This window comes from Poecilia reticulata, linkage group LG2, assembly GCF_000633615.1.
Source record: "Poecilia reticulata strain Guanapo linkage group LG2, Guppy_female_1.0+MT, whole genome shotgun sequence".
In the NCBI taxonomy this organism is placed as follows: domain Eukaryota; kingdom Metazoa; phylum Chordata; class Actinopteri; order Cyprinodontiformes; family Poeciliidae; genus Poecilia; species Poecilia reticulata.
In genome coordinates this window covers 34038610-34110698 of record NC_024332.1, presented here as the reverse complement: position 1 = coordinate 34110698, position 72089 = coordinate 34038610, and the positions used below count along the sequence as shown (strand labels likewise).

The window sequence follows — 72089 nt, the reverse complement described above, 5'->3', positions numbered from 1 at the left end:
ACACACAGGTACAACCAAGCAACTTCATTCAGACTCATGAGAAGAGGCAGAACTTTGAGGGACACTGGTTTCCTTCTAGTCTGGAAACGCCTCGGGATTCAAATTGTTCGAGTCTAAACTAAATTTTGTAAAGCTTGCATGCATAATTGAAGCTATTTGCTTTTTGTGTCGACTTTTGTTGCTTTGAGGTTGTTAACATGTTCATTTTGGTCATGTGATGTGGATGGGGCTAAGAGGAGAGAAAGTTTCAGACAGACAAGGCGGAGAGTGAAGCCAAACCATCTTTTGATCTCCCTCTCTTTATTTTTTGATTACTAACTCATGGATAAGTTGTTTTTCTTCTGCTCAGTTGCTGAACATGTTTTAATTTTTTAAACATAGGCGATCTCTCAGATATTTTTTGTTGTTCTTACTGGAGAAGAGTGATGTTGAATTTAATGGTAGCGTCAGACTCAGGTTTCGCTCAGCAAGAGTATACATCCGTGATGATGGATTTTAGAGGGTGGGTCTCTGTATTTCCCCACAGTATCTGATTTTGGATAAATGGAAGACAATAGATGTATGGATTATGTGTAGCATATACAAAGGCAGTTAGACATAACTAAGGAATGATCCTTGTGGAAAAGGAGTGCAGAGAAGACCGTTGCTATATTAAAATTCATTGGAAAGGCTTGAGATTCTTAAAATAAAGAAAATTATTAAAGCTGATCAAAACAAATTTTAAAGAATTAGTCAAAAGCAGGCAAGGAACAAGACTCAAGTTTGGCAGAATGGATGCTGCTGCTTAATTAATGTAGGAAGGAATGTAAGGAATACAAAAAAGAAAGAAAGACAAAAAGACAGAAAGAAATAAAGAACGCAACTTTTTATTGTTCTTCCTTCTTTTAACGTATTTTAGCTGATGGTTTAATTTTTCCTCGACTCTCACCCTTTCTTTTCCATCATGCCCTAAAATCAACAGATATATGACATCACTAAAAATGATGCATGAATAATAAAAGAGACTTTGTCAGAAACACAGGTGGTGCTGCAAGTAATGTCCTAAAAATCAGACCATGGAGTCTTCATTAAAGTAGTTCCTCTGCTTTGTTTTAATAACCAGCTCAGTCGCTTACTTCTGGTGAGCTAAATCATTTCTGACCAAAAGAACATCCAATAGTATCATATCTATAAACTTCTCTCTGATCTACATTTTTTCTCCTCGTCCCACCCTCTAGCTCATTCCTCAACTCGTTTCCTTCTTTTCTAATGGTTTACTGTAAAGAGACTGCGTGTTATGGTCTCTGAACCCATCTCCAGATGTCACGGGGCAGAAGGGCTGCAGATGGTCTTCGTTCCCCACTGACAGTGACAGGGAAAGTGAGACTGAAAGAGATCGGCAAAGAGAGAAGGAGAGAAGGAAAGAAAAAAGATAACACGAAGAAGAGAGAAAAAAAAGACAGGAAAAAGACTTATCCTGTCACAATATATTTGCTTGAGGGGGAGTCCTATCTATCAGTGTTATGAGTGGCATTTATTTTATTTTATTTTTTTTGCTTTTTATACCCGACTTGGCATCCTCCTCACTGGAAGTACAACTGTCACAGCTGTTTTGTGCACCATTCAAACTCTATTGCATGTCTTCAAACTGTCGAAATATTTCAGTCACTCATGAAAACTCATCATTTTCTCATTAAATGTCACCAAAATGTGTCATTTCACCTCCATATAGCCACATCACAACCTAGTCCAAGTGTCAATTCCATAGGTGGCCTTTATAAGCTATACAAGTGTATAGTGTTGTATAGTGCCCAGTTTTTGCCCAGTTGTTTTGAACTATTTAAGACATATTGTCATTCAAGAATTGAGTCAAATTAGCTGACAAACTGTGAAATAATACAAAAGTCCTAGAAAACCGGCCTGTCTTTAGAGAGATATGTCTTTTATGACTTGAAGCCCAGAAAAATATTACAATGCGCCATTAATAAGTAAATTCCTGCACAGAGAAGTCTTTGATGTGGATGTTGGCGCCTGCAGAGGAGGGAGAGGAGTGATTGAGCGAGGAATGCTGGATGGGGCAGAAAGAGGAAAAGAGAGAAGAAAAGGAGGAGTTTAAAGATGATTTGAAGGTTAATGATGAGATTGCCAGCCTCAGGGAACCGTTTGTTGGCTGCAGACGTACATGCAAACGTGCACAGACACCGTAACTGCATGGTAAAACCCCAGCAAAAGCATTTGACCTGTCATTTAGCTTATCGGTCACCCAGTAATACAAGACAATTGCCTCCTTGAGTCACATAAACTCACAAGTCAACACATGATTTTCCCCTTAGAAGGAAATATAAGTATATATGCATTCCATCATTCGTTTATTCATCCATTCATCCGTCCATCCAATCAGAAAGGTTGTCCAGAAGACCATTGAAGGATAACGTGCTCCTTGCCTGTAAGACGTATGTGCTTTGAGTAAATATGAGATACCCAAATATAAGTGAGTGTATTGAACAATAGTAAGTGAATGTCATTTTAAATAAAAATAGAATGGCAGTGGTGTTCCGAAGCCAAAAAGTAAAGCTTCAGATCGTTAGTCAAGGGAACGGTGCATCCTTTAAACCAGAGGACATCAACCCTGGTTTTCAGGGCCCACTGTGCTGCATGTTTAAGATGTTTTCCCACTCAACAACAGCTCCCTCAAATAAGTTCATTATCTATTTTGAATGCCTGCAATTGATGCAGAAGCCTGTTGGTCACCCATCAATTTATGCAAGCTGTGAAGCAGCAGGGAATACCTAAAACATGCAGGACAAGTGGATCCTGAGGTCCGAGGTTGGGGACCTCTGCTTTAAACTGGTTTACTCAGAGATAAAAACACAAACACAAATTACCCAGTACCTCTTACATACATCAATCAGACAGATATTGTTATGGACATAAAGAAAATCCAGTGTAATTCACCTCACCAGTCATAAACTTGCATCTTATTGATGTAATTGACACAACTGGAATTAATTGTGTTTTTTTTTTTTTTTTACTTTTTGCATTACACTTATTTTCTGATTTGACGTGCCTTAACTAAATGGTGCTGAATGGCTTCTGATCATCATTGACTCTGCTCATCCATACCAGCTTTCCACAGTTAACTAAAGAAAGACACGTTTAAAGCCAAATAGTTAAATAAGCACAGTATGTACAACGTCTGTATTTGTTGTTCTAGTGGGGAAATGCTCTCAGTAAACCTTGACCATCTGGAGTGAAGACAATTTTTTTTTTTACCTAATTTATTGTTTGCTGTGAGGTGATTAGTGCCACATGCAAGCACCCAAACACACACAGGGCCCATGCACACAGCAGTCCTTCACAGTGCACTGTTTCTGAATGACTCTGCTACCAAAATTGGATACAAACAGACCTAGAGAGTAAATACAGAAACTGCTGAGGTGTAAAAATGGCAATTCAGCCTGTATAAAACCAAACCCTCTGAACCCATGGTGCTCACTAGAGGCACATTCAGTGGAACAAAGCTTAGATAAATGTGTCATGTTGACTTAAATAACAGCTGGCTAATTTAACACATTTAGAGAAAATCTTTTTCATATTGTAAGAAACAGAAATGTAAAACAAATAAATATTGTTGAAGTCAGCCTTGTTCGAGCTTCGACAACAAGCAAGTGAACAATAATTATGCTGTATTTGGAAATGCTTCCACACTTAATAATATTAACTTATTGAGTTTTTGTCACCTGAAAACACTAAATCTTAATGTATTTTATCTTCTTTTCTTTTGTCATAAAACATGTAATTGAAACAGCGAACATGTGCTTATTGATCTCTATGCTAACTCTTGTTTGGCTTAAAACTAACGCTGCACATCACTTTCAACACACTATCCACACTGTAAAACATGGTGGTGACATCATGCTAAGAGCAATTTTGAAGCCAGCTATAGGACAATCCTGGGATAAAACCTGAAAGAAGCTGCAGCAGTCTGGAGTGAAAGTTCCACCAGGGCAACAACACAAAACAAGCTGGCACAAAAAAATGGTCAGCTAAAATAGCTACGCCATTTCAGACGGTATATCCAAGATGGAGCGGTTTCTGCAGTAAGGCCATAACTAACTTCTTACCTCTCCATTCAACCAATCAGAGCTTACACCAGACTGTGAAAATTAATGGCTGAAAATGTGTTTCCATGTGTATAAAGTTGGTGGACAAATGCAAAAAGTTCTTTGCGGTAAAAAATCTTTAATTTGTGGGAGCTGATTTCACAAAATCACACATTTCTGATATATATATTTAGGAAAAAAACAACAGATCTTCTCTTTCCTTGTACTTCACAATGATGTGCCACTCTGTTGATTTTTATTTGTCTTTGATTGATTGGTTGATTGTCAGACTTTTGATCTAGTGCCTTGAGACAACATCTAAATGACTTCCACTGGTCTGTGTCAACCCCAGCAGGGTGACATGCTGTTTCGAGTTCAGAGATTGGGCAGGGGATTTGACAAACAGAGCTCAAAGTAATCATGTGATCTGATGCTGACAGGCCATTGAAAGGGAAGTGGATTTGGAAGACATGCAATTGAATGGCCAAATTGTAGCAGAAGGACACTAAAAGATCCAGTAAGACAGAAAATGTGCTAGAGAGCTGAAAGGATGAAGTCCGCGTAAGATACAAAGTAAGGTCAGTGTAATTCTTTACAGGGATTAGTGCTATCTCCCTCAGGGTTTTGGTCATTAACGCACAGCTCAGCGAATCACACCACAGAAGACACAGGCCTACAGTCTGAGCATGTGCACACTCACATGGATTTATTCTGATCCTGTCATAATCACATCACATCTGAGGCTTTATGTTTTTTTTCATCACTTCTGGCAGGATGTACACCAGTTTGTGTGTCGAACAGCCTGTCCATATGTGTCTCGTCCTAAAGGAACGACAGATCCTCTCTGTGGTCTGTTCACAATCTATGCTTTGAGCAACGTTAGAACATCGAAAAATGTAATGCTTCATAAATGGAGTGAAAGGGAGGGAGGCAAATGCAGAAAATTTGAAAACATAAAAGGTAACTGAGATGTAGAGTTAAAGGATACAGGCAAAATAAACTCATTTTCAGCTGCTTTTGCAAGCAGATATTTTTATGTTTAAGCAGGGTTGTTTTTTTATTCTACTATGATATGCTGGGGTTTTCAAACAACCATTTATTGGACTTTCAGTGAATAGTAAAAAAAAACAAAAAACTAGTGAGCAGAAGTTGTGTGGGCGACAATATCTTCTTGTCCGATTTCAGAAGAGAATGAACACACTGATTTGAGATGTCAGAAAGACAACAGCTCACATCTCATATCAGGTTTGGACAACATCAATATCTGAAAGCCAACAAATAGACAATAGCCAAACAGAGAATGCCCTTGACCAGAAAACTGAAGTTTCAGTTCAAACTGACACAACAACACAGAACAGACTGGATAAACATTCCCTGCTCCTTTGAGTCTCAAATTCATCTGCAACAATCAGATGGTAGGATCAGAATTAGGGATAGAACATTAAAGCATGGAAATATCCTGCTGTTAGTGACGTATAGATGTATGAAACATTTTCTTGGCAGAAATAAAAGGTGCACTTTGCATGAAAAATATATGGCATTATGTGCATATAAATGGCCTTGATTTTAATGATGGAACAAAGTCAGACGCCACATCTGAAAACATCTAATAGCGAATGAATTGCATCTGCATCGGGAACAAAGAAATCCTGACATCCCTCAAATGTGCTGCAATGAAGAATGGTTAACAAAGTGTACAGCATAATGCCTAATAGAGACAAAAATAAACATAAAAGCTTTGAACACTATTTCACACTGTGCACATAAATTCCCGCATGTGATGTAGTTTTGTTTCATCATTAGAAAAAAAGTATGAAAAGCTGCTCATTAAAAGAAGAAATGAGAAAATGTGGAATCTTACCCTAAATGGTGTCAGATGCTTAATAACGCCTGGCTATGTCCCAACAGCTTTGGTTTATGAAATGTAATTATATCCACAGGGTAGAAACTAGACACATTATAAATTGTTGCTGTTAGTAGACTGATGCCTGAGCCTATCTCCCCCCAACCACCCCCCCTGCACTTTCTATTTAATTGATTTAACCAAAATTAATTTTTCTACACTTGACAAGTTCTCACAGATGATTTTTTTCAGTGTACTATTTAATATAGAAAATTGGTTTGTTCCTGTAAGTCTCTCCAGCTGGAAGAATGATAAATGGGATATTCTGAATTATAAAATTATGGGAATGGGGGAAATTCACAGACAAAAAGTAATAAAAGACGACTTTGTATCACCGTTGCAGGATTTAATGCGCTTTCAAGAGAGTTTTCCTTCAGCCACTGACATCACCTGAGGCATTTTGTTGCTTTTGTGGCAATGTCAGAAAACCCACAGAACAAATCTTAATTTTATTTTCTTCCAATAAATGCTGGCATTAAAGACAATATTTGTTGGATTTGTTATACACAGAGTGCAGAATGTCACCTGGTCTGTTCCTCTTGTTGTTAGCTAAGCTGACAAGTTCTGTTTGCTCTGGGCTGCCAGGTTTGTTTGCCATCTCTTTCTTGCTGTCTGGTTTATTACTTCTTATCCACAGACAGTCTGACACTTGGTAAGAACATTCATGTTAACCTCTGTTACCAATTTTCTTTTTCTTTTCTATTTTTATAATATCAGTAGTTGAAAGGAGCAAAGCTAGGAATCTCTTCCCCAGAGGCACATTAAAATATGCATGCACTTATTTCAAGCACTTTAAAATAGGCTAAAAAGGCTTAACAAAAGTCAGAAAGACATTGGAAATAACCATAAAAAACAAGCGGCACATATTTATGTGCAAAAATAGGCTATAGATTACACATTAGGCTCTAAGCATGCACAGAGGCTGTTTCTGGTTGGTAGTGCAAAATGAAAAGCCACAAGCAGGAAATTCTGTGAGATTTCCCAGAGATTTGTCTCTTCATGTGGTGAAGAGCTGGTTGCTTTTGGCCACAATGTTGTAAATACAGAGTTGAGCTGTTTTACTGGGCAAATAAGGGATCTATGCCAGACTTCGCTTGATTTACACCCAACAGACAGTAAGATTGTCGCTGATATGCTACATCAAATCAAATAATTTTAGATCAGATATCAGCTGGTTCAAATGGTAAAAATATTCCTGTCATTTTGTATCTGTTTGAAGTCTCGTGTGTTTTGCCGGTCCTGCTGGTTTTCTAAAACTAAGACAGCACACGAACCACCAGCATAAGAACACTAACTACTCATTAAGGCTTCAAACAGTCCTGTTTTAAACACAAAACAATGAGAACTTAATTTGGTTATAATTTCAAACCACTTCACAAAGGATTGTTGGGGGTGTTTTTCTTCTTCTCTTCAGTTTTCTAGCATGTTTTCTCTCCCAACTCAACAAATAGCGGAGCTTGATCAGAAGCTTCTGATCCAAATCAGGAAATGGATAAATCACATTTTTATCTACGGGATGTCCAGTTAAAGCACCCTTTTAACATGCAAAGCAAAGCAGTAATATTTCTCTTTCTGGGGGATTGATTGAGTCTGCAGTCAGTGGTTGATTGGAAAAACAAAACAGGATTTCCTCAAATATCATAATTTGACAACTGTGACTAGATATAAGATGTTCATGACTGATAAACATGAGAGTCTTTATGTTTTACCATAATCAGCCATTGTCTAACAAAAAATATTTAGCAAAATCATTTTGCTTAGCACAGCACAACAGCTGTGTTAGACCCCACAGGGTCTATTGTTATTTTTACATAGAAATTAACAAGTATGTATTCCTTTTTCCTTAACAGTTGAAATTCAGACCAGAAAATGCCGTCCATATTGGCTGAGTTCTGGCTGCAAGTTGTAAACTTTGCAATGCAAACATGCCAGTGTATGGCAGTTTATCACTGCTGCCATTCAGACTTTTTGTGCATGCGACAGCCTTATTGGATCATGATGTTGAGGTTGATTAGGAACCTTTGACTCTCAAAACTAAAGCTTAATTTTCAGTTTGAATGCTGCAAGACTTGTCCAGCTTGTAGTTTGGACTTCAACCACCCGAGAATGTTATAAATCACTCAGATTTTAAAACATCATTTTCAGTTTTTCAAGAAATCACTGCAACAGAGGTGAATTGTTTAACAACTACACATAATACACACATTCAAACTAAATGTTGTTGTCATGTTGAGTAGTTTGCATAAACATGTTTTCAAGCCAAGAGCTAGTTTTATTGCGCAGGCTGAATGATGAGTAGATGCTTTAGAGAAGTTGGTCATACAGTAGTCCAGGGAGCTTTGTGAAGATGAAAAGAAATGTATAAACTACTTACTTTTTGCATGACTGCAATTAACTCAGGAAAAGTATTGTTGATGAAAATTATCAATATTTTCTCTAAAGTTCCTTTTGGTGTTGCTGTAGGGGCCCTTGAGTTTTGGTAGGAGGAGGGACAGATGGTGCAGAACCAGTAGTTAGCATCAGGATAGCAAGATGAGTTTCCCAGATGAGTATCTGGCAGTCTGACTAAGGAAGCAGCTTAAAAACCATCAAATTGCTCTGATATAAACTCAAGGTAATTTGCAGGTGTGTGTTTCTAGGGTTAAAAGGAAGAGAAAGTAAACAGGAACTGTGAGAGCTGGATCACTGCGACATAGATGAGGAATCACTGAAGCATTGTGTGTTAAGTGCTTTTGGCAAATGCTAGATCAAGAATATAAAATAGCAGAATTTCTAAAACATGTCTTAAGATTTGAGTTACATAGTATTACCTTTCCACATACTGTACATTCCATTGTATTTACTTTCATTTATTCTTAGTTTTTATTTGCTGTGCTTTTGGACTTAATTCTTTTCCATCAGTGTTATTTTTTCCCCATTTATTTGTCACTACTTTAAGCCATAGGTCATTCTCTATGTATTCAACATTCACTTTCCCACAGCCTGCTTGTTTGTTCTACGCACTTTGAGTTCTGCACTTTCAATTTCGTGCAATAACCATTGCAGGCCTATGACTCTGGAACAAGCTGCTCCTTGATATTTGTGCTTCAGAATCTTTACAGTCTTTTAAATCTCTCCTCAAAAGTTTCAAGCTGACCTTCAATTGGAGTTCAGTTTGAGTTCCAACAGATCTGTTTGGTTTTGGTGTCTTCTAGTTAAAGTTTGTTTAGTTCTATTTTTTTTTTTTGTTCTTGTGGATCTTATTGTTGTTGTTAATGTTGTTGCTTTAACTGTTGGGAAGCACTTTGGTCAACATTGTTTTCAAATGTGTAATATAACAAATTGACAAAAACATATTCATTCTTTCATTCCTTTTCTCAGCTTTTCCCAATCACCTTTTTGCCTCATCTGCACCAAATGTCATTTTCCACCCTTTCCTCAATGCAAATAGCTCTCTGGTTTCATTGTTCTTATCTGGCTCCCATTAGACCCATTGCTCCTCCTCTCTTAACACCCTGCATCCCTTCATTATGGCTGTAAGTGAGAAGACTCAGCTCTCCAAATTGTCTCTGCGTTGGCTCCTCTATAAAACTCCACCATGACACCTAAGACTTAAATATCGGGGGTAAATTACTGACAGGATGCAGGTGGATGATTTCATACCAGATGCAGGTAGAAAAGTAAGCTAACAGGCTGAGAAAAATGAGACCAGTAAACAAGGAAAGATGAGGAAGATATAAAACCAGAGTGATAAATGCTAAATAAATAAATAATTTGTGCAGCCCACAAATGCAGAGTGTGTTAGATAATCACATTTAACTGTAACAAAAAAGCAAAAACAGAAGAAATACCTGAGGAAGCACTGTAAAAAATCTCAATATTTTTTTCAGAATTTTATTGAGACAAAAACTGTCTCAGAGTTAGAAATGGACATGTTTCATTACTTCTAAACCAATCTGCAAAGAGTAACTATTGGGGTTCAGACTCAAATCCCCAGGAATACCATGCCAAAGAGTTTACCCCACAGGAAGCAAATGACCCAAATAGAACATTTCAACACAACTGAGCAATTGGGAAATTTGGCTCGTTTTTATGAGATCATCAAGCTCTGCATCCACTGACTCAGAGCCTCCTGCGCTTCGGATAAAGAGCACACTTCCCTTCAATCTGTTCTCAAAGGGTGACCTTTGAGAAAGTAGCAGAAAACCCCCTGGAGCAAGAGCATATTCAGCATTCACTAAAGCCCTTACTAAATGTCTGCTGATGAACAAGCCTTGGACCTGTAATCCCCTGGATTACATCTAGCACAGACATGGGAGTATTACCTCTAAACTACTGGTGCTGAATTTTGTGACCTGAATTTGAATTCCAAACAAGAAAACCTACGAATATCAGCAGTTAATACTTGTAAATGTATTCAGAAAGCTATCTGAATAAAAGAAAACCATAGTAAACATTAACAGCCTCTACTGAATTGTGCAAATATCCGATACACAGGAAACCTTTATTTAAAACATGAACTGCGCAGACTTCCATCTGTAGAGAAATATTAAACTGCTTTCCACCTGTTGTCTGAGAGACAACGGAAGGAACATCAATCATCCTGGCATGCGGGTTTTAAACCTTGGTACTATTGAAAATGTAAGTCTTTCCCTCTCTCTCTCTCTCTTTCACCAAATCCTTGCTGCTATGACAACCGCCAGGGAGAGGATGTGTAAAACTCTGGTCTGTGTTTGGCGTTATGTAACTCATCCAGTCTTAAATTCTGTCCCAGCTTTCATTTTGCACCCTGAAAGGATCAACAGCAAAGCCGAGACACAGATCAGATCATCTTTGAGGTTTTCTTAAACTGAAATCCCCCTGGTCATCTAAATATGTGGCTTGGACGACTAAAGAAAGATACTATAAGTGTCATGAAAGACCTACAGCAGATGACAGGAAATACAGCACGAAAAATATGTCAACGTCAATGTTTTCCTCAGTAGATATACTTCTAATTGGGCTACAATAAACTTTACACCAGATGTCGGTGTCAATCCAAGTAATAAGAATAACAAAAACAATATACTCCATACATTACATAAAACAAGGCTTACCAAAAACACCATACCCACAAGTCAAGCTTTGAACTGGGAACATTGACTCTTTCAGCATGCAGTGCTGCAAGGATTTGAATAATCAAAAGAAGTAAGAATAAATAAATGTAGCAGGACATTCTCGATCAAGAGCTAAAAATTAAACAACGGTTGCCAAGACAACAAATCTGAACATGAATTAAAACACAAAATACTTAGGAAACCCACAGAACTTTTAGACTTTCAAAACACTTTTTTGTGTGGGAGAATGCAAGAAAATAAAAATAAAAAATCACTCCTGAGCTATGCATGCCACTAGTTGCCACAAGCGAAATTTATTTACTTTTAAATTTCAGTAAGAATCTTCACATTTATGTCATTTCACTTTATTGCACATAACATAGGGAAAAATGTCTGTTATTTATTTTTGTGATGTCTTACATATGCACAAATTATTTGGATTGAGCTTGTTGAATTGCACGTCAACATCTATGTCGAGAAGTATATTTACCGACACAGAGGATATTAGTTACAATCTGATATGTTTTAGTACTTCTTAAAAATAAGTATTAGAATTGTGAAATGAAGGCAAGATTAAATAATAAGATTAACTGTGAGTGAAATGTTTAATAAAAACCTACTTTGCATTTCTCATTCGGGCAGTAAATTTGTTGGAATGCGAAATCACATCTCACTTCTGTATCCAGCCTTTGTTGAGAATGAATGAATCCAGTGTTTAGCTGTTTGTCCAGACCTGCTGGTAGCAATAACACTGAACATCATTGAACCCCAGGTACCAATAAGACTGTTCCCTAATTCTGCATGAATATACCATTGCATTACGTAAGCTGGCACACAAACAAGATCGCTTCCACACCAAGAAATGAACTAAATTATAGGCCGCAGCATAGTAAATGACAGACACTATCAAATGTACACATCCGTCACCGACTGACTGCGCTTCACCTCTTAATCAACTCACCGTCACACACGGCTGCACGGATATTAAACTTCCCCCTCTGGCCTTACTGTGACCACCTACAGATTAATAATTACCGACACACGGAAAAACTTTTGAGCCTTAAAGAGGCGACTACAGCGCACGCACACAGTCACACCCACACTGTTAGATGCATACATGTAAAACATACACATGCAAGCAATTTTGGAGGGTGAGACACTCCAATCGTTTCACACATAAAGTGTTTAGCGCTCACAAATCAGACCTTTCCGCATAATCCCATCTGCTTGTGCTCCCTCTGATGTGGCCTGCATGGACGGGTTTGGTCGTGTAATTTCTTGCAAAACAAGTACAAGCTTTCCAGAGAAATGCGATAGCCCTGTAATTTGATGTTCGGAGATAGCTATACTTTCGCTATCGATAAATGAGCAATCAGTCACAGAGATGATCCCCGAACGGATGCCAAATTGAAATTCAGTGAAAATTTCCAATCAATCTCTTCGTCTCTTGCTTTTTAAGCTGTGAAAGAGGTTAAATGTTTAATGCAGTTTATGTCCCAGTGAGATGTCTGTGGGAAATTAATGAAGGGAAAACCTTTTCATGTGGGATTACTGTCTGAAGCCAACATCTTATCTTATCCACGCTTCCTTGTCAAATCAAATTTAGAGCCGAAGCACACTGGAGAGTATATTTTCAATTACCTGAAAAGTGTATTAAAATATGGGTGACCTAGTGCAGAAAACTTAATCACTAGCTCACTGTAAAATAAATAAATAAATAAATAAAAAATTGAATGAATTTGTCAGAAAAAACAAATTTATGTGCATAATAAGTAGCACATACAGACAGGTAGGAAAAAGCAACATTAAAAGTCAAAGACCGTTCAGTTCTTGGACAGTTTTTGACTGCTACCATAACCGTAAATGACTGCATGTATCTGCTATAACCTGAAAAGTGAGAACGCAGTCATGGTGCAAAAGAAAAAGTCTGTTTAATCTATTAAATTTAGTGGTTGGGGCATACAACTTTTACATTTTCAAGTGAAAACAGAAGGCATTATAAATAAGTTTAAATAGAGGAAAGAGAAATAAATCATTAATGTACGGTCCTCACTAAGACTGCCTGTGTGTGCAGAATAGCTCGGCCGCCTGTGTGCATACACCCAAATGAAGTACCAAGCTCTCAATTTGGAGGGAAAATATTGTGGCTCTTTTCTGCATAAATTAGCTGAAGCCAAGACCAGAAAAACACAGGGTTCATCTTTGGTCCAATTTCCATCCACACACTCCCTTCCCCACCGAAAAAACACATCCACATGCACACAAAAGGCCCCTCTTGTGACATCTGGATAACGTTCCCTTTCAAGTTTGACATGAAAAAACAGTGTTGGTTTGTTAAAAATTGTACAGTTCAATGCATTTATTCGCATCACGACCAGTGGCACATTTTTTTCACATTTTTGGTCAATTAGACATGCAATTATAATTTGTGTTTCCTAGATGCCAAAATAAGGAGAGAGAGATTTTTTTTATTTTTTTTAAATTACTGCATTCAAAGTTGGTTTAAACTACATGGTTTACCATTTATGGTTATGGTTATGGTAACCATAACCATGTAGGTTACCATTTAAAATTTAATCAAACTTAAAATCTGTTTCCTCTTTTGATCGTCTCTTCTTGGTGGATATTCTACAAGAGGTTTTACCAGAGAATGAAGCCGAGTGGAGAGAAGCTGATGTAGATTACAGTAAAGTGTGCCAAGAATAAAACGAGCTTTCCATAAATCATAGAAATTTGCTGTGAAGTGAAAACGGAGCCTGAGTTTTAGAAAAATGGAAACAAATTGTGAATATTATGAGATAATTGGAAATGATTACATTATAATGATTTTTAGATAGTAATTCCTTTACGCTGTTGTTCACATGCATTGTTCAGGCGTGTTTATACGTCGCTGTAAATTTTGGAGACCTCATAAAATACATCTTTTGATTTGTGTAAAGCAGCTTTGGAAAACAATGAGACGTCTGATTGCAAGGGATGCACAAGAAAGATATCATTCTGGCCTGTTTGTGTGTTTCCAGAAGCAATTTATGTCTCCGGAAGGTAAAATATTGCTGTTATATTTTACTTGACAAAACAGATTGCAGCTCAGCTCTAGAGTCTGGATCACCGAGTCTGAAAAAGTGGATGTTTTATGCAGGCTCCAGATTTCATTAGAGAAGACAAGCTTTTCCTGCAGGAAGAGCTTGTTTGTCTAAGTGTTTTCCCAGCCTTTGATCTCAAACCACCTATAAGTCTGAAACTTACTGAAAAGGAGACAACTGTTTCTGCTTTAAAAGTAAAATACCAGAGCTACATGCTGTCCTTTGGCTGAGGAAAGAGCTACATTCCCAGACTGGATGTTACTTTATTGCCAAAGTGATTGCAAACCCACATATGCTTTCTATCGTGTGACCTAAAGAGTGTTGCATATGGGCAGTCATGCTAAAACAGACACAAATGTCTACACAAAAAGTCACATGCATGCAGCTACATAAAGAGGCACACTTAAGCTTTATCGGGGACATAGGCAGTACTTTGAGTACTTTGAGCTGCACTTACAGAGCCACTAACATTAGCGGTAAGACTAAAGCATAGCCTCTGGTCAGATCTGCCCCCCTGAAGTGAGGCACACAAACGAAACTGCATACACACGCTTCCAAACACACTTACTGGCACACGGTCCCACGCACACACCTGTTTGTCGTCTTAGGCGTTTCCTGTGCTGGTCTTTACACACCTGCATCCATATCTTCCTGTTCAGACAGAAATTTGGGATGGAATCTGCAAAGTTTGGCAGCATCAGTCTATGAGCGTACATGCAAGTTAAAACAACAAGAAAAGAAAGAATAAATAAGGTTTTTCTTAAAAATGACAAGAAGGAAGAAACTATGTAACAAACTGGGAAATACAGAATGAAGTACATTTTTTACTTCTTGCAACAGCTGTCCCAAGGGGGAAAAAACTCTGCTGTGCGGTCATGAAACAATCTGCTCCTCTTAGGAAAAGCAGACCTGTGCAGAGGCAGACAGGAGATTCATAAGTCCAGCTGCATGTTGGTGCAACTGAGATTTCCATCCTATTTCTGATCCTGTGAATATTTGAAGCGTCCTTGGGCAAAGCAATGAACTCCATGTTGCCCCACATGGTGCGCTGTATGAGCATAAAGGGGTGAATGTTAAAGTAATTTATGCCTTTAATGATGTGAACATGTATTTTCTTATTCTTATGAGGTTTTTGTTTTTTGAAAACTGAACACATAATAAATTAATATCAATATTAAAAATAGTCTGAGTAAAATGTAGTTCTCACAATTATTTTATTTATAAAGGGTAAAGAAAAATCTGTTGAAATGAACCCGACCCTGGTTTACACAGTAATTCTTCTTAATCTGTAGGTTGTGTTTAGTCATGTTGTCCTTGTTTCATAGTTTTATAATATGAATTAATAAAAGCTGACCTAAAAGCTAAAATCGAATGAATCTGTAATGGAGTCAATGCTTTTTCACTGCATTTAAGTGGCTGAAATGACACCGTTTTCAACGGCAGCATTTTCAATGATTTCAACATTTTTCTTTAATACTTCAAACAGGAAAGACTGGGCTGAGTCGAGACTCACCTCGAAACAGAAATACTCTTAAAACGATTCAGACCATAACAGGTTCAAAAGCGAAGACATTGGTCCTATGAAACCGTCTGCTTAAAAAGATCACAGAAACGTAAATTGAAGGAAATAGAATAAAGCAGACAATAAAACTGAAAGGTTTGAAAGAATGGAAAAGGTGGACTAAGTTAGCCTGATTAAAGAGGTCTGAAAGTGATGAAATGTTGTCACTCATGTGCCTCATTAAAGCTCAAGAAAGACTTGAAATGGTAGGAGCTGAAAAAAGGAGGAAATCCGAGATCAAAGAAAAAGGAAGGAACAGGAGTTTAACCTCTTAAAAAGAGGCGGAAACGGTTTGACCTCTGGCATCTGTAAAGTTAGAATTACTCAGAAGCATCTTTAATAAACACAGAGTTATTACAGATGAATGCTACTTGGGATGCAATTAGCATGCCATTCATTTTCTTTGTTGCTGATTGGTTGAACCTCTAAGAGAAGAGATATAGACGACTGTCGACATGGCTTCTTCAGGGCAGTGTGCACAGTAATGCATATCAAGGGATCAAGGTGATTTAACTAAATTGAGCCGTTATAAGGGTTCATTTCTTTCAGTTATATGCAGCCGATTGTTTTGTACAGTTTTTTGTTGTTGTTTTTTTTGTTTGTTTTTTTACAAGCACCTATTATCACTGTGATGAATTACAGACTGACTGGGCATTCCACAACATTTGCTAAGTGTCCAATGTTCTCCTTCTCAGACAGCAGTTTTCCACACTTCCAAATGCTAAATCACCAGCTATATATTCACCTCATTAAATCCAAGCTGGAGACTTTGTCCTCCCTTCTGTCTTCTTGAGTGCCCATTCCAGAGACCTGCATTTTCTGTCCAAATGTATAAAGGCATCACTTTTCGGCAACTTCTGGCTCCTTTGCCCTCTTTTGTTTTTCTTTCATCTTTTCCTGTTCAATTTCAGACACAAAAATAGAAATAATTATGAGTAACCAATTAGAAACAACTGAAAAGACAAAGCTACAAATTAATGATAAAGGTGCTGAAGTTTACGTACAGCTGTTCTGTGATGCAAACTTACAACACGGTCAGACGTTCCTTCATTTCGCTCACTTTTAAAGACTTGTAACCTTAATTGAGAGACAAGGAGTACCAGAACTAACATTATGATTTTACTTCATTTAGAATTTTCTCCAGAGGCTTGTTCACACTCACAGTAAAAGGGAGTTTAACCTATAATTTACTGATACCACAAAGACAGTTATATAGGCCAGTAAATTAAGAAGCTACACTGTCATTACAAAAGGTCTAGATTGAGAAGCTGAAATAAATCTGTTGCTCGTGATGATCCATAAGTGTGATTTTGCAACTGTGCTCCCAAAGCACATTTATGTTTAAAGTGAAAGCTCTGCCTTACAGCAGAAACTGAACAGCAAGCATGAATAAATGCATGAATGGGATTTAGATCTAAGCTCTGGTCATAATGAAATTCAATGAAAGATACTTCTTTTTTCTTGTTGTTTCTCTAATCAAAGAAAAATTAAACATTCTTTATGATATTTACCTACAAGGTCTTAATTGTGTCATCGTATTGCTCTATTTAATATTTTCTGTTGTTTTTTCCAATATGACCTTTTAAAAATCCAGCTTGAAACAAACCACTTTGGCCATTTTCTGCATCATTTGCTTGTAGGTTCAGGTTGCATGTTAGTGTTTCCTTCTGGGCCTGCACTGCTTTGATTACTGACCAACAGTCCAAAGGATGCAGCTGCATGATTTAGCATGAGTAACAAATGTTGGAAAGGAGAAGCCTTTCTCCTCTCGCTGTCTGCTATGGAACATTAGCCCCAATACTTCTTTTATAAAGGCTGCTTGCTGTGAAGGTTATTGTGGGGTTCATTTAATACAAACTTCGGAATTTCTGAAAACTAGCAGGAGTCTGTGGGATCCTTTTTTTATGGATATATTTTTCCAGCCCAAATTTACCTTTATGGAACGTTGAGAATAATACCAAATGAAGTGCTTTGCACAGTACATTAGTTTGTCAAAATTAGCACCATATTCCAAATGACTAGAGTATAGATCTCTAGATGGGCAAGTCAGTTCTTCTGAAAAATAATTCCTATTGGCCTTCTGCTGGTATATTTATTGGTGTGTCATCACTGCGTTTCCTTAAAACAAACAACAAATAGATTATCAAAAATTGCTTTCGGTCAGCAGCTGTCAAAGCATAAACAAAATGTCTACATGCCAGTTACACATTGATGCATGGCTTGTACCAAATGTTCTGCTCCTTTTCAAACTCTGGGTACAAAACAACAACATGGTGAAGGCGTGAAACGACCTTTAAAAAATAAAATAGATTCCTAATAAAAACAGAGAGTCTACAGCCGGTGTCCTGCAACTTTTAGATGTGTCTCTGCTTCAACACACCTGAGTCAAATAATTAGGTCCTTAGCATGACTCTGGAAAACCTGACTGAAAATTGAGCAGGTAATTTATCGATTTGGTTCAGGTGTGTTGGACCTGAATGTTTCAGCAAACAGGCTCCTGGTCTGAAAATATTCCTAAAAAGAACAATTACACAAACTGTACAGTGGGAAAATAGTTCATTTAACACATTACCTTTTAATATAAGATATTTACCAGGATTTCAGTATTTTATTATTTTTATGTTTATAGTGTAATAGATGAGGCTGAGATAGGTACTGGTTTATTGCAGAGGGTTTGATAGGGTTCCCTTAAGTAAAGTAATAAGCCTTAATTGGTTTCTCAGATAAAACTTTGCAGTTTAAAAGACAGTTTAACATTCATTATCCGCTGTTAGTTTCTACCACTAACAGCTCCCTTCTCTCCGAAGCACATCCAAAATCAGAGACGCATGGGCATGCTTTCACTTACCAGGAAACTACTTTAAGGTTTTCCATGTTAGCATTCTGGTGCTGAATTTGCTCCCCGCTATAAATCACATCAGCCTTACCATGAAAACTGATGAGCAGAGTGCAACATTTCTCCAACTAGAGTCAACACGGCTGCAATAACAGCTGAAGCTGATAGAGAGAAAAAAATAATAATTTCTCATTTTCTGCAGATGTTAAGAAGAGATAATAGCTTGGTAATGTGGTTACCTATTTTTCAATTTTATGTCTTTTAAGGCTTCCAGATTTACACTATTAATATTAACAAGCTTGTTTGCTTGGTTTGGTTAATTTGCCTATTATGGACAGATTTGGATGCAGGTTTCTTATTGACGTGGCTTACCACAAGATCCAGATTTGTAATTGCTTTAGTCAGAGCCTTGCAAAAATATTAACTCCATTTATGCATTTGAACATTTTCAAAACAACACAACATATTTTAAATATATATTTTATTTTATTTTATTTTATTTTATGAATCTACTCAAAGCTGAATATTGTGAAGTGGAAGGAAACGGCGGCTTGGCTTTTCAATTTTTTGTACAAATAAATCCCACAGCTCACTGTACTTTGCTAGTCATGTTCGTTTAAACTCTGTATAGCTTCCCTGTAGCTTTCCTGTGACTTCTGAAGCAAACCATATATAATACATTTACAATATGCATTATGTAACATACACTTTTTTCCCCCTTTTTTTGACTAGAATTCTTGAGTGAAAGTTTTCTTCTTACTGTAACATTACATTTAATAAGTCACATTGGGAAAATGAAGTTTTTGTTATTAAGTTACAAGCTCCATGCTCTTGAATTTTCCTTTTATGCAGGTTGTACTGAAACCTGACCTGACATTTGCTTGGTTTTCCATCCCTTCTTTTAGAGGTCTGTATTCCGGTCTGCCAAAGGTGTGAACACTGTCAGGTTTCATTATGTCGTGCAGAATAAACAGCTTGAGGCTATTTGGTCAGATTCACTAAGGAAACATAGCAACATCACAAGGTCGAGTGGGATCTTTGCTCCATTATAATCAGCTTAACTGCTTAAGAGTACACCCAGAGTACAAAGAATATTAAAATATATTGCACAAACACAAACATGTTTAAGTGGTTATCTGTGCCTCGCAGCTGTGAGCCCACAACTTGCATCACAACAAAACTCACACCTGGGAATATTTTAAAAGTGCACACATCAAAAGCAACAACATGCAAAGACTCACATGGACAAATCTTGTATGCATTGAGTACACATAGCTGTGTAAGTGCCTGTGTTCAGGCATGAAGCAGATCTGTTAAATTTAGGAATAGCTTGGTCTCAGCAGACTGTGGCTGTGCATCTGTCATTTGAATCAGAGCAGGGACACGGCACAGTACCTGGAGAGCTGGCCAAGTGATTCTGTTTGCCTCATCTATCTCTACATGACCAGACTGGGTAAGCAGAACCATTTGTCTGGGAGAGCCGTGCCACTTAAAGCACAGAGGCCAGAGTGGCTGCACATCCTGGCTGCATAATGACTGAAGGCTGTGGGTGACAAAGGGTGAAGGGTGAGATAAAGGTACTGCAAGAAAGAAAACCAGAAAATTAAATTAAAGATGACAGGAAATTCAATTTTGGAAAAAAAACATAACGTTATTGGTAAACGTGAAACCTCTAGTAAAACATTTTAAAATTTCCAAAAGGAAGCTATTACTCACACAGCTTGTTGTCATACTTTTGTTTTCTTGTTATCATCAAGTCATTTGGAGTTGCAATGTTTTCTCTGAAATGCAGTACTCCATCCGGAGTCAGACTGATTGCGTACAATTAGAGGAAATTCAAGACTATCATTACCTTCCCTAGGAGAGAAATGCTAATGAGTAAGCCATCAGACAAACACTGGACAGCAATTGCATTCATAGCAGGACTGCAGGGAGAGAGTTTCTGCACTTGAAAACAGAACCTTGCTGTTTGCCTTCAGGCTACTGGAAATCACAGAACACCGGCTGTTGGAATGGATGCTATTTGGAAGAGATGAGATTAAGGTAACCGTATGCCTGGAGGACGAAAACCACTCAATTCCAACATCAACCCAACAGCTATAAAACATGGAGGCTGCGGTACCATGATTTGGGTGAGGCTTGTCAGCTGTACTTCTTTGGCATTTTTGCAAAACAATTAAGTGTCAATTATAACAATTATTTCAGACCAAAGATTACAAGTAATTAGAACAGAGTACCAAGCAGAGGTGTGTAGAAGAGCTCATTAAACTTGTTTTTAAAAAAAATGTAACAAGATAAAAACAGATATGTGTTTTTACAGTGTTTAAATATACAGTACATATTGACTAAATGAAATCCTGTTGACTGGTTGGGTTTTGATACAAATAAAGAAAAAAAAAAAAGAAATTGAATAAGTTACTAAAAATAAATGATGCACAGAAAAATCTCCTCTGGATCAGGGTCTGAGAAAAGCAGTACATACAAGGAACGTAGCTTCTTAGAAACAAAGCTCTTCTAAAACAAACACATTTATCTGATTACTGAGGGTTAAGGGTCCTTTTTTGATCATGTTTTAGAGTGATCTAATTCGGTTTTAATTCAGATAGAGATACGTAAAGGACTTCAACTTCTTAAAGTGATATTACCAGAAGGCTGGAATACTGCACTGTGAAAAAGGTTTCACCTCCATACAGATTTCTTCTGATTTTTTTTTCTTGTCACTCTGAAATGACCTTTAGAACATGCTTATATTAGACAATGACAATCCAAGAAAATGCAAAAAAAAATTGTTTTTCAATATAAATTTGATTTATTACGTAGGACTGAAGGCAGTCATTTTTGCGTCGTGACAGAATGTTTTCTGAAACTATTGGAACGAGCAGCAGACAAAAGCTAACTTTGAAATCAACAAAGATCACCCCCAGCAGTGTTTTTAGAAGTGGTGTCTTCTATGCCTTAATTAGCTAAGGCTGTGATTCTAGAAGGGATTATTTACAGATGGTCATAAAGTCCCAAAGACAGTTAATGGCCCATCATTATAAATCAGGAGAACATCTGATTCCGACAATATAATGTGTCAGAAGGACTACAATCTGGATGAAATAACAATCATGGCTTGTTCGATTTGGCTTTTTTTTTTACATTTTGTTTGATCCTTTAACTTTTGTCTGCAGCTTTGTTAACATCGAAGAGAACTCAGACTTAATAGCCAAGGAAAATGGCAGGAAACTGGAACGAAGTCAATCTCATATTGCATAATTGAACCAATAAAAAAGCCCAACCTGTAATAAGATGACCAATGGTAATGAGATGACTCCAGCATTCATTTGCTACACTCAGCTACCCGGCTCATTGTGATGCCGCAAACATATTGGCAAATTAATAAATGAGACACAGTCAGGATGCAGAGGAGCACTACAGCCTATAAAAGCACAAGCCAGATAAACTTTGAGCACAGTGGGCTTCAGTGTGCTACGGAGGTTCACCAATTAGCCTGCTTTTTGTGCTATTGGAAGGGACATGGTGGCATAATGCATGAGATCTGGTAAGGAGCATGGAAGTGAAAAGAAGTGACTTCAGTTTTTCCGCCTGCAGCCGCTGTGGGGTTGAGAATGACCAGATTTTATTTACACATAATCAGAAAGAGTTTGTACACACATAAAAAGAGTTATGTATTGTAATTTCCATTCCATAAGCTGCTACTTTTTTTTTCTTCTTTTTACACATTTTGAACAATGTGACTAATATATTGCTTTTTGCCAACAAGTTTTACCAACTGGCCTGCTGCGTGATGAAGAGGACAGCTCAAGCGCAAGAGCAAGGCAAAAGTGTTATTGAGAGCGACAACGACAGACAAACCGAGGAATTGTGTGTGAGACCAGGGACGCCTGCAGGATATTATCGGAGGGCAGGCATCTGACTCACACAAACACAACCACATCCCCAACGCGCATCATATGCACAAGTGTGCTAAATGAACGAGATGCACATGGCGCACAAAAACGGTGCTGCTGACCCACAGAACATGGACAAAACAATGCAACCTGGCACGTACAAATGTCTACATAGTCTGTTTGTTGCAAATTATTCTAAATAACAAAAAAGGAAAACAAAGCCTACCTGTGTGAAGTGAACTTTCCTCCTGCAGGTTCCCAGGCTTAAGTCTTKGTCTGTGACATCCAGAGGACAAGAAGGTGAAGTGACAACATCTTCTTAATACCTACCCTTTTTGGCAAACATTTTGAAAAGATTAACTGTTCATTAAAAGTCTGATTACTCACTTTTAGCTGGCTTTACCACATAGTCGCATTTGGCTTATGGAAAAGGTGCCAGCTGCCAAATTAAAAATAGTAAAGTAACTGAAACACATATTTGTATCAAATGTATGTGGGCCCACCCTCACAAATGTGACATTTTGACACATATGACCTTTTTTTTTTTCCCCACAATTTTGTTAATAATTAAGGGCAAATTCAAACAGCTATAATGACACGTTTTTTTTAACTCATAGGAAAACTTAAGAGACCTGCAACCCAGAGACAAATTCAACCTATGAATGTAATTCATCTTATTGTTTATTTGTTAGTAGTTGTGGTTTATATTCAGGTGCATCTGGGAATTAGTGTTTTAGTGCTTATGTGAACATGCACAGTTAACTGTGTAGGAAATCAAGATATTTTTGTGATTAAAAAATTAAGGCATGCATACAGTACAGGTGAGGATGAATACTCCTTTTTTTTTTTTTACCAGCTATCCATTCTAAGCAGGTATGAAATGGGAAATGATGGAAACTTGACTGTGTGAGAGAGAAAGTTTGGTAACAGTTTTAAAGGGGGGGCAGTCGTTGCTGAAAAGCCAAACTTCCTTCCTGTCTGAAACATCACTGTCCAAGAATAACACATATATTTTCCCTTTTTTATCTCTCTGTCTCAGGCTTCAGATGGATGCAGACTCTACTGACTGATCTGACAGAGAGAGAAGTGGATGGCTGCTCCCATAAACACGGCCCCTGATCCTACTGTTTTGAAACGTTCAAAAAGTAATATACATCCTTGCAAAAGTAATCATACCCTTTAACTTTTTACACTACAACCACAAAAGGATAGATCAGTTTTTTCTATTCATTTTTTGTCTGGGAACATCTATTTACCAGTCTTGGTAAAGATTCTCAGTTATCATTTTGTTTTGATCTAAACCATTCATTATACCTCTGGTTGTATGTCTGAGGTTGCTGTCCTGTTTGAAGATGAAACTTCCCTCAGTCTCATGTCTTCTGCAGTCCTAGAACAAGTTTACTTCAATGGTTTTTTTTTAGCTCCATTCAGCTTTTCATCATCTCTCACCAGTTGCCCTGTCATTGCTGAAGAAAAGCACATACAGAGCACATAAACGCTTTCACCACCATAGTGGCGTTTTAGTTTTCCTTTCCGTAGTTCAGTTTTGTTCCCTTTTAACAATTAAACAAAATGTTTGCTTTGTTCCTTAAATGACTTTTGGCAAGCTACAAATGGGAAACCTCAAGTACTGTTTTAAAATAGCAGCTTTCTTATTGTCCCTTTTCCCTAAAGGGCAGATTATTGGAATTCAAAACCCATAGTTGTCAAGTTGCAGATTTTCCCATCAGAGTTGTGGATCTCTGCGGATTCTCTTGGCTGCATCCTTAAAACATGCTTTTTTTTCTTTTTTTTTCCCCCCCAGCCTGTCAGATTAGGTGGACGGGTAAGTCTTGATTTGCCAAAATGAGGCCATTTCAGTTTTCAAAATGATAGAGTGAAAAATGCTCCGTAGACGTTCAAGTATTCGGATATTGCTTTAGAACCCAACTCTACTTTTTACGCCTCTGCAGCTGAATCCCTGAGGCATTTGATTGCACTTGATTGTGCGTAGAGGAACTGGATAAAAGGATGCTGAATTCATATTCACGCCACTCTTTTCCCTCCCCTTCACAATTTTATTGGTCAACCAAATTAAATATCGATGCATTAAGGTTTGTGGTTTTATTGATAAAATGCAAAAAAATGTTCAAGGAGGATGAAAACTTCTTTAAAGCACCGTTCATCCAAAGCAGGAGAAAATAATTAATAAATTCATTTCATGTATTTTTTCCCCCTCCTATTTACTTGACCAGCTAATATTTTTACCACTCAACATAAAAGTTTACCAAAATAAAAATGTGCAAAATCTGCAAAAATAATGGGTCACTAGTATGTAGCCTGGCATGTGAAGTGTTACGTTGAAGCTGTGTTAAAGTGTTTTCTCAGGTTTGAAGCTGCTTCCCAGATCCAACCTCTGTGGTTTAGCAACATTATGGTTTCTTAATCATTACACTTCAAGGTGAAAAAAAAAAAAAAAACATCCCACAAGCAAAATCTTCTCCCTAATCCCCTCTCTTCGTCTCATTTATCTCCTTAATAACCAGGAACAATGCTGACCTCAGCTGGACCTGACGAGTTACTGCTGTTTACACTCCTTTATGAAAAGCAGCAGGCAGCATAGATGATTGACTAATGTGGCCGTTCTCCCACAGACAAGAAGACTAACCGAGCGTGCAGTCAGAGAGAAGGAGACAAGCAGAGAGACAGGAACAGGGAGTGGTGAGACAGCGGAGGCAGCAGAAACAATTCAGACATATGGAGAACAGGTTCCTAATAGGTAGGAGACTACAACGTAGCGGCAACAGGGAGGTGAAACAGACAGATGGTCAACAGGAAGTGAGACAGATGAGCAATATATGTGCTTAAATGTCCCACACTTAATTAATTAGGGAATGGAAACACCGCAGGGCTTTTGGCTGCTTGAATCATATAAGATAATCACAACAGCACACACACACCGCAAGAACAAACAGACCCAGACATGTGCAAAAACAAAGTGTGTGTAAGGACATGAAGGAAGAAGAACTCTATTTCCCCTCTTTGTAAAGTCTTATTCAGAGGGCAGGTGGAGAAAACGGCGACAAAAGAAAAAAAACAAGTTGTGCGTGGCAAAAAGGACAGCGGTGGGCGGGGGTGGGTGTTAAATGGCAAGAGTGGGAAAGGGATGAATGAAGAGAAGAGAGGAGGAAAAGAGCGGCTCAAAGCAGAGACGGAGTGAGGATCAGTTGGGAGAAAATGAAACCATTTGAGGTAAAGATAGATGGTTGCAGGAAGGAGAGAAATGGAGTGTGAGACGGAAGAAAAGAGATGGATGCAGAGGGAGAGAGCGTAGGAGGAAGAGGAGGAGGAGGAGGACAACGCTAGATTAGATGAAGGAAGGAGATGTGGGGAAAGAGTGTAGTGAAGTGTAGTGGAGAGGAGAGGAGAGGAGAGAGGAGTGGAATGAGAGATGAGAAACAGGAAGCTGTGACCTCACATTCTCGGCTGCAATAACGCTTTGAAGATCATCTCAAGGTTGCTAGATAAGAGGGGACCCATTCAGACCAAAGGGGAGGCAGGGAGGAGGCAGTGCAGCAAAGGTGGGGTGGTTGTTGGGGGGAGGGAGAGAGGTTGATAGTGAGCGAACAAGAGGAGAAATAAAAAGCAGGAGAGAAGCAGGTGAATAGGAGTGATGAAGACCATGAAGAAAATGATTCAAGATGCCACTAGGTATTCATTACGCGTGTCTGCGTGTGCGCGCGTGTGCGCGCATGTGTGCGTGTGTGTGTGTGTGTGTGTGTGCAAATCCATGCAGCGTAGGCATCACTTGTTGGGAGATATGCAAGACATTGCAGGTTTGTTTACCAAAGTGCGTCTGGGTGTGTATTTTAGCATTTCTCACTTTTCACAACAAATACTAGGACCCACTACACCTCATGGGGCCCAAAACCCGGGGCCCCATAAGGAGCAGTGCTGTTTTAGGGTAGGGGGTGAGGTTTAGGGCTAAAGTGTGTAATGAGTTTAGGTTAGCTTCAGGGCTAAGGTCAGGGTTAGGGTACAGAAATGAATTTAAAAAAATGAATGGAAGTCAATGCAAAGTCCTTGTGAAGATAGAAAGTGTGTGTCTTTGTGTGTGCATGTATATCTAAGTGCGCAGTTTGGCAGAAGTGATAAAATGCTGGGAGTCTGCCAGCCAATAAACAACCAGGCCGGCTGTGTTCCATTCCTTAATGAGTTACCCTTATCAGTTACCCCACGCTCCTCTCCTCCTTACATGCATCCTTTATTTATTCTCTATTACATTATCTACTTCACTCTTTCTCCTGCATATGTCCCATTATCCTTCGTCTTGCATCCTGCACTTCATACTCTTTTTATATTTTCTGGTTCAGCTGCTGCTTTTCTTTTTTATCTTGCTGCTCTGCCCGTGCCTACTCACTTCCTTTAAATAATAAAAAAAAGAAATCACAAGAAAATGACTTTATCGTATTACAAATTGTGAAATGTGACACAAGTAAATATAATTAATTTAGACATGAAATTTGATATGTAAACGTCTTGCGTTTAGACTGCTTTTGATCATATTCCATATTATAACAGTGTTTGGGTATGTTTGACAGCTGCTTAACTGACCTAAACAGGACAGCTCTGCAGGGACAGCTGAGACTGTAATTACTTTTGGATGTACTGCCATGATATTTTGCTCAGAAAATCATGTTCGCTTGCGAAAGGTTAATGAGTCTGGTGATCTTTTGTCTCAAGACCAAATTGTTGCAAAATTAACATCTGCTTCAGCTGTAATTTCCCTAAGTAATTGTAAGCCAGTTAACACACTGATTCTATTATTTAACTCAAAACATCACTGGGTGTATCACACAGCTGCACAGAGAGAACTGTTCTCAAGTCTTCTTTTTTTATTTATTTTTCTCTCAACATGGACCATGATTAGTTTAAATTTGGATAAACCCAATTTATACATGCTTGGTTTTATTAATGCATAATTTATATGTAATTAGCGAGTTCAATATTTGGATCCATGTGTTGAAGGTTATTTCCTGCACCACAACTACACATCTGGAATTTAAAAGCAATCTGCAGCGAACACAGAACAGGAGTTTCAGTCTGGTGATAAAACTGACTGTTGGAAATGGTCAAACATACGGCTGGGGGGGGGGGGCTGTTCCCATTTCATCCCTTCCCACTCTTTGTTAAACTGCTGTCATACTTTAATGCGGACAGATTTTGCAAACAGCAAGTCCTGTCACATTTTTCATATATATGTGCTGCTGTTTGGAATAGAATGTGTATACTGAGGTCAAAGGTGAGGACTTTAGTGTTTTCTGAATGTACTACTTTAAATCCTTCCATAATTTTGAGTAGTACTAATGACTCAAAGGCAAGACTGCATCTGCGAGTTGTTGCAGGAGGACAATGGTCTATTAAAAAAATATATATTTTTTTCCGCAAAGCAAAGGTTTATGTGCTTTGGGGAAAACATTTGAATTGTTTTGCCACATAACAAACATCACCACAATTGTCAGGAACATTTTTGATGTAGATGATTGTGGCGAGCCAAATCAGAGTTGCAAATAACATTGTTTCAAAAGTGGTGAAATAGTGGTGGTGATTACTACACAGGGTTATTTTTGTCTGACTATTGGCTTAAACTCACTTTTAATCTTTCAACTGAAAATGTTTCTAAAAAAGCATACATCTTTTCATAACCTTCTCAGTTAAACCTATCAAAATACATTTGGAATAAGGAAATATTTGAAAATGTATAAAATATTCACATGTAACACCCTATAGACCCATAGCACAAAATGAGTCTATTTAGAGGTTGAAATTTAAACTTTCAATATTACAAACTCCTCTTACACTCCATCGGTCCATTGAGTTTGTTTCTCTCTCTCTCTCTCTCTCTTTCTCTCTCTACTACAAGTCTGAGAAGCTATATCACTTTATGAACATAAATGTTCATTTATTGAGGGAGGAGTGAAATCCAAGACAACCTGCTATTATGTCAAGAAAGGACCACCCGACTCACCCTGGTGGGTGGCCACCAACAATACCATTTGCCTCATGGACCACAAATGAGCTCTGATTAATCAATCTCAGTAGCAAAGCTCAGGCTTGTTAACTTGATGACCAGCCTGACAACATGGAGTAAATAAAAATCTCAAATAGTAACACATCATTAAAAGGAATTAAACAACATATAGAAAAAAAACAGAGCCCTTGACATCTATTAGTCTGGAAAGGCTTGAAAAGTCACTTGGAACAGCAACAAACCACCGTGAGGTCCATTATCTACAAATGGAGAAAACACCTATGAAACATCTAAACAGACAAACTAACAAAAGTGCTTCTGTTTCTAATTGACCTTTGACTTGCCTGCTGTGGAGGTAATAGTTGCCAAAATATACAAAGCAAGAGTGTTTTCAGGTCTGAACCATTCCTAACAGGCCTTGACATTAAGCAAAGGAACACCTGGTCATGGATTCAACTCATGCATTCTGACATGGTGCCTTCCACAAATCAAATTAAGTGGAGTTAATGGGATTAGAGGAGGGACACAATGTAGGAGACATCAATCTGGTCTGGAAGTCAGCCATGAGTTTAGTTTGTTGACATCTAACAAGGTCTGCTTGGCCAGCTGACAGTTGGTGATGGTTCATTATGATTTACATTTGTGTCTACTAATTGCCTCTGTAGCAGTCACTTCAGTCAGATGCACTTCAATCGTATCCAAACACCAAGTAGAGCTTTACATTATTTTTGACTTTAATCATCATCACATTTTCAGTGTCTACACAGTACTGCAAAGAACTGCAATATGAGGTCAGCGTATATAAATATATGTGAAGAGCTGTGCTTTCAAGCTAGTTTGCTCCACATATTTGACCAGTCGCAGTCATTCTGACCATCTTTCTACAATCTTTACAGCTGTAAAGAAAAGAGTGAAGCACCTGTACTAATGGATTAAGCGCCTCCTAGTTAAGTGTTTACACCTGTTTGCAGCGTTTCACCATTTGTTGAACCATTGCCGTGCATTTGCAGTAGTGAACAGTAGTAGACTGTGTTGAAGCAGCATGCTGATGCTGACCTGCAGGGGCTTTATTTGGAAATAAATATCTGTCTAAGAAACACAAATAGGACAGACTGCTGTGCCCTAGATATCATTAATTAGCAAGTGTAATGCCTATGGACAGCAGGTGTTATGTCAAGTTAAGCTAATTCATAAGCTAAGCTTATATATGTAGTATTGATTTTCTTAACTTTAAAGAAGTATCAGACTGTGACTCAGTGGGACATCCTTAGCAACGTAAAGCTAAATGTAAACTTTAGAGGGTATTTGATATAAATAGTTGTGTAATAAACATACCACAGTCAGTTCATGGCACCAAAAGACGAGCAGACCTTTCGTTTAAAACACATTAAAAAAATCTCAAGCTGGGGAGAATTTTTTCACTGGTACAAATATGATGGTTATGTATGAAATGGAATAAATATTTTAATATTTTTATTCAGAATGTGGAATTAAACTAAATAAACATGCTGCTTTCAGATTTGCTGATGACATCAATGAATTTATGTTTATGAAAAGATTCAATAAGTTTTCAGTCTTATTCTGAATTCTATTATGTTGGACAGAATAGTTTTGTTTTTCTTTTAATTTTTTGATTAAAGGATGTCCATTTTTGTGGATTTAAATGTGAATTTCATGTTGGCATAGGCCACAGTTATATAACCAAGCTCAATGTCCATCCACAAAAAAGCACATGACCATAAGCTTCTTGTTACATTGCTCATATGTTATTGTTCTGCTACTTGCATTTTTGCGTAGAAGTTATATGTCCTGAAGATTTTCTAATTGCTATATATAAAAGAAAGTTACAGAAAAAAAATGCCCACAGCAAATAAATTTTAAAGTAAGCAAATATCTAATTTAAACAGTGCCATACATATTAAAACAAGGACAGTAAAAATGTAAAATGCACAAAAAATTGTAAAATACTGATATTTTTATTTTTCAAAAATGCAGCAGAAATGTTTTAGGCTCGTCACMCGCCATCCGTCTGCTGAGACGGCAAACCCATAAGAAGAAACAAATATTCATCCAAACATCCTTTAAATATTGTTTTTGTATCGTTTTGTAAAAGTTCTTTGTTCGCCACAAAGTTTTCTGCAAATTTAAATTTTTCACATATTCTGGTTAACAAGTGACTAAAAAAACTCTGAGGAAAACTGATGAGGAAGTTACTTAGGATGAGCAGAGATTATATAGGTCTCAATGTGACAAAGCTGCTTGTGGTCACACATGTTGAGGCTGGGAAGGAGAAGGGATGGAAGGACCGGACTAAAGTTGGATGAAGGAAAAGGGCTGGGAAACAAAACGCAGGATAATACATAAATGCTGCAAAACCTTTGCCCGGGCATTTGGTTGAGTTACTGGATTTGAAGTCATTATGGGTCCTATAATCATTTTGGTTAACTGGAGCACAGCAAAAGGCTTTTATGTGGTCTCCATGGGAGCTCTTTATGTTAAATACTTTACTTATGCATGGAAATTGTTTGTAATGGATTTCAGAAATGCTTGATCTATATTGCTAATGACTAAGACCAGTAACAACCATAAAGCCCTCYTACACTCACAGTGAAGTCAACAACAGAAACCTCAGTAATGTCATTATGTCCACAAGATGATGGTCAGAATTTCAGAGATAGGTTTGTTTTAATTCAACATTTTTAATTAAAAAAAAGATCCTGTTTGAGGATATTAAGGCTTAGGAAGCAGCATGTTTGGAGCCTTGTTTTCCTACAGTGTTACGTTGCTCTCATTATAACCCAGAGCTACTTTATCTTCACCTCATTAATCAAAGCTTGTTCCAAACCAAGGTCGCGGAAAGTAAACCCAACTTCAAGCTGTAAAAAATTGATTTTAGAGAAGTTTTTTTAATCAGGGCCGGGATTTTTTGTCAGCACCAGGTAGTTTAATCAGGGGAACAACTTGGAAAAACAGCGGCTCTTCGTGAAGTATAAATATCAAGGGCACGGTGCCTTTCAGAAGTATTTGTACATTTTTATGTTAAAACCACAACTTTTAAAATACTTTATTATTACATATCAACACAAAGTTGTTCAAAATTGTAAAATGGAAGACAATTTCTGAATTAATTTAAAATTATCTTTCAAAAAACACCTTCAGATCCACATTTACTCTGGTACCTTCAAATAAAATCTAATGTGCAAACTTCACCTAAACCAACAGACAGTGCAAAGACGGCATTGATCTGAGAGGCAGCCAATGGTAATATGTAAGCTGATATGCAATATATAATTGCATCAAATCAGATCAATGCATTAAAATGACCCAGTCAAAGTGCAGATGTAAATCCAATTGAGAATCTGTGGACTTAAAACCTGACGGTTACAAATGGTTCATCAGATTTGAGCTCTTTTGTAAAGAAATATGGACAAAACTAATTCTTTAAAACAACAAAAAAAAATCTATTTGTGCAAAACTGACAATGACAAAAGATTTACAGCTGTAAATGTATCAAAAGTTGACAAATCTTCCACTTTCCAATGATGTACTACTCTGTAAAATGTCATTAAAATATATTTTTTAAAAAAGTTTGTGGTTGTAACATGAAAAAAGCGAAGAAGTTTCGTAGATTCAATTACTTTATAAGGATCTTACACAAGAAATAATGCCTCATTGAGTTTTTTAGACATTTCGTAAAATTCTGGGGCCCTTTAATCATCACCATCTGTCTGTCTTTCAAAAACCTCATTATGAGTAGGGGTTCAGAAAAGAAAATCATGTCAGAACAATCAGGGACAACGGGATAAAGGGTCAAAGGGTTAATGTTTTTTGTTGTTTTTTTTTTTTGGCTGGTGCTTAATCATCAAACCAATATTGCATTATCTACACAGTACTAGCTCATTGATCAATGTGGAAAGAAAAAATGGCAGGATGATGTGAAAATATTCTATAGTTCAGCTGCTGAACAAGTATCTATATGGTCACATAGGTAAAAAAAAAAATCTCTAAAATGATTCTGCATAGCAAATGTAGCTTTTATATCAACGTACTGTGTAAATACTACAGCAGGTGAGATGGAAAAACAACCAGCCTTGCTCTAGGACATCTATACAATAATATATTAATATCTGAAATGAAAGCAATAATGTGGTTAAATAAGTCATGTTTTAATGCAAGTAGCAGGTAAATGCTATAAATCATAATATATCTGTATCTTTCCATTCTATTTACAAGAGTTTGACACATAGCTGGTTAGAGTGACTCCTCAGGGAGTCTGGCAACGCTTCAGAGGCCCGTTCTTCATCTGAATCTAACCTCTGTCTCTTGGCATACTTTCCATGTTGTTTTTTTTATAGCTCTATCCTCTTTCCTGGCTGTCAAATATCACTCAACAAAATCTTTATCTCCCTTACAATCAATTTTTTTTTCCTTCAACTGATATCATTTTTTAATCCCTCTCTTGTAAATCTTTTTTTTTTACAACCATCCCTTGCTTTTTTTCTTTTCTTTCCATCTTAGCTTAGTTGGATCCTTGGCAGATAGGGCCTTTGATCTATTTTAATGGAAAAAAAAATGCTACATTCACATTTTAACAGGTTGTTCAAGTTGACATCAGCAGTCTGTGTGTGGTACTTCTCCACTCGTTTCTACATCTGCGTCTGATCTCCTCACTCCCAGGACAGTCACTCGGGTGTGGTAGTAGAGAACCAGAACTGACCCGCGCACCCTTTATCTTCCTCCTCAGGTGTAGAAAAAGCTGATTTAGAATCCAGAGCAGGTCTTGACATATTGGGTTGCACAGAGTTGTGTCTCTGGGGAACCCAGTTTAACTGCAGTTACCCAACATGCAACACACAGACACACACACACACACGTCTGCCTTCTCGTTCTGAAAGAAGTCTCTCTGTGGTTCAATCTGTAACAATCCTGCAGGGTAATTATTAGAGGTATTTCAGTCTGTTTTATGCATGTGTGTGAATATGCGTGTGTGTGTGTGTGTTGGATTGTGAGCTGTAGATTTGTGTGTTTGTCAGTGTCTGGCTGCGGTTATACACGTGTGGTGGAGTGTGTGTGCGTGGAGATGTGTGTGTGGGGCAAGTGTGTATTACTATACGGGCTATGGTGTGTGTATCCCTGGTGAGGGTGGCCCATCCTCATCCCAGCCACCGATCCTGGTGTCATTGGGGTCATTGGTGTTGCAGGAGTAACAGGGTGTGACCCTGGGGTCACGGGCAGCGAGCCCGGGGTCAGGGAGGTCATGAGGGGAACGTCATCTGGAGAGCGGCGCAAGGTCAGGGTATAATCAGGAGGACAGGTGAGTCGCACAGTGTCCAGCGTGCTGTAAATGTCCTGGGTGTCCAAACCGTCCAGGGCATCAAGCGTGTCCAAAGTGTGATGGTGGTGGGCGTTGTTCCGCTCGTCCGCTGACGCAACATCACACTCGAGCTGCTTCACCTGAAACATGAATGTCAGAAAAGTAAACACAATGAAGATAAAGAAAAAAGAATGAATTTTAGAGATTTTTTACAACATTTTCAGTAATATATGTGGAGTCACTCAGCGTACGGTGCCAAATGATGGAAATAATTTTAGGCTTTTGATGACAGAACAATGGTTCAGCTTCAATGAACCTTAGAAATAAAAATCATTTGCTCAAGTTTGATTTTAATGCTTATTTTGTTTATTTATATTTATTAATCAGAAAATAAAGCATTTCATGGAGGGATGTATTAGTAAAAACATAATGAGAGAATGCTGCTATGTATCATCGTGGCAAACCAGATTATAATTAATTAATCATTTTCATTATCTTGATTTGTATCTGCTAAGTCACCTTAATGATTTTGCTGGAAATGCATTCATTTTCAAATTCAAATAAATATTAGCCTAGCAAATCTTTATTTATAAGGTTTTAAGAGGCAACTGGCACTACAAAAGAATTTACAGGAATGAGTATCAGCCATAACTTTATGAAAAATATTTTTCCTGTTAGAGGCCCGTTTTACTGCTTGTTCTTCCTCTAACATAATTCTAAAGACATTTGAAGCTCACAATTAGCTGCCATTGAGATTTATTCATCTCTAAAAATATCAATAGTGAGGATGTCACATTATTAGTTCATATTAGCTCCTATGTTATGGTGTGTTCACAAATTGAAAACAATAATTGGATTTTTGTATCTACTGAGCACTAAGCCAGCCAGGAAAGAGGAAAAAAAATATTCTTATTTCATTAGCAGTTTTGCAATTCGTCCATCCATTCAAGCAACATTAGATATCACTCGGTCACTTCATATAAGCTCTGCTATAAATCAAATGAACAAACACACTGTATCTGTATACTGTATCTTAATATCACTATTTAACAGACTATACAATTTACAAAGTTATTCCAGCAGATGCCTAAATTGCATCTGAAACCTGTAAATTAGCATATCAGTCCTCAACTCAAACATGGATCACAATACTGTGTGTAAAAAAGGGTTTTTATGGTTTTTTCTTACATAATATAAAAAAACATTTTTTTCAAATAACAGAACAGACCGTCTAAGCAGCTGTGATGCTGAGCAATACAGTTGAATCGCAAATTATTAGAAATTGTCTAGCATAAAAAGTATGTAAAAAGCTTCACTCAACCAAAACACAGCAAATACAGTTGAAACATTCAGTGAATGAATTGGAGGCAATCTGCCTCAATTCAAGCCATTGTACATCCACACACGTGCACCCATCCGAACGCTCTCGCTCATTTTCATACTGATAATATCCTCTGATGACAGGCTGTGAGTCAGAAGAGAGATCTGCCAGCAGCTGTGCTTCCGGCAGGCCAAGAGTTTAGTAAATCTTTCCTCACAGCCTCAACCGACTTAATGTCAGTGCTTGACTAGTTCTGTGTAACCTTTGTTGCTATTAAAGTGCCGTCAAACTCACCAATTCACACACAAAGAGTTGAGTTATTTATTTAGTACAAATAAATAACTTTATGCTGTCAGGGCAGATGTTTAGTACATTCAGCGAAACACTGGGTCAAAAACTGTGACTCAGGTTGTTGGATTGGACAAAAGACTAGAATTATGTTACTTTTAACTAACAGCTGTTTAATTTTTGCCTTTTCTTCAAGATATTATTTCCACTTTATTCTCGTTGTCATTATTTTTTTACATTGATCACAAAACAGAAGTTAAACTTTTTCTTTTAATAGAGTTTTAATAGAGTTTAATAAAGTTTTAATAGACTTTATGTGGTTGATTTTTTTATTGGTTGGATAATTTATAAATGTAATCCACTTATTTAAGCAGAATTAAACTAAACCCACACCTCAATATTAGTTATTTGTTGCTCCACCAGTTTTTGTGGAAAACCTAACACAGGAATCTATATCAAACTCATAACACCACCGGTTAAATTAGATCAGCTTTGAGAAGGCGCACATGGGCCTATTCTAGAAATGGACAGAAGATTACTCACCTGTAATGACATCAGCCCCTCCCCCTGCAGGTGAGCCGCAACATCTGCAGGAGTTATGTCTCTTCTAGGAGGAGGCAGAGGACGTGGTCTTCTATGCTCAAGACGTCTTTTGTCTTTCTTATAAAGCAGAGCCGCGAATGCAAGAATATTGAGAAACAGCAGCGATGCTCCGACTGCTATCGTAACCGAGAGTTCAGTCGAGTAGTCCTCATTTGGGATCCGAACTCCACTTTCCCCTCCGTCCTGGCCCAAAGCAGACTCCGGAGGCTGTGGCGTTCCCCCTTGCGAACTTGGATGACGTGTGCTTATAGGAGGCCAACCTTTGGATAGACGCTTGGTGTAGGAATAAGGCGTATCGTCTTGTGGAGAGGGACTGTGTGTGAAGGAGGAAACAGACTGCAAGAGTTCATTAACATGATGCAAGTGAGGAACGAGCTGGAGCCAGAAGGAGATCTTGGTGGCACGGTAGTGGTCTCTGACACGCGGCTTGAGGCCGATGTGGAGGTACAGTTGCTCTTTGGGGGTGTATTTAGACCAAGCAACTTCTTCAAAGCGATTGGGCTTTGTGTGGATAAACTTGGTGTCTTGAGGAACTGGCTGGTTTGGATCCCTGAAAGAAGAACAAATGCTGACCGGTAAATCATTGTGAGAACATTCAAAATGGGCTTTTTTAGTTTTAATCATTAAAATGTTTCATTTTAAATTTGTTGAATTATTTCTTGAATTAAGTGCTAGTATATTATCTTGTGTGTCAGAAGCCTCCAACCTTAATTTCCCTTAATTATCTTCCCTTTGAAATTGACTTTGGTCATACATAAAAGTGATAATAACAACTTTAGGGCAGGATTGATTACTATAACTTAAGTAATATTTAATGATGATCATCCTGGCGTTGAGAAACTTTTTCTTCTATTTTCTTCTAGTTTTTCCTTAGTCAGCAGCAAGCTAGAACCCTATCAGCATTTTCCGATCTTATTATTCTTTCTAATGAAATGTTCTTCAATGTTGATTTTCTTTTCTTAAAAAAACATACTTCTGGAGGATATTAAAGGCATCCCATGTCCTTCTTTGTATGTACAACCATTTACTCAGTGAAAATTTAAAAGTTAATGCTTCAGATGAAATAACTGATTTTAGTTTTGATAATCAGATGAACTGATTATAAATATTTATAGGTTATCATACTTATAACCAATGATCACTTGAAAGTAGCTAGTATTCACTAAAATAAGTAGAAACTTAACTGGGACATCTATTTGGTCCTTAAGGATTCGATGGACTCAGATAACTTTTTGAACGCATAAATTTACGTTAGATAAAATGATGCAATAAAGATCAAATAGAATTATTCTAATGCATCATGTTCAATCTCGTGTGGTTCAGATGGTTTTTTTTGAAAATCAACTATTTATATTTGTATTTATTCTTTTGAAGTTCTTAAATCTAGGAGAGTCCAAAAAAATCTTCTGAGCTTCTTCTTCTCAGCCAAATTCCTCTGAGGGAACTGTTTCTCTCAGAGCTGGCCAACAATTTCACACTGACATCCATCCAATCAATATCAAGGTGACATGAAACAAACTACTGGCAAGTAAATTCTCAAAGGATACATTTTGTTTTTGGTGTGAGATTTTTTTTTTCCACATAAATCACTTCAAGGTGATTTATGTGTAGATCACTGACTTTTCCTGGTTATGTAATAGTTGGACACTTTACAGCACAAATACATAAGACTGAGAGAGCAAGAGTAAACAAAGATACACATTCAGGTGTTTATAGTAAGAAAAATATTCATTTAGTAATAAAAAAAATATTGTTGTGAGAGATATTATTATTTACAATAGTGAAATAAGAACGGGGGGGGGGGGAATCCATCTTCCTGAGACATGAACACAGACTTCCTGCTACTTTTTTTTTTTTTTTGCAATTTGTCAAATTATAACTACAAACGTCAATGTATTTTATTGGGATTTTATGTGATAAACCAACACAAGTGTTGATTTGGGTGGCCTGAACACAAATGTGTGTCACAGATTTCAGGATTTATTTGCAAACAATGTTGAAAACCATGTTTAACCCACCGCCCCCACACTTTACAATCATATACCAATTTGGGTTAATCTTTGACATAAAATCCCAGTAAAATACAATGAACTGTTAGTTTTTCACAAATGTGAAAATATCAAGTAACATTAATATTTTCATCTGACAACATATTTGCATCAATCAGCATACAGTATTTGCATTAGCAGTCAAACTGTTTCAAAATGTAAACCAATTTTGAAATTAAACTGTCATTTGCTGATTTTGCTGTATGAGCAGAGCAGAAATGCTGCCATAGTGGGAAGCCCGACCAACACCCAGGCAAGTACACAAGCTGAGGATTGATACGCCCACGCAGCTCACAAAATATACATCTGGGAGCGTCGCCTCGCCGCTTAAATTGAGCTGTCGCAGAGTTCCATCATCGTCTGTGGCGCTCTCAGCAGAGTGGAATCTCCTTTTCAGAGAAAGTTCCCCATTGATAATTGAAGGGTGGACTGAACTCTTCACATCCCTCCTTTAGTGATTCTTGCTCTGCGGCTTGCTATGGTGGTAATGATAATTCAAGCTGTGCTGGAAACTGCAAATCTAATGTGATGTCACTGCTTTAGTGCATCCACATTAGAGATACGTTTCTGTTTTTCTTTTTCACACGTCAGAGTTAAATCTCTAAAAGCACTTTTCCTATTCTTTATGTTGTCAGAGAGCGAGACTGTTTGTTTAGATGTCTCTATAAGTCTAAAAAGATCCCAGTGGAGGGAGCCTCAATTGAATTAATTAATAGTAATTTTTCACTTCTGTTGGTTTATCCTCAGCTATTATATTTGTCTTTTAGAGTGGTAGAGTAAACAAAAGTCTTAGCAGTGCCTGCAAAGGTAATCACACCCTTTCATCATGTTCACATAATGAACATAACATTCAGTGTAAAATGTTAGGGTTTTATGTGGTAGATCAACCAATGCATTACTGCAAACAGTTGTTAATGTGAAAAATGGCTGCAAGATAGCCCAAACTCAATCAGATTTGGAAGGAGGGCTATGACACAGATTGACAATTCATTCTAAATCTCAACATCGATTAGGCCACAGAAAACCAAACCAAATCCATCTTAGTTTCAAGCCTTTTGCAGCCTTTAAAATAGCTTCTAATACTAACTTCCTCCATTGTCCCATCAGCTCTAATCAGCTTCCCTGTCCCTGCTAAAGAAAAACATCTCCAAAGCCTGGTGCTGCCACCACCATGTTTCATATGGGTAGGGTGTTTCCAGTGTGATGTTCACTGCCAGGTTTCAACCACAAAATGTTTTTCCTGTGGGGATAGATGCTCAGACTTGGTCCCATCTGACAAGAGTACTTTCTTTTTATAAGCATGCTGTCTTAGGTGTCCCTAACATAACTGCCTGATGGCAGATGGAAATTTTGACAGCATTCTTTATGGCTGCTTTCTTCCTGTTAGCTTTTTAATGAAAAGCAGATGCATAAAAGATATGTTAAATATCTCTCACCCAGTAACTGATGGAAATAAGCACCAGACTAGTAAGAATGAAAGAACATTGTAACTAAACAGATGAGCTGAATAGTATTTTGTGAGATATCCAAAGCTTCTGATTCTGTTTAATAACCTAACTATGCTTTATATTTCTCCACAACTGTATCTGAGGCCTGCGTGCTGTGCTACTTGTTCTGCATGATGGCGCTTGTTTACTGTGGTTCTCTAACAAACCACTGAGGCCTTGAGTGACTTCAGCAGATCGTTACTTGCTCTGGATTTTATTTAGATGAATCAGAGTAAAATGGCTAAATGCAGATTCATTTTCCTCTATTAGATCTTTATTGGTAACATATTTAGAAAACCATGAATGTGTTTTCTTCCACTTTGCATGTGTACACCTCTTTGCTCTGGTCTACCACATAAAATGTACATTGTGGTCTATTGCATTATATTAACAAAAATAAATAAGGTTTAGGATGTTTGCAGGGCACCGTATATACTCTCAGATCTGCAAAGTTTTAAAGTGGTATTTTTTCTATACTTATATTTCTCTAAGCCACAGGCAGATAATTTCATTTTCAGTTTAATAAATTGAATCCTCTAGCTTTAGGCAGTACTTTTTCATTTAACATTTTGAGTAAGCACTCCGTTCCGCAGAAATGATCGAGTAGAGAAAAGAAGAGAGCAGCTTACTTCAAGCCCCTGAAAAAAAAAATGAAAAGGCCTGTCTAGATTTTGACAGAACATCACAGTGCAACCGCTGCCAAAACAATCTGCACTGCTTCTTTAATGATTTTATTTGAATAAGTATCTCCTCATCACCCTGAGACGCTTTGAAGGAAAAACAAAGCACATTCCTCACCTGTCAATTCATTGTTTGTTCCTATTAACACTGTTTTCTGCTTTTAAGATAATCAGTTTTCGCAGTGGAAACTCCCCTTCAAAATAAAATATATGTTATGAATAAAAGTGCAACCTTGAATGTCAGTTAGCAATAAGAAAGAAGATGTGTATTAAAATATGCGATATGAATCACTTTGAGTTAGCCCAAAGAATTAAAGCTAGCGTATTAAGAACTGCACAGCGAAGAGGCACAAAGCTGTTAATCTTAACAACAACATTGACTTGAATCTTGGCCGTCTCATTTTAAGCTTGGATGAGATTTGTTCCTGTAAATTCAAGAGTGAGCTGTCCACACTCACACAAACAACACTGCATGTTGCCAAACCCTTGTCTCTGTGAAGTCATACAAAAAAACAACAACAAAAAAAACGAGAAGGAAAAAATCAATCAGCACACTTTATTTTACATTCGAAAATGTGATTAAATGTCTGGGCCTTCATTCATTAAAATAAGACCTCTTCTCCTCGTAGGCAAGGATTAGTTATTGATATCGCAGTAAAGCTAATTAGCTGAAGAGATGCTTTGTTTTTCATGAGTTTTTGCTGCATGAAGAAAATGGAAAAACCCCGTCAGTGGGATTTTCCGTCTGATTGATGTTACACATCACTGAACCTTTTTCAGCTTACCCAGTCTTGGCGAAGTTGGTCCAGTAAGTCATTACCACTGCGCTCAGCATCACGTCGTTCTTGGAGAAGTTACAGTTGAACAGATCAGTGGGGCCCACCATGGGCACGCCGAACACGTAGGGCACCTACACACACCAACACACACGCTGGATCAAACTACACAATACATCCAATCCCTGCTTAAAACAAGACAATCTGAAAATGAACTTAAAATAAAGCCTCTAATTCATTTGAAGATTTAAAAGGATTGTGGCGAAAGTCAGACCTAGAAGACAGTAGATGCTTCTTTTCTTTTAGTGAATATGCTTAAAGCCTTAAAGCAGAACATTTTTAGCATCAGTGAGCTAAAATTTCATAACCACTCAAAAGACTGTATTTGAAGTAGCCTAAAAGAAAATTAGAACTCAGCTCCTTCTCTCTCTGCAGACTTCAGAAAAGCCCACATGAATGAAAAATGTGAATAAAGTGTTCAGAATTTCCGTATTGAAAACAACTGCCTACACTGCAAAGCAAATGAAAATGAGGGGGGGGGGAGATGGGGAATCGCACAGAGCAAATTAAGCACATTAAAACCCTTTTCATCTTTAAGGGTACTTGTACAACTGAAGATGCATCCAGAAACTGCTGTTTTCTAAGCTTGGTACTGTTCTCGTTCAGATATTCCTTGCAGTAATTACATCTCTGATGTAATTAAAACAGGTGATTAGGGTCTTTTTTCTTTGTTTTGCCTTTTGCTTAGAATAGCTCTCTGATAATTATAAAAACTAACTGTGAAACACAGCTCACATTTGTATTTTTCTAGTTGAATTTTAAATTTATCTTTTTTTTGCACCTTTTTGCCTACCTCAGCTTTTATTAGTTGCACTTAAGAAGTGAACCCACACCTATAGTAGAAAGTATCAAAACATAGTCCAAGAAAAATAATTCAGTAGTTTTTCACCTTTATTTGACATCTGTTTTGTAAAGTCCAACTAAAAAACAAACATCTGTTGAAAGGAAAAATGTACAACTTAGTTTGATTTGGTTCGACTCTGAGTATTTCTGCTGTGAAGCTTTTTGAACAATTTCCGAAGAGTTCATCAAGCGATGGATTATTTTCTGACATTTCCCAAATGCTCTTGAGTATTATTTCTCCTCGTTTCATTTAGCTTCATAAATTAACTTTTATTTAACAGTAGTGCACTTAACCTGTGTTGCTGTATGCCTTTTAAATTAAAACAGTTTATGAGCAGTTGAGTGTACTTTAAATATTAAAGTTGTACTTGACACGTGGGTAAAGTTGAGAAAACAGATATAAATCTGTTTACAAAGGCATAGTTGTTGGGTTTTGAGATCATCACAGATCAGGCACTCATCATTAACATGAAAGTCATATTCATTAAGGGCTTTAATTGATGTATTTAAACTGATTATTTTTTTGTTTTGTTCTTTGTTTGGACTTGTGAATTGTGTAGCATCAATGCAGGATCGAAATCTTACATACAGGCTCAGATATACACATTCACCTTGCCTGGTTTGCATTTGGATGAATGTCCCTTATAAAGCCGTAGATGAAGTACATCCTTTTTGGAGCCAACAACCTTGTAACTTAATTCTGCTAGAGTATTTGGCCACTTCTCTTATCAGAAACGGTAATTCAGCTTTGAAGCATGGTCCAAACAAGTTTAATAGGGCTGAAGTTGGCACCCATCCAGAGCCTAAAATGTTAGCCTGATTTATTCCACTGTTTTTACGTGGTTTTGGGATCTGTGCTTCGTTGAAACGTTCAGTTGTGTCCAACTTTTTAACTCTCTGATGCTAAATGCCATTATTTATTTTGCTCAAGGGGCAACCGAGTTACCACTAAAGCTCAAGTTTATCACACACTGGAAGATGCTGAAACACCATGAAGCCACTTAAAAGTCGCATTTGCCAAGAGAAAAGCTCTGAAACCGACACCTTCAAGCGGAAATGAAATTAGCTGCAGTTATTGGATAAGTACCTTTTGGTGAAATGTTTTACGGTAAGACAAGATAAAGATTGAGCTTTCGGGCCAAAACAACAGAAAGAGAGTCAAGGTAAAACTTTTAAACCCAAGAATACTATACAATCTTTTAAGCACAGTGGCGGCAGCCTCTTGCTGAAGTTTGCACAAACCTGGTGCAACAATGAAGATGGAGGACTACACCCGATTTTTTTATCTTCTCCTTGGTGGACCAAACAGAAAATTATTAAACTGTTTTTTTTTTTTTTACGAGCAAAGTGGGCAAAAACATTAAGCTCTGTAGCCACCTAAACCTCAACCTTGTTGGAAATGTAACGACTATCCCTAAAAACCAGAAGAGAGATTGCTTTATTGCAACTAATAATACCATTACAATCTCACCATCATCTGATTTTTTTTTCATACTGGGTAGAAAATACTTTATAATTTAAAATTTGTGCACCAAAATTATGGAAGTTGTGTATCGTATTATCATTCCATTTTGAAAAATTATTTTAAACAAATCATCCAAACCCCAAAATGAATCACATTTATGCTCATAGTGAGTGTATCTAAACATCTTTTTCTTAACATCTAATATTATCTCTTTTGGTGAATCAAAAGCAAATATTAGGAAAGACACAAGCAGTCTTACCTCATCACCATGGGCAGAATCAGCCCAGGGTGGCGTGGCATCACTCTGGCAGTGGTGGTAAAAGGAGTAGAAGTAGGTAGGAGACCCATACTGTGCATGGAGATCCGCTGTAGCAATGGCTGGCGCCACCCACTGGTGATCTGTAAAAAGTGCCACCAGTGTCTTTCGACGCGTTTCTGCGTTGTCGCGGTCTGCCCAGTCAGTGTACATGAACCTTCACAAAACATACTTGAAATCAGCTCGCCGCTTGACTAAACAAAATATTTCACATACACCAAATAAATCGTGCTCCTAAATACATTTTCTGCATGGTCAAGTATTTACATTTAATGCAGTAGCTTTCCAAAAGTTAGAGTCACAGATGGTTTGTTTAAGTTATTAAAAATAAACAAATGAACTTCAGGTCTTCCCCGCTGCTCATTGAGTACAAGGCTTTCAGCTTGTAAATAATACTGAAAGCTGGGTGGTCACGCCGGTGCTGGCTAAGCAGTTTTCTAACAGCATTTCATTGCTAAAAGACAGTAAAATAAAAGACAGCATCTACACAGAAGTCCTTGCAAAAAATAATAATAATAATAATAATAATAATAAAGATTAGCCTGACAGAGTATTTTTGAAACAGTGAGAGAAGACAACCAAAATGACAGATCAAGTTAATTGGGTCCCACCAAACACACCCAATGTGTGTGCAACCAACAAATAACCAACAAGCGCTCACTGAATCTGGCTAAATGCTAAATTCATTAATCGTGCACGTCTACCGTGACATTATATAGCTGAGTATCTAAAATCTTTAGAGGGTGGTTTTACTGCAGGGAGGAGGGAAGTACAGAGGAGTTGAGAGCAGAATGATGATCAGACCAATGAGTATAACAAATTGACTAATGGATGTTACTGTCCAGAAAGAAGTCCAGCGATCACTGTGTTACTTGGCAACACAGAGCTTTGTATGCACAGTAAATTATGGGAGTTTATGGGCTACAGTTGCTATGTGAACAATATATCTGGGACTGTAATGCTCAGAGATAGCTGTTTTATCTACGCGTTTATCGTCTGCGAAGGTGGATTTTTATTTATCTCATAGTTTACTATTTTTATCTAAAGGCCATTGACACCTGATGGCATTGAAGTGGTGCGTTCTCCTCAGGAGCTGTTTGTTACCAACTTGCAAAATTCAGTGTGTCTGCACTAAATCAAAGTACAGGAATGAAGATATAATAAAATTGGAATTATATTTACCCTTACTTTGTAAACTATGATTTTATCAATGCATTTTGTGTTTATTTTATGAGCATTAGAATAGAAGCTGGCAGACTTTGGTACGTTCCACATTATTCCCTATCAAGAGCTTCATTGTTTTGTAGCATCATTAAAAAAAAAACATAAAATGTACTTTTGTGTTAATCTGTAACCATTATTAAGATTTCAAGCTGCTTCGTTTTTGCAAAAGATCAGCAGGTATGCAAAGATCAAAGTCAAGATAAAAGACAAAGCTGCATTTGAACTGCGTAAACCCTGCTAATTTCAGGCACCCAATAAATAGAAATGTTGCTTACAAACCCCCATCGCTTTAATTTTATTCCATACCTTGAAAAACCTTTATCAACATTCTTTAATCAATAATTTTTATTTCTCAATAAATGGTTGAGACTAGGCCTGTCATAGGCATTGTGTACACCAAGGTTTCAAAACCAAATGTTTTGAAAGCCGCCACAGTGGGATGGCATAAAAAATAAATATGTTTGAACTAATTTCCAGTCATTGTGTTCAAACTAAAAGGAGTACAGTGTCATCACTCTAAAGTAAGTATAAAGGTATTGGTATTTTAAAACTATAGCTGTAAAGCTATAATCTGCATGTCTGACAAGCAGCCAACTGCAGGCTAGCTACTTAACTGTATTATTAATCAGCTGAAATCACCTTGTTATGTTTTTCAATAAAGGATTTAAAGAGAAATGGGTCAGACTAGAATCACCTGATTTTCAGTTTGACTGACCCTGACAGGTGAGAGGCCCAACATAACCTCAGAAATCAAGTATTTTTCTCATCAGTGGAAAGCACTGGATTATGTTTTACCAGATCTTCCATGTGGAAGTTATTACTTCAGGGAAACCCAAAATTAGATTCCTTTTTCATTTATCACAAGTTTAAAATTAAGTCTGAGAAAGCTTAAAGAGTGAAAGAAGATTGAAACTGCATTTTATGCAGAGGATGATTGTAAGGATGCTACTTTTACTGAGAGGCTTAGTGAGATAACAAGATTGTTGTGCTACATTGCAATTGCAATTTTATTGTTTGATGTCTGTCAAGGATTGCTGGATTTGGAAATGTTGGCAGCCATTTGGATTTTTTTTTTTTTCCATGTGTTTATCTTAGCGGAAGAATCTCCATTTTTTATGAAATACACAGAGACCACATGTAAAACTATTAACCAGACTATTGGGGCTAATTTCTGATTGAAGATGCTAAGGACTGATTCCAATTTCAACTCATATCTTTTTGTCTTTGTTTTATAATAATGGTAAAACTCTGTTTTACAGCAGCAGCTCATGAAATATACACTTGCCACTTTGCTCTTAATTATAATTAATGGTGAAAGGTTGGATAAAAATACTTAAAAAAGGGTTTATTTATAGATTATTAAGACAGTGGTTCTCAAAACTTGTCAACTTCTGACTGACACATAGGCAGCAGAAGAGACTGCAGAGGCAGAGCTAAGGTTCATTGTGTCAGCCTTATGTAAGTCAGTTACACAGGGGTACAGCATCAACAGTGAGCACATTGTCTTTCATCTATTTGTAAGAACTGTTTTTTTAATCTTTTCTAAAATAGACAGCATAATTATTCTTTCACCATTATCCATTTTTTTATTGTTTTTAATTTTTTGTACTCTCAGTATCGTGCACTTGTTGATTTTTAACCCCAAGTGAGGTCCAGACAGGCCTGATTTCATGAACCAGTACCTTAAGACCATCAAGGAAAACTAGGATTGGTAGGTGAGCTTTACAAAAAACTGTCTGTCAGGAATAAAACCACGATCGGTACGTCTCTGCTCTTGGCGTTACTCTAAAAAGAGCAACAAGGCTTTGTTTGGTATTATAACAACTACTGATGCTATGAGCTATAATTATTATAATATATTAGAAGCAGAGATTTAAAGTTGTCATACCGCAAGAATCTCATACTCATTCATGTATTGTAACCACTCTATGAAAATCAATAAACATAAAAAAGAATAGTATTTAAAGCAGTAGCTCGTGATTTTTAAACTGCTTCTTTTCTACTACCCTGTAGTAGCAAGCTGTGCTGCAGTTGAAATGCTAGATTCAGGATCATAAACAGCAACAACAACTGGAGATTCAGTTCTGAATTGTAGCTTTCATTTCTACAAATTATATGTCCATTGCTGCCTTTGCTTATTAAAAATATAGAAGTCTACATTTTCTTGTAAGGAGTCTTCAGCCACCTTAAGTGTCATCACTAAAAAGTGCATCTGCATAATGCTTGCCAAGTATCTATTTGTTCATCCCTCCAACATAAAATTATACATCTGTCGATGAGGATAATGTGGACCCATTTATGGCCCTTTTCCCTTCTTTGTCTATTTCGATTAATTCTAAGCAGGAAGGCTGGTAATCATACTTCCAAGAATGTCACATGAATGCTGAAACATACATAGATTTTCACTTTCATACTCACCGTATGCTCTCTCTTAGTGTATCTCGGCCTTCTGGGTAACCGTACAGACTATCCACAAAGTCTGACACGGCAAAGTCAAAGTCCTCGGCTGTGACACCGTCCTCAGAATCCACAATTCCCTCCACAAACTTCACGCCTTCCCCTTGGTTGACCCCCAGCATCACATCGTAGTTCAAAAACTCTCCCTGCTCCATCAGAATCTGAGGGTCATCAGGTATAACGTCGCCATCAATCACCGGGGCAAAAGCAGTGTGATATTTGGCCGGAGTAATGTTCTGCTCCACAAGTTCACGGAAACTCCGGCCCTGGAGGCAGGTGACCAGTTGAGTGCTATCATCAATGCCACAGCCAACCCTCTCGCCAAGCTGCCGGGCATATTTGCTTGGCTGGTAGTTGACAGCCCAGCTGGCTAAAGCGCTGCCACTCTGGATAATGGCTCTGTGGAACAGATCTGATTCAAAAAAATAAAAATTCAATAAATCCAAAAAGGCTCATTTTTGCAAATACATTTTTGTACACAAATACATCAACACGCACGTACATTGATATATATTCTTTTGGTTAAAAGGTGTAAAGAGCCTTAAAATACTTTTATCTTTACTGTCCAGTCTTAAAAAAACAAATAAATCAAGATTTAGCACAGAATTGTAGCAAAATAAAAGATGATTTGCAGCAAACAAAGGTAAACCTATTTAAAAAGTGATAAAAGCATGAAATGTAAAGGTTTAAGTAAAAATCAGAAAAAAGAGACAAGTATTTCATTTTATTTAAAGGCAGCATTTAAGGCTTTTTACTCTTATTTACCTTGGTTCCAAATATATAATTTCCGCAGAATACACTATCCTCATCAATTTCTGTTTACTATTTTTAACATATATACAAAAAAGAAAATCAAGTGAAAACTAAATATCAGTGAGTAGTGAAATTGTGTTGCATGATTTTCTCTTACCTTCAGAGTAGTGGGACAAGGTGAGGAGGCTAACGCATGATGCACCAGCACCAGATCCAAACACAGTGACCCTGCTTGGATCGCCGCCAAAGGATGCAATGTTCTCCTTCACCCAGCGCAGAGCCTGAATCTGATCTAGCAAGCCGTAGTTCCCTTTTGCTGCCTGGTCACCTGTGCTGAGAAATCCTGCAGGCAGGCAGAGATAAAAGGAAGTCATATTACCTGCAAAACATGTACGGCCATGCCCAGTAGACTAGAATATGTGCTCCAGCTCATCTCTTCTGTCAGATTAAAAGTACCATTTGAAAATAACTTTTAAGCAGGTATTAAACATACTTTTGCAGTAAACCCACATTTCTGCATTAAAATGTTTCTTACTGGTCTGACTTAATATTCTGATTTTAAATGTAACGTTTTTGGTTAATTAAAAGCTGGAAAATCAGAATAGTTAATGGATATACAACAAATTGTGTTTAACTTTGTGGGCTTTTCAATAACAAGTGATTGAACATGACTGTATAAATGTACATGTCTGCAACTTTATAGTGTCTTTTGAAATATTCATTCTGCTATTACTTTTTCACACACTGCTGTGTATTTTATAGAAACTATTCTGACTTTATGTAACAGACCAACACAAAGCAGCGCTAAATTGAAGACGCATTAATAAAACTATTTAATGTGTGGTATTAGTCGCTCTGAGTTAATACTTTACCATAGGTTGTAACACCGATTGCATTGGATTCTATTCTCATGTTCCTGAGTGAAAAGGGCTTATACCGAATGTCTGCCACACTTTTCAGATATTCTTTGTAAAATATGTCGAACACTGTGTCCTTTTCCTTCCACTTCACAATTATGCACTTTTTTGACTTGGTCTTTCCCTGTTATAATATCTCTATAAAACACAATGAGCCTTGTTATTGCATCGTGACACAATGTGGAAAATTTCATGGATTATAAATACTTTTGCAAGGAACTGTATTTATCGTAGCTTTAAAAATGAGATGGAAAAAAAAAAGATGTGGTTTTCTTTCTTGGTCTTAGACTGGACCAAACCACAAAGGTGCAGTCACAATACTGTGAACTTACACAAGCAGAAAACCACACACGCTTGCCATCACACCCACAGCCGCCTCCTATTCCCTCTTCTACTGACATTATTAAGTAAACACAGAAGATCCTAATGGCTCATTTTGCCACAGTATATCTCATTACTGCAGAAGCTCATTTCTGTGAACCTCCGGCACAAAAAGAGTATAATAACCGTGAAGGCAAGGCTAAAGTAGTGCATTACTTCACTTCTGTGTGTTTTATCAGACGTTTTATTGAAGCAAAAAAGAAAATATCAGGATTATATTCATTCTGAACGGTTACAGGATTATATGCATACAAGCCATATTTAACTAAAACTGTTTAAGGAGTTCACATTTTCACAGAGGCATATTTCATTTCCAGGTGAATATTGCAGAGTAGGCAAAAAAAATCATTGCCATAATAGTGTATTGCATTGTGTAAATGGGCTCACCTCATGCATCCACTCATGATGATGGAAAACAGGAGGAGGAGGAAGGTGATTCTGTTACTCGAAATGAGGATGATGATGATGATGATGGTAATGGTGAAGATTGTATTGGAGGTGGCATAAACACACACAATGGAGGGAGGGGGGGGTGAAGACAAAAATAGGCATGTAGAATTGTTCTTTGTTTAGCTCACAGTTTTGATCACATCTGCAGCAGCAATTTTCCACAAGGTCAGCCTTAACTCTGCATCTAATAAAAAACATTGAATTTCAACTTTTAAAGACGTTTAAATCTTTTTTATTTTTTTTAGAAAATGTTCAACTCGGGTTCAATACATTTGCAAGAAAACCTGCGCTGCCTGAGGCGACCTGATAGCTAAGCTGTGAGGGCACATGGGCATGAATGCCTTCAAGCAGCGAATCCCAAGACCAATTCCAAGCCTGCTGGACCTTTTACTGCATGTCTTTCTCCACATTTCCTGTCTGCACCGCTGTGGGCTAATAAAAAAAAACATTATCTGTTTAATTAAAGCTGAGCCAAAGATGTGGCATTCCTTTTAAGAGCAGAACCTCTCATAAAGTCCTCAAATGCTTCCATGCAGCAGAATTAGCATCAGCTTTGTGCTTTTAAAGAACATTTTAATGGATAAACAAACTTGAAACAATGCCCCTGACATTTTGTTATTGTTATTGCTTTTATATAAAATATCAATATCGCCGAGGCAATTGAATATGCATCTTGTCCGGTTGACTTAATCACACTGAGGCCATAGATACTCTGCTCGCATAAACAACTCAATACTCCGGCTCTTAGTACAGCAAAGTAAATGAGGCTTTATGGCATTAAATGTTTTAACCCTCATGTGCCCCTTCCTAAGCTATGTCACACCGATAACTGAAAACACAAAAAGCCTAAATGGATTTTAAGATTGTCTGTTTGTTCAACTCTTTGGCTTTGTAGGGCTGACTAAAATTAGAAAAACCAAAGGGAATCCAAAAATTTTTTTCTGTTCAGAGAGCAATGAGTCGAAGAGCCATGGAGTTAAAAAGGATCAGATTCAAGTCGATGACAGTAGTGGAAGGAAAAAATGGCTTCAGGGAGGTTTTGTTTCCACAAGGGAGGCTGAACATGTTTCCATTCAAACAAGAAGGAATAGCGGGAGAGAAACTGTGCTCTGGGAAAGAAACAAATCACTGATGGTTTGAGCATTTTTATAGCTCATTGAAGGATTAAATAACCCAGATGGTGAAAATTGTATACATTTGTTCAGAAAAATGAGCTGTTGTGTTGAGCTATTTAAAAAAAGCTACATGCAGAATCACCTTAAACAAAACTGTAATGAATCATTAAGAATCCCTGGATAATAGAGAAATGAGTTGAAAGATAATTATCAACCTGCCAGAATTAATCTTCTGAATCAAGTCGCAAACTATAGGCCCATCTCAATAAATTAGAATATCAATGAAAAGTTCATTTATTTCATTAATTCAATTTTAAAAAGTAAGACTTTTACATACAATTCATGGAGTAATATCTTTCAAGTGCTTATTTTTGTTCATGTTGATCATTGCAGTTTGCAAAGTTGCTTCTTAAAGACACTGGCTATTACATAAAACCAATACAAATGTATCCCATCACATTATTTAAAAGTTTAGTGGAAGGAAAAGCTGTGGAAGAAGAAAGTGTTCTAGCAACAGTGAAAGAACGGTGACGTTAATTCAAGAGTCTGGGGGAGATTCACAACAAATCACCCCCATTGGTGCTGATTCCACTGTTTGGAATCAGTGCTTCAAGATTCACCACACACAGATGTTTCCAGAACACTGGACATGTCCTGGACTGTTATACTCTTGTGGAGCAGTCTTTGTTGCCACTTTGCTACTCAACAATGCAATTAAATGTTTTGACTGCGTAAAAATGGTGAATAAAGTGATGCAGTTACAAGGGTCTCATTTTTAATAGTTATCCCTTTTTTCAAAGCCCTATCACTCTAAATCCAAAATGACAAAGACCTCTGTCACTCTCTCCTTCCGGTCACCCCTTTCCATCTGTGAAAGGGAAAATAATTCAAGTGYGTCATGAATTGGCCCGATTTAWTTCATTTAAACAGGTGCAATGTCAGTGCATCCATGCACACTCTGTAAAATTATGTAGCCTGCAAATGACTTGTGTTGAGATTAATGTTTTTTTAATTAATGTAAGACATCAGAGTACACTACATTTCACAATACAATCGTTTTTCTGACAAAGCTATATATTTTACTCCAAAAATTGTCCACTCCAATTTAAAAATTGTCTACCCCAATTCAAGCATTCAGCATGCTGARTTGAGTAAATGACCATCAATGCAGGCAAAGAATCTATGTATTATGGCACTAGATTAGGTAACAATATTGCTATAACATGTTTATAGCAGAGTGAGGAACATTTGTGCAGCACATATGTTTACATCAGGTCATGGAATTTTAAAACCCCAAAACAATGTGTGGTAGCTTGTCTTACTTGGGAATTACATTATTTACACTATAAYTTAATGTGTAGGAATTTGAAGCTGGAAATAACAGACCTTTYTCCATTTGTCTTCACATACATGTAAACCAGATGTTCTAGAGCGAAASGGTAAAGTGTAGGAAATACTTGGAAATAGATTTCTGAACTCTGGTCATAMCTGACTTTTTAAGCAAATCTCCATTTGAAGAGCCAAGTAGTGCTACCTCTCTGCCGACCCTCAGCATTACAAAAAGGAACGAGAAACCCAGCGACCTTGGTATGAACGAGCAAATTAAAGTGGTGCAGATATGGCGTAAGGGCAAGGAATGAAACGGAATACAGCTTTTCTGTGCACTTGTCCTTTTGGACAAAGGAGCCACTGGAAGTAAATTTGAAAAGGTCCAGACATATTCCTTTTGAAACTTAATGAAACCTTTAAACCTTGACTAGACAGGTMTTTTTCAGTGAAAATTATATAATCCTACAAYTGCTGAAGTACAAAAGCTTGACTATGCCAATTAATAACTTTATATATGATCTAATCAGATTTCCTCCACCATCTGGAAAAACAGACACCCACAAAACAGTTCCAATAAATAGAACAACACTGTTGTATTGCTGCTATGGCAAAGTAGATGTTGGTCCAACACTAAAGGAAATTATTACATAAAATTAATACATTTAAGGGAACTTAAGGTTTATTTTTCAAAAAGTATTTTATACAAAACTATACTCATACTACTACTACTACTACTAAACTTATAGCTACTTGCTATCTAATAACACAATGTTCTGCACATGCTACACAAATGATGTGTTAAACTGAGATAAATGATTCTTTTACCTAAAACTCCAAGGCGATAGTTGAGGGTTATGACAATGACATTGCCRTAGCTTGCGAGCACACTGCCATCCATCATGTTCCCGGTGCCTTCAGAATACGAGCCTCCGTGGACGTAGACCATCACTGGCCGCTGACCCCCCTCCTCATGGATGTCTGAGATAGACAGGCAGATTACCAATGTGTTCAAATCACCAAGGTGACATTAGTTAACCACCAAAAGCCGGAGGGTGCAGTCCTTGATTTGAGTGTGCATGTGCATGGGTTCACATGCATTTATATCAACCGATATGTATGCATGAGTAAGCCTGTGTCCTTCCCATTTTCCTCCACAAGTAAATGCGTAAACCCCATAGCGACTGACGCAGGTGTCTGCATATTAAGCGTCGGTTCAACCAGCGGCATGTTGAAGGGGAGGAGAAAACAAGGCCCATTTTTAAAAACCTTTATTTATTTATTCAACAAGCCTGAGTACGTGCAGCAACAGCTCTCTGCATGTTTTAATCATTTGTCAAAGGTATCATTCTCTTAGCTCATGTATTCAGCTTAGGGCATAAACCATAACATGTAATCCCAACCTTAACTGTACATGCAAATTTAACCGCCCCAGCCCCATAAACCCACTTCACTCACCTTCCTCTGTGGGTACGTAGATGTTGAGGTAGAGACAATCCTCGCTCTGGTGAGTGAGGTAAGTTGCTGCTATATCCAGGTTTGCTGTGAGCCAGGATGGCATCATATCTCCCAGCATGCTCCTCTCATCCAAAGCCTGCGGGCACACTGGAGCAAACTGTGTCACATTCCGTATTCCGGGCCACGGCAGAGGCGGCTCAGGTGCCTGGAAGCGGCGATCCCCAGTTGGTGGCCTTGCATACGGTACTCCCAGGTACTGGATGACAGGCCCCAGAAGGTCCGAGGGCAGAGGGGTCAGGATGCCACGAATGCGACCCTGCGCCGTGGAAACAACAGGCACTGTCTGCTCAGCCGACAAAGAGGTCGGCTGGAGAGAAAGGGAGAAGCAAAGGGAAAGGAGGAGGGATGGAAATCCAAGCGGRGAGGAGAAGGGGGAGGGAGGGATAGTTCTGCTGGTCCTCAGCTCAGACATGACGGTTTGATTAGGCAGAAAACTAGGGGGAAGGGGAGGGGAGAGTGAGGTGCTGGAGGCAGGTTGAGGGTTACGTCTATGCTGACCCCTCAGAGGTATCCAACTCTAACGCACAGCTGCTGCTCAGCTTGGCCCATAACACACACTGCACGCAGTCCTGTCTCTTGAGAGCAACCTTTTCCCCTTGTGTATGTGTCTGCATGTGAGTCAGTGAGTCTTTGCCTCTGAGTGTGCAGTGACTCAGTCACTGAGTCCCTGTGAGTGTACGTATGTATGTGCTGGAGAGTTTAAGTGAGCGTGTGTGTCCCGGACTGGCAATTTGAGCCCGCATGCATGTCTGTGGGTATATACGTGTGWTKATGCATGTGTGTGAATGTGTCGTTATGTAAACAGTGGCATCACTGTTCCTCTGTCACTCTCTCCTTCCGGTCACCCCCATAACAAGCCCAGACTGCCTCCTGGAAGCATAGAGAAGGGAGGGAGGGAGGAACGGGGGGGAGACAGAAATAAAAGATGAATTTAATTAGTTTCCAGTGGAATACTCCCCCCCAACCCCCCGCACACACACACACATGTATGATACACACATGTCATCAGCCTTTTGCTGAGCTACCTTACTTGCTCCTTTTAAAAATAGATATGAAAGTGATAGATGGGGCAAACGAGATGTTGTCCGCTCAGCTTAACTTGGTGTCAGGCTGTCAGGGCTGCTGCTGTGTCACATCCTCACTACAGACTGTTTCACAGATCACAGGAGCTTGTTGGGGGAAGGGKTGGTGTATGTGTGCGTGGGGGTGGGTGTCACGTCACACGCTTAATTAAATCCTGAATGCACCASGGGGCTCCTGACCTGTATGTAGCGTAAGGCTGGACACATGTGACACAAACACACACTTGTTTCTCCTCCACACACACACACCTTGTTTCTTCCTTCACATCACACACACAACAAGCTGAATCAACTTTCACCCTGTTACCTCTGATTCCTACCCTTTGACCCTATGTTACATAGGATAGAGCATCCTAATTCTTTCTCTGGGTAATGGGGAGGTTTAAGAGGGAAGCCTTCACAGCTCTGAAAATTGAGATTTTTCAGAGGCTAGCTTAGAAACAAAAAGATAGGATATCTCCCAAATTCAATTGTTTTGTCATTTTCTCCAATTTAGAAGAAAACAAGCATTAGATGTGCAGTTAAATGTATACATTTGTATGTTCTTTGAGATATTGTTTTCATTCCTCCACAAGTTTATGTACGCTTGCTATATCTATCACTATGGTGAATTTGGTTTACATACTAGGGTATAAAGTGTATATTCTCAGTAGTCATTAAGTAAAAATGAAGATGAGTGTGATAAAGTCTTCTATTTTTGCCGTACATTTTTCTAAAAATATGAATATTGAATATATCAAAGCAGATTTAGTCCTTAACACAGTACATCTGACATTATATTGGTGATCTTCCTTTTAACAATCATAGAAATCGTATATGCTGATGTCTGATGAAAGATTGACAATGCTTTATATGATGTGTACAAGCATTTTAGGTCATTTATGTTTATAAGTGCACCATAGTAAATTAGAATACTAAAATAAAAAAAGAAGACATTTGACACCTCAGCAACAGTCCAGCCTTATTTATATCTCTACTTCAGAAGTGACTTAATACAAGGAACTGTATAATTGTAGCCCATGTCTTGGGTATGCTGTGTGTGGTGGCACTTGTGTGTCTGCGTGTGTGTGTGTGTATGTGTGTGTGTGCGTGAAGTGACTCCACACCTTGTAAATCTTTGCCAAAGTGCTGAATGAACTTTGCTTCACAGTCATTTCAAGGCTGTGGTTATCCTTGTTAATTGTGTGTTTTTACCTGCCACTCTTTTTCCTTCCACTAAACTTTTCATCAAACAGCACCGTGCCAACCGACTTTGTTGATGATGATTGTAAGCTAGTCATTGAGGATACCAACGAATTTCTACTGTCAAGTCAGCAACATTTCCAATGACTGTCTAATTCTAGTTTTTACAAAAGCATTTATTTTTGTTTATTTTTTAAGAGCTGACGCCTATAATGATCAAAATTAACAGTAAAAAAAAACTTTGAATGTATCATTTTTTATGTCGTTTTTTATGTAATATAATATTCTCACTTTTTCTGTTGACTTAGAAAAATAAACAAGTTTTATATTACTATTCTGACTTTTTTTTTTTTTTTTTTTTGCTGCACCTGTATGTTTATGTACAAGTTGATGCATCAGCATCTTGAAAGAGAATCTTATTTTGACCACTACCAGAACTCAGGTGCCAAGTGATAGAGGGAGGAGAGCAGAACTAAGGGTGGGGGTAACCTCAGTAAATGGGATTCAGCCTGTAGTTCTGGTCACCTTTCCTGCTCACACACACTCCTTTCTCCCTCTATATCTCAAACACACACACACACACGCACACACACACACACGCGCGCGCGCGCGCGCGCACACACACACACGCACACGCACGCACACACACACACAGCTGCTTCCCAGCCGGCTCTCTCTGAGGGCCTGAAGACCGAATATTAACACGTCCGCACATACACGCACTCTGAGAAATTTCTATACAATCACACACACAATGATCTCTCACCCTTATACCCCTCTATAAGCTGCAGTCGTGTCAGAATATAGCTATGATCATCACTATCTCCTCTCTTCCTGGGTCGTATTGGTGCTGTCCAAGGTGCTAGTTAACATTCCAGTGGTGATCACACACACGCTGATGAATAACGCTCCATTTATCAAGGCAGACCCGCCGCCTGCCACCCTCCCCCTTGGTTTATTTTCATATGGAAAGAACTGATAAAAGCAGCAGCAAACAAGAAAAAAAAAAGAGGATGGGGAGGAAATGCTTGCCTGTGAGGCAGAATATCCCGTCTGAATCTCTATCGGCAATGAAGCTGACTACGGCAAAAAAAAAAAAAAAAAAACACACACACACTCTACTGCTTTTTTCACCCGTTCTTTCTTTCTCACACACACACACACACACATACCAAAATGCACAAAAACTCAATCTGCATTCCCGCTGCAGTAAATGGGGGGAAAAAAAGGAAAGAAAAGGAAAGAATCCCCAAATGACAGATGCACCGTACCCAGCCGGGTTGAGCGGAGTGAGATCCCGCGGTGCATGTTCTCCTCTTCCAGTCCACCGCAATGATCGCCTCGTGTTTTCGCTGCTGCGGCTGATCCGACGTGCCCGGGATGGGATATGGGGAGATATTCCTACACTGCTGCTGCTGCTCCTGCTGGTAGATGTGGTGGTGGTAGCGCGTCTCCTGGGTGAAAATAACCCATATAAGAAAGAAAAGAAAAAGAGGTGGTGGTGAGGGGGGGGGGATCAGCCCTCCAGTCTCTCTCAGTCCGCCGAAACGTGAAAGCGATGGGGGGTGGGGGGAAAGCACAGATAGTTGGAATGTAGGTATTTCTTCCGTGAACACAGGGCCCAGGACGTTTAAATGATCAATCTCCCCCTCTCTCTCCTTCTCCCTCTCCCTTCCCTTCTTTCTTTCTCCTCCCCCATCTCCCTCTCCCTGCCTCTCTTTCTTTCTCTATTTTCTCCTCCTAGATGTGATTGGACAGTGTGGCAGGCAGCAGCTACTGATCCAATGATATGCACCTAGCTCTGCTAGACTGGGGGAGAAAAAAAAAGAAAGAAAGAGAGGAGTAGGGGAGACACACTATTGAAGAACATTTGTGGGTAAGCACGCATGGCTTCACACACACCTGTAGAGCATGACTAAATCACTATTGCTGTCAAATGTAGGGATTTATACACCTGCTTGCACACTTCACCTCTCATACACACAAATAATGCTGAAGTACACAGTGACCTCTTCAGGACCAGAACAGGAGAGTCTGTCCCCATTCTATTTAGCTATGGCTGCAAGCAGCTCCCTCCCTTAGGCGCTCTGAGTGTATGTGCATGCATGTGTGTGTGTGTGTGTGTGTGTGCGTGCGTGTGTGTGTGTGTGTGTGTGTGTGTGTGCGGGTATGGTAATGCAGTTGGTCCGCAGTCGCTACTAACTGTGTTTGGGAACACTCCTCACGTCAGCACACCCTGCTGCAGCAGCATTCAGGACATTTCTATTCCTCTCCTCAACAATCTCCTATCCAGTCATCCATCTATTCCTGTTCCTGTGTCTGCTCCGGAGCTCTCCTGTGTCTGCTTAGCCCTCCTGCAGTTCTTCTCCTTCTTTAAAACCAATAATGAGAAGGAGAAGAAGAAGAAGAAAAGGAAAAATAAGAAATGCAACTCAATTTGTGAAAGGGTTTGAGAGGAGATTTAGAAGGATGACACTGACTATATAAGCTTCACAAAGTCTTGCAGTTTGGGACAGCAAAAGTTCTGTCTGCTTTATCTTTTTGAGCTCAGAAATGAAACCCGTCCATTGGTAATATAAGAAAGACTTTGGCTTCTGGCTGCACAGTGGCGCAGTTGGTAGAGCTGTTGCCTTGCAGCAARAAGGTTCTGGGTTCGATTCCCAGCCCCGGTCTTTCTGCATGGAGTTTGTATGTTCTCCCTATGCATGCGTGGGTTTTCTCCGGGTACTCCGGTTTCTTCCCACAGTCCAAAAACATGACTCCAAAAACATGACTGTTAGGTTAATTGGCCATCCAAATTGCCCCTAGGTGTGTGTGTGTGCATGGTTGTGTGTCCTGTGTGTCTCTGTGTTGCCCTGCGACAGACTGGTGACCTGTCCAGGGTGTACCCGCCTCTCGCCCGGTACACTAACTGGAGATGGGCACCAGCACACCTCCCGACCCCACTGAGGGACAAGGGTGTAAGAAAATGGATGGACTCTGGCTTCCAATGTCATAGGTGTAGATGAAGGTGAGGGCTGTTGATGTTTTTTTTTTTTTTTGAGGTGGAGTTCAATGAAATACTTTGTCCCCAAATTAAAGATGCCACAAGTATCTACAGAGATGTGTAATAAAGTTTAAAGAATACAGAATAGGACATCACCTAAAAACACAACAAAGCCGGAATCATAAACACAGAACCCGACAATATTTTCTCAGTAAATTTGTTTCTAACAAGGCTGCTGATGGGTTGTTCACAACAGCTGTTAGAAATAGCCCAACCAGTTTCCCAAATATCAGTCTTCAAATCTTGAAGGCTCTGAGGATCTGGTCTACATGCTGGTCTTCAGTTCTTTCAATGTATTTCAACTGAATTCAAGCCAAATGATTGACTTCATCATTCTAGCAGCTTTTTATTCTCTCTGAAACAAACCAGAGGTTTTATCCCACATTTGGGATCATTGTTTTGCAATCAGACTGCACAGTGACTGTACAGTAGCACTGTTGCCTCACAGTAAGAAGGTCCTGGGTTCAAATCCCAGCTCAGGGTCTCTGCATGTTCCCCTCGTGCGAGTGTGGGTTCTCCCTGGGTTAACTCTCACAGTCCAAAAAAGCGGGACTGCTAGATTAATTGGTTTCTCTAAATTTTTCCTTAGGTGCTTGTGTTTCCCTGCATTTGATTGCAAATGCATGCCACACTTTTCAGATATTTATTTGTAGCTAAAAAATATTTATAGTATATGTAATTGTCTTTTCATTTCACGGCAATGTAACCTCATGAAATGTGAAAGTTAGACCAGTCTGAATACTTTTGCAAAGCACTGTATGTATCATGTGTTCTGAGGAAAAAAAAAAGTTAAGTCCTCATTAAAATATTTCTGTTGATCTCTACTACGTGGTTATTTGCTATGTTTTCTCCTTTAATCCTAACTAAACCTAAACTTAACAGTAATGAATGACTAAAACCTTTAAGGAACTACGTTTGAATTATTGCAAACGTAATAATTCAAACGTACAAATAATACAGACTAAGGGTGTTCTCTCCTCAAACTTGGCCAATCTGTGCATAACCAAACAAAAAGCCAATTCATAACCTCCAGGGTGCATAATGGAAATAGGAACATGCTTTTTGTTTCTGTTTCCAAGTGGTTTTATTCGTTTTTTTGAAGGCTGTTAAGGAGATCTTGATCAAATAAAATCATCCAACCTTTTTTCTGGGCTGTATTCTGAAAATCTTTCATTCAGTAAGCTTACCCCGTCATATTGTTACAAGCATGCAGCTCGGAGTGGAAATATCTGGCTTCCTCATATTTATCTTCTCTCAAGATCCTCTTCAGAACATGCTGCCTTCGCTGTATATTCATACTTTGTTTGCTTGAAAACCAAAATCAAATCCCTTGTTTGTGCACAAACTCTTGATCAATAAGTCAGATTCTGATTCTGTAAGACTCCTATGCAGTTAACAGAAAATTACTAGTCATTAGATATGAAGCCAAACTTGTGTGAAAACAACAAGTAAGTCCTATCAGACTACTATAAAAGCCTTCTGTGTATGAAATATGTAATAAAGTAAGTAAGTTATACACATTTTCATTACTTGGTAAAACATTGATGACTGCCATGAAGTTGCTCCTAAACAGAATCAGTCTGATATTTTCAACTCATAATAAAAAGATTTTAATATAGAAGTTTATCCATGTTACACTGTAGGTGTCTGTATTAAGCAAAATGCCATAGTAATCACAATGACAAGGCAGCTGACCTTTTAATAACTTGGCTTCACTGAGCTGCAGTACTGCACTCTGTATGACATTTAAACAATGTATACATCATGCTCCTCCAGACTACTCAGGGTTACAACTTTCAGCTGGAATCAAACACAAATGTTACTGAATTCTATAAATAAACTTCTCATCTCTTCATGGTTAATATAGTGGAGCGACTGTCATTTTTTGGAAACAGAAGCAACGTTTGCCTGTTGTCTGATCTTACAAAACCTTTATATTGATACAGTAATTTTAATTTTCTTAATTAATTCCTTAAATTTTAATTGGAACTGAAATTATTTTAAAGTATGTTTTATAATATTGAATTAATTTTTGTAATTTAATTCAACAAAAATTGCAACAAGAACCACCAAAACTAATAAATACAGTAACATAGACATACAATAAAGCAATTGAAAGATATTTTTAAAATGTTTTTACTAAAGCCAGCTTTTGCATAAAAGATCTTTTTGCAGGACAGGAAATGGTAACACTTTATTTGAAGGGGGGTGAATAAGACTGACATGACACTTTCATAAACATGACATAACACCTGTCATGAACATGAATAAGCCTTCATGAATATTTATGACTGTCATAAACATGTCATAACACCCGTCATGAACATGAATAAGCCTTCATGAATATTTATGACTGTTGTCATAAAGCGTCATTCGGTAAATTATGTCACTTTTAATACAAAGTTGACATAATTCAAAATGTCTTTGTTATGACAACTTGACATTAACCAAGAAATCATTACTCTTTAAACTTAATAACATAAAGTTCCCTAATTTTTAAAGTGCAATCATCCATCCATCCATCCATCCATTTTCTTTACACCCTTGTCCCTTGGTGGGGCCGGGAGAGGTGCTGGTGCCCATCTCCAGTTAACGTTCCGGGCGAGAGGCGGGGTTCACCCTGGACAGGTCGCCAGTCTGTTGCAGGGCAACACAGAGGCACACAGGACAAACAACCATGCACACACACACCTAGGGACAATTTGGAGTGGCCAATTAACCTGACAGTCAGGTTTTTGGACTGTGGGAGGAAGCCGGAGTACCCGGAGAAAACCCACGCATGCACAGGCAGAACATTCAAACTCCATGCAGAAAGACCGGGGCCGGGAATTGAACCCAGAACCTACTTGCTGCAAGGCAACAGCTCTACCAACTGCGCCACTGTGCAGCCCCAAAGTGCAATCAATGATACTGTTATAACAAATTTATGCCAGTAATGATTTCTTGGTTAATGTCAAGTTGTCATAACAAAGACATTTTGAATAATGTCAACTTTGTATTAAAAGTGTCATAATTTACCGAATGACGCTTTATGACAACAGTCATAAATATTCATGAAGGCTTATTCATGTTCATGACAGGTGTTATGTCATGTTCATGATAGTGTCATGTCAGTCTTATTCACCCCCTTCAAATAAAGTGTTACCCAGGAAATCATAAAAATAATAAAGCTGAAAGAAAATTATGCTTCTTGCATTTGTATTTCAGCATTTGTCTTCTTTAGAGGAGAAGATAAAATGTTTTGAAGTTGGTAGTGTAGCAGAGAAATGAGATATCACAGTAATAGCTCTATAGACATATCTTCTAAAACTGCTTCCTCTTACTAACATCCCCAGAGTTGCACTTTTCTTTTGATTGTGGGCTAACTCTTTTCAAAAATCTGGGTACTGTTCAGAACATGTTTCTGCAGTAATAATACATACACGTCTGTAGCACAGACGTCTTTATACTCTAACCTTCCCTGAAGATGTCAGTTTTATTTTTCATCACAAAATTACACATTTTCTCACTGGGAGAGCCGAGGGAATAAAGTTTGAGTTTTAACCTGCTGTTCCTTCAAGTGAAATTGGAAAATATATTCAAGAGAAACCAAAAAAAATTATTATGATATGCCACAGCTTTCAAAGAAATGCTGGGAAAATCCCTCAAAACCACAAATATAATTTAACACATAATTTGGAATCTAAACTGTTCTGATGTATTCTTTCTATTTTTTTCTCTTCTTTCACTCAAGTTAGTTATTTTCTAGGAGGCCTGGGGGTAATGTTTGGTTGCCACAAACCGAAACAGCTATGCCAAGCTGCGCAGTGTCAGGAACAATTTATCATGCAAGAATGATACTGTCAGAACATGGATTAATAGTCTTGGACTTCGTGGTAATGAATTGCATTTTCATCTTTGCAGATTAATTCAAATGATTATGTTTCGTTACATTTTTCTAAATAAAATTTTTATTGGAAAAGAAAACAGTGACAAAGTGAAAAACAACTTCAGGTATTTTTCTTAGGTATTCAGTACTGAAGTGAGAAAAGAACCACTTGTTTTGTCCTGATAAGGTCAAAAGAAACATTACATACATACATGCATATACATTCCATGTGTAAAGAAGCTATTTTCACATTCTGGTAGATCTTGAATGCTTCAGAAGCTTTTTTAGGTACTTGTATTTTATTTAAGTATTTATTTTTCTGACAACTTTTACTCCCTCCATTTGAACTCAAATATCTGTTCGTTCCACTGCTTCCACTGCTTTCCACTGGTTCACACTGGTTTGCTACTTCTACACTTCATTAGTACAAGTACAAGAGAAAATGAGCTGCATGATGAGAAGGTGGGACAAACTGTGGAACCACAGTCTGAGACAAGGAGAACAATGACATGGATGAAGAAAGTGGAACGTTGCAGACAACAGAAAAATTCAGAGAAGCGAGCCAGTTAGTGTCTGTGGCTTTAAATGGGCTCATCGACGTTTTCGGTTCCATGAATATTTCACAGCAAATGTACTTTGTTTTGTCCTAACATAAAAAAAAATTTAAAAAATAAAAACAAATATGCTTTGACGTTGAAGAATTTTTCAAACCCGTAAACTATCGTAATTTGGGTCTCATTCATTGTTAGGTTTGTGTTTACAATTTTCTGCTGCTTTTAACCTTGTTCTTTTTTAATTGTATCTTTTACCCCTTTCCCTCAAGAGGTTCTCCCTTTTGCCAGGCAAATTTAGCTGTAAACATATTTTTTTACAAATTCTGCCCTGCCTGATTAAAGTCTAATTTTAAGAAAATTACATAAAACTGATATCCTCAGTAGAAAAGACCAGAAAACAGTTTTCTTTTAACCAGTTTTTGACACAGATTAACCAATGGAGAGAGGCTTATTTTCCCAATATTATACATTGGGAACATATTTTCCCAATGTATAATATGTCGTCTTATAACAAAGCTTGCATTGTAACTAATGGATTAGTTATAATTGCTGAGACAACAAAGCAGGTTTTCTAAAGATAATAGGTTAATATAGTTCACTATTTTGAACTAGCAGTGCAATTTTTCATCATGACAACAAATATTTTTTAGAATCACAATAAAAAGGGGTCCTTGTTTGTCAGAGATTGTGACAGCTGCTCAAAAGATTCAGCCTAAAATGTAGCACCAAGGAACATAAGCAATCAGAGCTGAACTTAAGGTTATGAGGGAGAAGCAGAACAATTACACTGAAGGTAACAAACAGAGACTGATATTTGGACCATTATTATAAAATGCCCATGAGCAAACACAATTTGCTTTCGCAATATTGCATTTTTTTATGCTGATAAACAAAAGATTGGTTTTCTCATATCAACACGGGAAAGTAGGTTGGCAACTTGAAATTTACACATTACTTTGGGAAAACACTTTCTCAACCACAATGTTATGTATTTTATTGGCATTTAATGCAAAGGACACAGTACAAAATAGTGCATAACTGACAAGTGGAAAAATTGTTTTACTTGTTGCCAAAGTCTCAAAGTCAAAGGTCAAAAAAATGTTGTGTGCATTTGCATTCAGCCTTCCTGTGTCAATACTTTTAAGAACCACCCTTGGCTGATATTACATGCTTGTTTTGGGATAAGTACCTACCAGCTCCACACGTCTAGATTTTTAACAGTTTTTCACTGTTTTTATTGCAAAATAGAGTAATTTCAGTAAGACTGGGTGTTTTCTTCTATCTCTACTATAGTTCTAGTTGAAAGTTTTGGGTAAATGTCCTTATCAATTTTGAAAGAAACAACCCCACAGCATCACTTTTGGTCTCATCTCAGTGAAGTATCTTCTTATACAGACTCTCCCAGCTGATCAGTGGATACCTGTTCAATACCTACAGGTTCACAACCAGCCTTTTGGCTAGTCTAGGTTTATGTGGGTATCCATATTCCTTCGATTTTTAGATGAGGGATTAAACAGATCTCACCATGCAGGGTGTTTACCATGTATTCATTTGACCTCCAAATACCACAACAGCCTCGGCAGATAACAAATAATACAGTATTAGAACAATGAAATATAACTTTCCGAAAAATGCTACAATTGGGAAGAAAGAGCAAAAACAGAACAAAAAACAGACATGGCACTGTAAGCAGTGTTTTCGCATAATAATCAGATTTATATTCCAGCAGCTGTTTGAAAATTGTTTCATCCTGCTCGCCAAACACTTGCATGTCAAGCGGAGGGGGCGGCACAAATCAACAACATATTTTATCACTTAATTCAGTTGACTTGTGTGTTGATGGGTTTCTGCTTTGCAGCTCTGCTATTACTGTCCTGCATAACAGTCTCGGTTATGTAAGAAACTCTGTATCCTCATTTTTCTTCTTCACTTACCACACTACTGCACAAGTATTAAAGCCACTGCATGTGTGCTTTCAATTGCAGATCATATCTGATATCTTCTCTTGTGCAGCATTGATTCTGAAATGAACCCTGCGTAGAAATCGACTCATCCAGTACATTGGCATTAATTAAGCTGTTTGGAATCTATATTAATTGGGTAATTATTTGCTTTTCAGAGGTTATTAGTAATGAAGCAGCTCATTTGCATATATGTTTGTGTCTAATAGGTAGTGGCATTTTTCTAACCACCACATTTGAGATCAGTTCAGCTTTTTTTTTTCATTTGTTACATGAGGTTCTATAGTATTAGCTTCACATATTTAACTTTTCTATTTATTTTTCCCAGATCCCAGTTGAATAAAACATACCAAGATGTTTGTGACATTCAAAAATGTCATAAAATATTTGGACTGGTACCGATAGGGCTTTTCAAATTCATTCTCTTGAGTGCATGTACTGGTACTGTTTTCTGAATACTAACCATTCAAGGTATTTGTTAGGAACAGAAGTAATTATGCCTTCATTAGCCAGCATAATGAAGGCTGAAAAACACTGGGAAAAAAACCACTGGTTGTGGTAAGGCAGTTAAGAGCTGTCCTGCTGTGATGACTAAAAGCAATATTACATTTCAGGCTATAAAAACAAACTTCACACATCAAACTTTGTTTTTAAAATTGGAAATTTGTGGAAACTCAATTACCAATTCAAGATTATACATGGGAGATTTAATCTGAGCACAGTTCCCCTAGTGCGGTGCTTTGGATTCCTTACAGAAACATATTTGTTACTACCATTTTATGGCGCACTAATTCTGACTGTACTGCATTATAATTAGATTATACCAAACTCCTAGTGACATAACTTGAAACTGAAACTGACTGTAATTGTAACAGAGCTATATTTGAATAAAACATACTATATTTAACAACTGCATATTTATTTATGTTTGCAGATTGACTTCTGCAGTGAAGTGGACCTTAATGAGCGAGCTAAATGAAATCATAGCTGTGCAGTCTCCCAAAGTACTAAGAAGAAGTTGTTCAGCTGGAATCTGCTCTCACACTTTTACTTAGTCCTTGCCTTTTTTCATGCTTCTTACTTTGCATTGTGCTGGCGTATTTAAAAATAGGTTAACCATAAATAAATGAATTATATTTTTTGTAAAATATCAAGTTTTGCTCCTTCCATGAGACTGGGCTTGCATTCTTGTTGAGAGTGTGGAGTTCATGGACGGGATCTTGAGGAGTAAATGTGCAGAAGAAGATGTCTGGTTTTGGAATCATTGAATAAAAGAAAACAAGATTCCAGACACAACCTGCCAAAATGTGCTTCAATAATGAAGTCAGATTTCTTTTAAGTCATATTTGACATATGTAACATTATTATAGCAATAGAAGGTAACATAGTTACTTAACTGTGCTATAAAGTGGAACTATGTACCTGGAAAATACATAAAACTGTCCCTTCAAAGAAAAAAAATCAACATCTCTCATTTTTCTGCTATATAGAAAATAGAAATAATGTTGACAATCCTAAATGGACTAAAATATAAAACCTTTAGTGTATTTTGGTGTCAGACAGTGAGAAAAAAAAATGTTAGTTGCCTTCATACCATATTGTTCATGGAAATTAATTACTTTTTCTGAGTTACTTTTGAATTTCAGTGTTTAAATGAAAATGTCAGCTACAGAAAGGTCATCCAAGATTGATGTACAGCTGTCCAGGCAGTTGCTAGTCATTACGATGTCTTATCAAATCAATAAACAATCAGACATGTCTAGACCCTGCTCTCCGTACGCTAACATTACAGCTGACCCAAAGGTAAATTGAAACACGGGAACATTACACCAGAGTAAGAGCTGCAGATAATAACTAGTTGACAACAAAGTCAATAATATGAACCACAAAAAGTTGTTCCATCTGTTGTAAGGAGTGATGCACAAATGATTTAGATATTTAATTGAAGTTAAAAAAAAATAACTGTTGTAAGCATTTATAAGGAAACCCACAGACCTGAAATATAAAAGAGCTGAAAAGAAAAATACTGAACGCAGCAAGTAATTATGTGCAATTCTCTGCTTTTTCCTACATCTTCAATTGCTCTTGTCATGTTGATTAAAATGTATTATATGTATCTCTATTGGATTCTCTCAACTTCCACAACATCTAAGAATAAGTTTTTGTTATTCTTGGATAACAAACTTATAAGTCCTTACAAGCAAAACACTTGAACAAGTTGTCAAAATATGTCAAGCATAATTTGAAACATTCCCATTCTACTTTTTTCTAAATCTGTCCTGAAATGGTAAATTGTTCCAAGGTGAATCTTGACTTTCTCCACATAGTAAGTGTGTATTAGATTAGATATTAGATATTAGAAGTATTAGATCAACCAATGAGCAGTAGGTCAAAGATTCATCTCATGAACCATCAACTGGCAAGTATATAGTGTATATAGCCAGAACACGACAACGTTACATTTATGTCAGCAGAAAAACAAGGATTTGGACAACAGAGAAGAAGAGGAAGAGGAGCGAGGCTGTGTGGAGGAGTAACGAGGCAAAACGGAGGACGAGTCAGAAAAGGCCAAGGACATAACGCCAGTTTCCATCGCACCAGCATCGTCAGGCAATGGTTGGTGACCCACAACAGGATGCTGATGGAGTTCCTCTCACCCTACTCCTCATTACTTAATCTTATTGAGGAATTTTCTCAGCAGCCGGATGCTTTTTATCTTTATTATTGCTCTGTAGTGCTGTCTTTTCATTTCTGTCTCACAATGTCAAGAAATTAAAGTAAAACAGTAGCAGTAGTACAACAGAACTTCCCTCCACTGTTATATTGGCAACATGAACAAGCCATTTGACTGTCTCATCCGTACACAATGAGACAAGAACTTATCATTCTGATGTTCATTGACACAGATATTTACTTTTGAGATATGGACCAAAGATTTTGAGAAGTAAACTGGCAGGTAATCCATGGTGCTTTGCTGTTTGGATGAATTGTTTTGAGAAATGCACTTACTGCTTTGCAAAAGTTGAGGATGATTTGAGAAATCCCATAGTGACTGAGAAAAACTGTAATTGAAACGTATATTCAGAAAAAATGATATTAATAAATAAGTTAGGATTTTGTGATTAACCTTAGAATCTTATTGTATTTTTTGTTCCTGAAAGTAGAAATTGTTGCTACAGTTACTGTACATTTTTATACTATCCTCCACTTTTTTGACAATTTAATGTTAGACAAGCAAGTAGATGGACGGATAACTTCTGTGTGCATTAGCACACTTAATTGATATGAATTTGCTATTAAAAGGCTAATTAAATTCATATATCATCAGCTGTATCTAATTAACCTCTAACATATCACCAGTGGAGCACAAAAGCAATCCAAGTTAACTGAGCTTGGGTCAGTTGTTTCCTGTACTAAAGGAGGAGCCCAGCTCATCATCTTAAATGACTCCACTGTGGGTTGTGCTGTGGTGGCGCAGGGGTTAAGCACAACCCACATATGGAGGCCTTAGTCCTTGACGCAGCTGTCGCAGGTTCAATTCCTGGCCTTGGTGACCTTTGCTGCATGTCTTCCCCCTTCTCTTATTACCCACTTTACTGTCAATTAACTATTGAATAAAGGCCACTAGAGCCATAAATCTTAAATGGCTCCACTGCTGTCCCCACAGCACCAAAACAAATAGAAATATTATTTATTTCACTGTTGGTTTCAATATTGTCTCAGAAAGCTAAACTCTATTTTTCTTTACCTTAATTTTCCATCAAATAGTTGTTTTTTTTCCAATTTCCCTTTTAAGTCTTCAGCTGTCTAAACTTTGTGTCTGCCGTTTGCTTCAGATTTCAAGATTTGTTTATTAGACATATTCCTAATTTGACAGTGATTTATTATTTGTCAGGCTTCTCAGGTTTAAAAGCTCCCCCCCCAGCAGTCTTTTGTCTGTTTGCTCGTTCAACCCATCCATCCATCCATCCATCCATCCATCCATTTTCTTACACCTTTGTCCCTTAGTGGGGTCAGGAGGGGTGCTGGTGCCTATCTCCAGCTAACGTTCCGGGCGAGACGCGGGGTCACCCTGGACAGGTCGCCAGTCTGCCGCATGCTCGTTCAACCATCTCGTCAAATCAACGTTGCATCCTCACGCCGTTACTTATTCCTGATCAGTCCACCATTCATTCTCCTCATATCTCTCCAGCTTCTCTGTCTCCTCTCCATCACGTTCCCACTGCCCATCTATTAAATTATCCCTCTGTCTCTCAGCAGCCCAACTCTTTCTCAGTTTGTGTGTCGCTCCCGCAGCTCCCGCTTGCTCCTAAAATATTCATTGATGTCTTAAACACTTTTTCTGTTACCCATCCATGAATCTTTCATTCTTCAGCGCAAACCCCATGTGCTGCATAGCATTAAATTTACATTCATTTAAATATTCACTTTTAAATTTTATTGAAACTATTATTAGGATATTAATTTTTAAAAGTGATATCTAGTGGCATGTTTTATTGCACTATGTACTTTAGTATGAGGCTCCAGAATTTGCTTTTGGAGTTAAACAGTTTTTCATTCTTGCGTATTAAAAACTGAGCCACTCGTCGTTTTTTAGTTTTAAATGGAATAGAGAATTTCACTGAAAATACCTACAAACACGATCAGCATGTGCAGAAAAAGGTTAGTTGTATTGTCAGCTTGAAACAACAATAGGAAACAGAAATAAAGGAACAATGAAATGTGTACAAGTGACCCTTGAGCACTAATACACCCCTTTATTACGTATTACAACACAGTTAGTGCATTGGATAATATGTTAAATGGCTTCTCTCAGATTAAGCATGTAGAATGACTTCCAAAACCCTTTGTCCGTGGTTCATTTGAGAATTAATCCGTTCTCCAGTTCACATCAGTCTTCTCTGAATGTGTTCAGACCCAAGACTGTTTCTGGATCCTGCTTTGTTATTGCATGGATGAGCTTGAAAGCAACCGTGTTCACTTACAGTTCAGAAGTGTTTCTCGGTTTAATGCAATGACTCCAACAATAGAGTAGAGTCTAGTTTTAATGCAATTCAGCCCAAGGCTTAGAGAATCAAGACAATTCAGTATTCTGTTAATATTAGCATCAAACCTCCAAATGTTTTGCAGCAGTAAAACTGGCCAAAATTGTTCTTCTTTTAGTTTTTGGTGAAATTTCAAGTAATCATTGTTCAGGACCCTTCATAGTGTAGAAAAAGATTTGTTGAAAGTCTTTAATGTTGTTACACTGTCTTTAGACATGGGTTACATTTCTTGTCATTGTTCATTTCTGGAATTTTAGAGTTGCACTCTATATGGTGGATCATGCTCTTCTTTTAAGCAATTCTCAGGCAATTGTTGGAATTTGTTGCAGTGGCACATGCCTTATTTATCTAATAGACCCTGTTCTGAAGAAATTTTTCCTCAACATTTTGTTCTGGGGTCAAGTTTTTCACAAACGCTTTAAACAGTGGCGGTCCTTAAGGATCCATTTTGGGGTCAGGGTTATATAGTTAACATGATCTTCCTTATGTCTTTAATCACACATGATGCAGATAACTCACAGATTTCCTTTCCACTGAGTCCAGGTGGTACCACACCTGTAAGACTGATTATGAACTGCACTGAAAATATGACAACTTTCTACATTTAAAGCACACGAATACAGATCAGAGATGGAAATGTTTGTTCCACTGCAATCCTTGGATGTAGCTTAGTAATCTTTAGTCACTAATTAGAATTTTAGGAGTCATTTTTATTAACTATGTGTGCTCTCAACAGTAAAAAATCCCCCAAATAGATCAGCTCTTTGGTTAAGAGAAAATCAAAGCTTCCATTCATACTATAATTTCAAGAAAGACGGTTATTACTGCTTAAATCACTCAAAGATTAGTTTATTTATTTTGGCATCAGCCAGTCTCCATTGTCTTGTCTGCCACTGGTCCAGAACTGTGCAGCCAAATGTCTATCAAGAACCACAAAAAGAGGCATTTGAAACCAGATGTGTACATGCACCGTTTAACAAGCAATAAAAGCTTTTTTTATTTACTACGATATGAAATTGTACAAAATCTTCTTGTTATACGTTGGTTTGCAGTACGAAAAAGTGATTTGTAGGTGGGAAGCATCATGTTTGAGGAGCTAAAGCTGCAGGAGGGACTGCTTCACTCGACAAAATAGATGTTTGTAGTTTCATGCAGAAACGACATTATGCAAAATCAACTGAACTGCATTATTCTACAGCTAATGTTGAATTGGAATGTATGCAATTAACTTTGAATCTATCTGTAAAATTAGGTTAAATTAAGCATGTCTTACTTTTAATAACTTGGATCTCCTATGTTTTATAAAGTGCCTTGATACAACATGTTCTGTGAATTGGTGTTGTGTAAAACTGAATTGAATTTTAGTCACTTTTGTAATCAAAACCAGAGAGCTTAAGCGTCCTTGGAATGGTGTCATTTCTTCCAGAGGAAATATTTGTTTGCTATGCATTTAAAAAATGTCTGATAAAAAAATCTCCTCAAATATTTGATATTCATAGAATACGTTCTAGTATTTAGCAAGCACAAAAAGCGTTGATAGACTTGACTCGCCCAAAACAAGAAACA

At 37.8% G+C, this 72089-nt stretch overlaps 1 protein-coding gene across 1 annotated transcript; it reads right to left on the bottom strand.

Annotated features, from left to right (window-relative positions):
- Positions 1-30400: 30400 nt before the first annotated feature.
- Positions 30401-57754, bottom strand: LOC103461641 (neuroligin-4, X-linked-like). The gene is made up of 9 exons (XM_008403910.2): positions 57321-57754; positions 53726-54655; positions 53096-53248; positions 48236-48421; positions 47287-47737; positions 43588-43801; positions 40970-41094; positions 35910-36519; positions 30401-33897 (listed from the first exon to the last, which is right to left on the bottom strand). Exons 2-9 carry the CDS (start codon positions 54195-54197, stop codon positions 33490-33492), a joined length of 2619 nt encoding a protein of 872 aa, XP_008402132.1. The 5' UTR covers positions 54198-54655; positions 57321-57754; the 3' UTR covers positions 30401-33489.
- Positions 57755-72089: the final 14335 nt, after the last annotated feature.